This window comes from Parasteatoda tepidariorum, chromosome 10 (assembly GCF_982258835.1).
Source record: "Parasteatoda tepidariorum strain Cologne lab strain chromosome 10, Ptep-v5.0, whole genome shotgun sequence".
NCBI lineage: Eukaryota > Metazoa > Arthropoda > Arachnida > Araneae > Theridiidae > Parasteatoda > Parasteatoda tepidariorum.
The window spans coordinates 101,238,295-101,294,130 of record NC_141764.1 but is presented as its reverse complement, the minus strand read 5'-3'; the positions used below and the strand labels follow the sequence as shown (position 1 = coordinate 101,294,130).

The window sequence follows — 55,836 nt, the reverse complement described above, 5'->3', positions numbered from 1 at the left end:
AATTCGAAAATCCGATTCAGGACATTCGCTTTCATCTTGAACTGGAATTCCTCGTGATTAGTAGTCCTCAGGAAAACGACCACGTGTAAAATCAGTGGTCGGAAGTAGTAGTCGCTACTTTTTTTCGTAGTTTGTAGTGTAGTGCGATACTTTTTTTTAAAAAAAAATATTGTAGTAAGTAGTGAGATACTAATAAAAAAAGAAGAACAAAGAAACAGTAGTTTGGCAACTACTTTTAACGTTAGTAACATGGTTCTAACGCAACTAATTTTTCGAATTTGTTGGAGGCAAATTTTCGTTGGTCCAGTAGTTTCAACAACAGTAGTTTCGTCAAAGGATACAATGAAAATGACTCTGTTGCTGCAGCTGCGCGTTGACAGAAATTACGTATTTAAAATTACGTATAACTAATATTTAAACTAGCCGTAAAGAAAAATGGAATCACTTTGGTCACATATTCACACACTCGTGAAATATTGATGTTATTTCAAAGGAAGGGAAAGTGTTTTCGATGTACCTAATTTCTTAGAGGAAATAAAAGAGCATTAAGTACTTAACAAAATTGCAATAATTTGATAATTTAACCTTAAATTAAATATTCGCTGTCGAAAAAAGTATAAAAAGTTGAAGGTTAAATGAATAAATTCGAAAAAGAAATGTTTTGGAATAACACACTGGATCATGTAAACATGAATAAATACTTCTTAATAATTCCAAATCTTATACAAAACCACTTTGAACATCGGTGTGAATTAAATCCTCGAGCAAAGTTCCTCTCCTTAAAGTAGTGAAGCAGTTAATAAATTCCAAAATAGTTTATAGTCACTACATTTTTAAAAAAAAGTAGTTGTAGCTGTAATAAACTACATTTGTAACAAAGTTGGTGTAGTTATAGTAAAATGCAAAAATACTGTAGTTTTTATGACCACTGATTACAATACGGTTTTCAATAATTTTTAAGGAAATAAAATGGAGAGTGAAATAGTGCTTTTAGGAAAAGTTCCTAAATTTGTGTTTTAAACCTTTTTTTTTGTATATTCATACATTTCTACTTATTTAGTCTTTTTATATATTCTAGTCATTAAATTTATCATCACCAAAATTTTAAATTAGGAGGGGAATAATTTTTTAAATTTATTAGTGGTCGTCTCAATAATTTTACATGAATTTTAATAATGGTTAATAATTAATTTGTTATCATTTATCATTTATAAATATGGTTGGGGTGAGTCATCATGTGTAAATATGATAAAGTTATGTACTTCTTTCTACTTTTAGAAATCTTTTGGCTATTGCAACTATTAATAAATATAAACGTAACATTTAATATTTTTTTCCATTAAAAATTTTTAGTTGACATGCATACCTTCATACATAATCAAGCTAGATAGTTTTACGTTAGTTTTTAAACTACTTTTCGTTCTGATGAACATTTATATACGTTATATAACGTTGGGTGAAAACATTTTTTTTGTCTCACTAAAGAAAATTATAAGAAATTTTTTGAGATATTATGTAAATTAATTTAGAACCCAAGTGCTAATTCTAGCTAGTAGATATTTCTATTGAACATTGTTTCTTACTACATATAAAAATATAATGACGGTGTCGCAGTTTTCCATTGTTGTAGGTGCATTTTTATTAAGCGAAAAATCACATGGTAGGATCCAGTTTTGCTAAATTAATTTTCATAATGGTTTGGTTGTCATCAGCATAAAATTGATATAAGTCATAAAGATATTCACGATCGCAACGCTTGAGTACGTCTTCTAGAGGGAGCCTGAAAATATCAGGTATTTATATATTAAGTTTTCATTTAGTTCCATCACAATCATTGGCAGAATCAGACGCCATTTTTCCAAGCAGCAAATAAGAAGCAAAATTTCTCTAAGGAAAATGCCGAAAAACTTGAAAAAACTCTCCAGAACATTGTTAAATCTTTCAGAAACAGAGCACACCAAACATTTGAAGAAAATTCCTCAATAATTTTCAACTTCTATTATCAACAAAATTGTAACTGATAACTTTCGATTTCGGAATCGCATACTGTTACAGATGTGTGTATTACGGTAAAATAAATTTTTTCTGTCTTCAATTCATTACAAATTAAAGTGAAGTCAACATTGCTTTCTTCATTCCAATGAATAAATATGAATTCAAAACGTACAGAACTGTAATAGTTATAAAATATTCTTCTTCTTTATAGAATAGATATATATTTCTGTATCTATATAATTCGGAAAACAGCAATAAAGAATCATCCGAATTACTTGAAATAGTATCATTTGTGCTGATTATTAATAAATTTTTATCATTTTCTTGGTATGTATTTTTTAGGTTTGAAAGAATAATTTCAACTAGAATTCAGCTATTCTGTTTTTAAGCTAGATATTAAAATTCATATCTAGATCTTACAGTTATAAAATTTTGCTGTGTGGCATGTTATCTAAAAGTAATGAAGGAATAATCTGTGTATATATTATTTAAAAATAAAATTTTCAAACGAAGAACATTTTATTTGGAATTCTCCGGACATATAAAGCATGTGAGTGCTATGATTTTTATAATAAAAAATTTGCTTGTAAATAATTTTATTTCTTATTTGCTGATAGTTCTCTACAGAATGCTTTTTTACGTCTGATTAAGAACTAGAAGAATAAAAAGAGAAACAACATGGAAGTCTTTTATTTCAATATGAGGAATTTTTAAAATCGTTTTTTTTTTTATCCTAAGAATTCTTTATTTTCCGTTTTTTAGTTTATAATTTTTTGATAAAAATTGTTCTCAAAATACTTTTCTTGAAAAATTAAATGGTATAACATTATGTGTTTATGTATACTTCTTGTATATTCCAATGTTTGAAGTAATATGATTCAGAAAAGTAAGGAATAAAAATTCTGTACTTACGTATTAACGCCACCGCAGCTGCAGATTTGGCGGTTTTTAAGTGCCTCCCATCTACACTTAAAATGTTTGTGACTAATCATAAAATAAAACACTTTATTTAAGATCAAAACACTTTCAAACTTCAAAACACTTTATTTAAAATCAAAGTAGTCAATCCGATTTCGGTGGAAAACTGGCCGATATAGAGTTTAGCACAGATACAAAGCAATCTCTATTTTCTTTCACCTGATGCTGTCGCTATATGAACTCTAATAAATAAGATTTTAAATGAAATAACATTTCCAAAACGTACTTTTACCAAGATAAAGTTTCATGTCATGGGAATTGGTACATTTTCGTTCTTTTGGTAAAATATTTCACTTCTGAAAAAATAAAATTGCATCTAGTTCTGTTTTTGGCAAATCCCAAAGACGCATTTTCGTAGCACTAAAAAATGGCTTTCAAAAATCAGAAAACAACAAGGCAACAAGGAATCAAAAAGATGATATCCAGGGTTATTTGATGATAATTTTCCATAGAATGATTTTCGACTTCCGATTATGAATTTAAAAAAAAAAAACATTTAAGTTTTTTATTTTAATGTGAGGAATTTTTAGAATTGTTTTTTTTTTTGTTTTTTGTTTTGTTTCGTAAGCATTCTTTATTTTACATTTTTTAGTTTCTAAATAATGATTTTTATTGAAACTTAAAATTTTTTGATAAAAATTGTTGTCAAAAAACATTTTTCATGAAATTAAATTACATAAAATTATGAGGCTTATGTATATTTTTTGCTTATTTTAATGCTTGAAGTAATATGATTCTTAAAGTAAGTTTAAATAGGCCTTTCATGTTATATCATTAAATTCAGTAAAACTATTTCTCAAGCATTAGTTTTAACTCTAATAAGAATATACAAATTTTTTTCTGTTTATTTACAAATATTTTTCCGATATGTTTTGGATGCTCCTTCTCTAAAAAAAAAAAGAGATGCCATTTTGTTTTCGTTTGCATAAGAGAGAATATCAAACATTTTTCTTTTTTAAATTTAATAGGCCACAATAAGGAAGGAACGTTACAATGCTACACGCTACATTAAAGACGTCTCCAGAGTAACTGAATGACTGTTCATATAGAAATCGCAGGTATTCGTCTCATACAACAACGCCCCCTATAGTTCGTTGCAATCGCGAATTGTTTTCCTATAAATATTTTTGCATCCCTATTTTAAAGGTACCTGTACTGTTATTATTACGTTTTTGATTTTGTTTGTTTCCTAAATTAAGAGTTTAAAGGATTATTATTATTTTTATTATTAAAGTAACGTAATTCTACGTTACATTTTAAGATCAAGTCATTTAAATCAGTGTCTGATCTTATTAACCATTTTACAATTATTATTTTTTGGTGCAAAATCACATCAATATATTATTATAAAATACGGTTAAAATCGATTCCTTAAATATTTTAGAATTTAACCTTCAACTTCATGAATGCATAAATTGTACTTAAAATACACTTTTTGTATTGGTAAGGATCAGCGAACAGGAAGCTTAGCCCCCTAGTACTCACAAAATTATAAAATTATGTACTTTTAACAAATCTTGTTACAACGAATCTGATAATAAATATAGTTTTTAAAACATATTATCACTTCTCACTGTTCATGATTTATCACGAATATACGTTATAGCGATATTTTTCTTTTTCGTTTTAAGTATTTAGAGCTTTAATGCAATTCAATTTCCATGTATATAGTACTTGTCCTCCCCTCCCTCAACTTTGAATACAAATCGACGCCTAAGTAATGAAGGAGAATGTAACGGAGAAAGAATGTAATTTTACAAGGCAAAATACAAAATTTGAGCGCAATCGTCCTGAGGAATTGAATTTCATAAAAGTCAGACACTTAAAGTTTGATTTCTCAGGAACTATTCAACCGATTTTGCTTAATATAATTTAAAATGTTTTCGACTATTATTTAATACATTAACAAAAAATAATAAATATATACTAAAATTTATTTTTCGCTTGGAATTACCTTTGGATGAATGAATTTTATGAGTGCGCTTAAAAATGTCTGGAAATATGGAGAAATGGGCAAAAAGTAAAATTAACATTAAGGTGTCTAGAACCATTCTCCTGACTATTGGGATTCTATTTCCCAGATTGTGGTTACATTTTGTGGGTCAGAAATCTGAATCCATCGGCAAAAAAGGCATGTTTCGTTTTTGTGTCTCGTTTCGTAACTTAAAAAATCGTTCACACTTACTCTTCTTCTTCATAAGCGCAACAGCCTTTCACAGGCCAAGGCTGACTCGCAGATTTTCCTCCATCTGGCCCTGTCCGGTGCGACGGCCCGCCATCGGTTGACTCCCAATAGCTTGAGGTCCTTTTCAACGTCGTCTATCCATCTTGTAGGTGGTTCACACTTATTAATTAGTATATTTAAGGTCTCCCCCTCGAGCCATTAAGGTTGAGTCCTGGAACGCAAATATCCAATCATTAGATCAAAAGTTATTCAGGGTGGTCCGTTTTTTATTTTGCGACATGATGGACGTCATTGGTGGAAGAGGGAATATATGTCCTCCTAAATCACTCTCTACCCTCGAAATATCTTAGCAAAAGACGAAAATTTACAAGAATCGTCATTACTTTAAAATTTAGATAGGAGACAAAAAATTATATGAGTTAAAAAAAAATTAAGACATGAGTTAATAACAAGTTAAGTAATAAAAATAGTTATTATTTATTTATTTATTTTGCAGATACTTGGTGAACAAAAAAATCCCTCCATTTTTTTGAAATTGAGAGCACTATTTTAACTGTGTGTTTTAATGTGAGACCTCCCGTCCCACGAACAAAATAAAATAATAATAATAAAAAAACAATTGGACGCCTACGACGTTCCATTCGACGCGTGTGGTGATTAAAGAAGAAGAACGAAAGTGTGTTAAGTCGATACTTTTTGAACAACCTTTTCGAACTACTCCTGTAGATGGCATCCCATTTCACGCCCACAGGTGGGCATGCGACATTCGAACATCGACTTTTCCGGGGGTGCGGCCCATCGGAGGGGCCGCGCATGCGTCTTTTCCCCAGGACTTCTCGAGGTCAGGCGGAAAAGAAAGTAATCGCTGTTTCTCCCAAAGTACACCCACCAACCGTCTCCGGAAAACTTGGGAAAAATTCACCTTTCACACACAGGTAAGAAACTCTTGTTTGTTTTAACTGAATCGAAATAGAACAATGTTTGAATAATCATAAAAAGGTTAAGTCACAAGGTGACTCGAAAGTCACGTGAGAACTGAAGTAGTTTTAACAACTTCTTCAAAACTTTCAGAACTTATTTAAGTCAGACGACAGATATTATTTTTCTTTTATCCGGTGCCCGTTCATTACATTTTCGAATATCGTTTTCTTTAACTGTTCGCAAAAAAAACGTAACTAATCTTAATATAATTAATAATCTTCTTTTTCAAACTGTTCTATCACAAATGTTAAAAATTCGAAACGTAACACTCTTTTGCAATGGCACTCCCTTGTTTAACGTATACTTTTGAAATGCTGACATTTTACTTATGTGCAGCGACAAATTTATTTAATTCCAGGAGAAAACAATCCTGATCGTACTTTCTATTCATAAAAATTAAAATATTGCAAATCCCGTGGGGACTTTCCCCTCTGCTCGCTTCGACCTCCAACCCCTGCGAATCTACAATTATATTTTAAATATAAACAGTTTGATACATCTAAAATAAATGGCATTAAAGTGAAAGATTCCAAAAATGGTTCGTTGTATTGACGCAGATTTGGTTTCAGCACCCGATTCAGGTGGGGGGGGGGGAAATTTCAACTTCATTTTGCTTGGTTGCTGTTGTAATGTCATCTACAATCTTTTTTTGAAAAAAAAATCCGATTTAATTTCTGATTGTTGTAAAACCTCGTTAATTTTGTTTTTGTTTTTGCCAGTAAGATTTTTTAGTAATAATGCGAAAAATTTATTCCTTATACTACCGTACGATTTGGCATTTCAATCACATGCATTAAGTGGACACAGTTTTACCTAAAATTTACTATAGAAGTAATTATAATTCATATGCTGTTTAATAATAATAAAATGGACAATGGATTTGGACATCGTTTTAAAGATGTTTATCCCAAAATGTTGCACAATAGGATTGTTTTATAGCATAAAAAATAAGCTTTTAGTTTTAAGTCTTTCATTTTAAGAAATAATCAAAATCAAAAATGGAATACTAGCTATAAAGCACAATCTCTAAGAAAGAAGGATACTTTAATAAAGCGTGTAAATAAAGCTCAATACTAAATAAAAAAAATATTTAATAGTAAAAAAAATCCTCTGTAGCTTTTATTAGTTTTATGCTGATGACAATTAAAAAAAATTGGGTCTTATTTGTTTACTAAGGAACCATGTCATGCGATTTTATATCCTATAAGAATGCGGCCACAACAACGAGGAACGACCATACTCTTTTTATGCCATATAAAGAAATGAACAAAAAAATGTAAATATTAAAATCACAGAAAAAGGATATACAACAGTAGTTTATCTAATAAAAAATAATTATAAAATTATATATATATCAATAATAACAACGATGATAAATAAATAAAATACAAATCACATTCAATACATGAAATTTCACTGAGAGAAAAAAAAAATCGATAGGAAATACACATATTTTCAAAGAATAATAGGAAAAAAAATCATAAAATATAATTTTTTGTGCTACAATTGAGAGTCTGATTAATTTATTATTTTTCTTTCTTTCTAATTTAAGGCAAGAAAAATAGCTGCCAGATATTTTCTGAAATCTGAATCATTTATATTATTTAGACCAGAATATTTAATAATTTTTAGATCAACAAAAAAAAATAATAATAAAAAACTATAATTGTAGTACTTGATAAACATTTATATTTTTTGCGCATAAAATCAGCAGCGACGGTAATGGGCCTCTCCTCATACCAGTTCAGGAAGATTTATCTATTAGAAAGAGAGAGGGGTGGGCGGACACTTTTAATCCCGTTATTTGATGGTTTCTTCTCTATTTAAGGGGATTAGTACCTCATCGTTCCTCGTTTTACTTCAGTGAATGAGACACCTAAGCGTTCTTGAGGGAAATTAAAGTGATTAAAAGATTTTCACTGCATTTATAGACGAAAAAGTGTTAGGATTAAAATGTTCAACGGATTTTATTTCGGAATAGAAACAGTTGCTGTCAAGAATTTGCCAAAACTTTTCTTAAATTAAAATTAAATTCCATGAAATTTAAAATGAGCGTCTATACATGCTTAGTATTTTATTAAACAAATGTAAATAAAATGAACGTACTTGATAGACATTGACATCTTTTATTGATAATCATTTTAGTTCTATGTAATGAGTGTATTTTACTTTAGTTTGCATACGTAATATCGATTTATTTTTTAAGTGGGAAAGACTCATATTAAGCTTAGATCTACACTGTTCAGCAATTTTCAATTTTGTATCGTAATTTGTCATTTGTAAGAAAATTGTACAAAATTTACAACTTGTAATGAACATAAATATGAAAGAAATAATGTTAATATTCTAGCGTTATTCAATTGTTTTTCTTTTTACAATAAATCTATTCTTGAAGTAAACTTAACTTTCAAACTTTGCATCTGTTTTTTCATGGTTAATTAAAATTATTTTAAATAAATTAATGTAAACATCGTATTGAAAATTTCTTTTTTCATAAATTGTGTTTTAACCAAACTAGATGACCAACGCTGGAATTGTTTCTTTCTTTATTTTCGAAACTCAGTTTTAAATAGAATATACTTTTTCGTTACAATATAAAATTTTAAGGGAGGAAAATTTATAAGAAATGGGTTAGGTTTTCAAATGACAACAATAAGTAAAGGCAAATAGATTTTTATAAGCGTCATGGTGCATGCAACATACAGAAAATTAGTGAAATTGTCGGTATTTTGTTAAATTAAATAGATTAGTTTAAACTTGAATAAATGTTTTTTTTAAATATTTTCTGCACCTTCTTGTTAACTATTTAGAACCAAACAATAAAAACACATGTCAAGATATATATTTAAAATTGGTAATAAAACAATAGTTGAGAAAGCAAAAAAAAAAAATTGTTTGCTTTTGGGCCATACTTACAAGCCTCTCTACTTCAACATGACAATAGATTATGTTATGTGTGTCTTAAATTATTAATCTTAAAAGAATTTCATGTAAATGAATTTCATATCAACCAATTTTATGTAGTATGTATTTCATTTGTATAACCAAAACTTGTGTCATTTTAATAAAATATTTTGGGAACTTTCAATTGAGGCTTTAATTTATAATAATTAATTAAATTATAATTAATTAATTAAAATTAGGCTTTAATTTATAAGCAAAAGTTTATCATCCGATGGAGAAAAAAAATGATTGTAGAGATTGATGAACAAAGCGAACATGAGACATAGTATATTAATTAGTATTAAAATTGACTTTTTTTGATAAAATGCAATGTTTTTTTTAAAAAAGAAAATCTTTTAGGGAGGGAGGAGATACTTCTAGATAAGACCCATCTGGACCCTGAGCCTATTACTTCTAAAAGTATATTTGAATTATCTTTCAAATAATGCGTAAGCATATTTTTAGCAATTTTGGAATCTCCTTACTCCCTCGTCAGCAGAAGTAAGCAAATCATAAACCTCTCCATGTTTACAGAAGAAAGCGTAAGAAAGTCGCAATACCTCTCCCTAACTTTTCGCTTTAACTTTGACTTTTATTGCATTAATATAATCTTAGGAATAAATTCAAATAAAAGATATAAATTTTCACAGTTGACCTTTTCAAATTTACGGCTATTCTTTAGGAATCCATTGTGTTCAAAACTTCTGAAACTCTTCGAAGAAAGGTTTTCAAACTTTTTCTTTCTCCGAATTTAATTCCAAATGTAAAAATTTGTTTCGTTTTTATGATTGTTTCCTCGGAATTAAAAAATAATTTGGAAGTAGAGGATGTCTCACGTAAAGATACCATTCCTATCTCTTACACTTGAAAGTGCCCCCCGTTAGATGCTTACATAACGTCCTCTTAGTATAAATTATTTTTTAAAAAAATAAATTTTTTTTTATTTGATTTATATCTTTGGAAAACAGACTTCTGTATTAAATGAATAATTTTTCTTATAATAAGTGGGCAAAGAATTTTGAGGTCAATATATATATACGGAATAATCACAAAATACAGTATTTTGAATTTAAAAATTCATAGTTGACATAAACACGGGATCAAACTATTCACCCAAAAAATGAACTCGTCAGTTTTGTATTTTAAACGAAAAGTGAAAAATCTCTAATGACTGAACAGTTTAAATGTGAACCCAATATTACTTTCAACTTGAATTTCAGTTTTTAATGGTATATTAGAAGGCTTAAAACGATTTTTAATTATTCACTTTTCAGGTTCTATTTTATCTTCTTATATTTTAAAAAATGTCACGAAGGAATGATGAATGTAAGAAATCTTACCTGATTGAATGGATTCGAACGGGTTTCACAAGCCAAAACGTGAATGGGTTTTGAAAATAAGAACATGCTGCGAGGTTTCTCCGTGTTGTTCAATCTTTTTCATTTAAAGTTTTTAATAAAAGGTTTTATTCTCTGACATGATTTTTGATAAATTGTTGCGAGGGAGTGACGCAACCCATTAAGGACAAACTTTAAAACAATGCTTTCACTATATAAGTAAGTTTTTTTTACAAAAATTGAATTTAAATTAAATTTTTTTATTAAAAATTATCATTATTGAACTTTTAATTTCATTTGTACATCCCCAATATTGTAAAATGAAAAATTCGAATCTGTTACCTTTATTGTTTTATTTTCTGAGAAATATTTTTTTCTAATTTTAATTCAACAGTAGGATAAAGCAAGGGAATATAAGCATAGATATAGGAATATACACAGGAACATATAGGCATATCTTTAGTAACATAAAACAAATTTAAAAAAATAAAATAAAAATAAACAATCATTATATTACTTTTTTAAAATACATTCTAAAAAGCTCTTTCAACCCTAAATATATGCTAAAGTCTTAAAACAAAGTAAAAACTACTTTTATTCTTTGTTTTATGGAACAAAAATGTACTATATGTTTAAATGTTTTTATATTCAAATAGTAGTTTTACTGAGACATGAAAATTGCTTTTTTGTGTCAAGTAATCGTATAATTGTATTTTACGTCATTCGTTGAGTAATTTATAATAATTTTAACCAAGAAGTTCACTAAGTTAAAGTATATTATGATATTTTAAGCGATGCTTGTTTGTTACGCTGATTACAGTTCCAATTTTTGTTTTTAGTCTTAAATTAATAATTTCATAAACTTGATGGCAAAAACTTGGGGGGAAAACTAATACGTGAATGAAAACATAATTTTAAATTAAATTACAAAAGTTTTCGTACTAATTTCAAATTTTCGTTTGTAAATTTGATTGTAAATTGCTTAAGTAACAAAGGTGCGCATTTCCCATTTTTTTACTTTAGTGAAGAATGTCAGAAGATATCGGTCATGGGTAATAGCGATGCAACTCAAAATATCAAGTTTTGAGATAAGTGGGTTTAAAGTTTTCATTGCTAAGGAAAATGCATAAGAAATGCTTCAGTTTGCTTAAATGAAGACTACCTTCAAGTTGAATTATGAGTTATGCTAGTATTGCTGCTGAAAGAATGTGTATTTTCATATTTACACCTGCCCATAGTTAAAAACCCGTGTTTTTTTAGTTGTGCCACTATTGCAGCCCATGAGCGATATAATGAAGATAAATTTGCTTTGAGCATTATTGAAATCGAATTTTCTGAGTTTTATTCATTTAAATGCAAAAATCCCTTCATTTGATAACATGAATGAATAATGAAATTAATAATTGAAAAAGGCTCGCCAGCTGTGGTTACCGCCAGAGATAGCCAACAAGGAATGATATTTTCTTTTTACTAGAGACAGCATAATTTATATGAAGTGTTTCCAACTATAAATTTTTAATATGAATAAAAAGAAAAACATAATTATTACTTAATAATAATTTAAGAAGACGTTATAGCATGAGTTGAACCCTTCATGGCAAATATCAATTTAACCTACATAAGTATTTTTAAATTTAAAGTTTAGACAAAAGTGTGTTCAAAAATATTTAGGGTAAGCCATGAAGTTTAAGTTGTTAAAAAAAATTTCAAAATATTAAAAATAAATAAATAAATAAATATATATATATATATATATATATATATATATATATATATATATATATATATATATATATATATATATATATATATATATATATATATATATGGCAGGATTACATATAATTGCGCAGTTGGAAAAATTATTATTCAAGAATTGTTTCCATTTTAATATTTTCTAAAAAAAATTTTCAAAATTTGAAGCTTCATGGTTGACTCTAGGAGTCTACCTGATATCACATTTCTCTAAACTTTAAATTTAAAATTATTAAAAATGGAAGCAGAAGTTGTCGTGAAAAGTTTCTTCCGTGGTTAGAGTTTTCTTAAGCAAAGATTTTGGTTCATCTCTTTTCTTTTTTTCCTCATCAAGTTCATATACGGGGGAATTTTAATTACGAGTTAGTTGAAACAAGAACATTTCAAGAAGTCTTTCATTTACTCGGCTCATAGCAATAATAAACTCCGAATGAAACAGGGGACCCTTTAATTAAGTGAGCTTAAAAGTGGTCTCATTGTTATAAGCTTGAAACTGCCAAGCTAATTCAAGAAAATTTGAGGAGGTTTTCCAATTTCCGTTTTGCATTGTTTGTCGGCATTTTTCCATTAAAATGCCTCAGAACTCAACCATCAAAAGGGGTGTAGTCTCGGGGGGAGAAATTTCCAAACATGCTTTTAATCATCTTTATTTCATTTTTTATACTCCGCTCGGCATTCTTTTCCGAAACTTAGCCAATCATCTCGTTTGAGGAAAATATCCGGCATTATTCGAGAATTTCAAACAGATTTCTTCCGTCGTAAATTTACTAATACAATACTGCAATCAGAGTTTTTTGAAAGATATTTAAGTACACTGAGAACAAAAAAAAAAATAGTATGATCAAAACTATCAGGATATATGATAGAATTTAACATCTTTCTGGATCAATGGAAACACCAAAAAGCTCGGTAGTTCTTACAAAAATGTTTTGGTAATGATTTTGCTAAAATTAACTATAAAATATGGTTTTATAATATGTGAGAAAATTTGGTAAATATGATAAAGTTTGGTGATATCTTAGAGCTTGGCGTAAAAAGTCATATCTCCTGTTAAATTTACTTTTCAGTTTTATATTTTTTACTAAATGCGTGGCAATAAGAACAATAAATTTATAAATTGGAATTTCCTGTAAACGAAATGAAAAATATGAGCAAAAAAATGACCAAATGAATGGCTTTTATGACCAGAATTATGTTGTTGCTTTCTTAAAAAAAAAGAAAAGAAATGGTATTACCATAAAATTGTCAACATGTTGAATTAAACGGTAGAAAAAGTAAAATCTTAAAACATTAGGACAATAATGTGTTAATAATAATGTTTTAAATGCACTTCATCTATGTTCAATCGAGCGAAAACTCCATCGATATTCGTGAATACTTTGTTTTTATTAGTAAGTATTCGAGAACAGATATTTGAGTATGTTTTATTCGTAGTTTTATGAGGGTCTATTTTTGTAGACTTACATACCCGGTAGAGCGTATAAACATTTCGATTCCTGCCACTTACGCAAATGTTAACTCCTCCTAAATTAAAGTAAGAATTTCCAATATACTAATTTTAAGATTTGCAAAAGCAGGGAACAAATATCAATCCACTCCGGTTCTTTTTTCATAGTACGGTGCCGGTAATCCGTCCCACTGTGAGTGGGAGTCCCCCTCTACTCATTCTTACGATATAAAGTCATTGATTTCTCTTGACTGTTGCGAAATTAAATCTCTGACTCCCCTCCCCCCCTTTCCCCGTGTCGTACACCAGAGGGGGAAGGAGGGAGAAGCTCAAATGGGCTTTAGAGAGCTTTTCCCTGCGGGATCTTCCATATGCTTTTCCTCCGTTTTGGGGGAATAATGATGATGGACTGGCTTTCCATCCTTCCAAAATGGGGTAACTATATGTGCCACTTTTTGATATTTTTATTTCATATCATTCTAAAATCGCAACATAGAGTTCGATATAATTTACAAAATATATCTGGGTAAAAAATGAACTGCTATAATTATCTGTAATTAATGCCCGATTTTACGGTAATTAATTTCCCATTTTACGGTAATGAATACCCCATTTTACGACTATTCTTTCCCCCCTTTTTCGGCAAAATAGTTTATTAAAAGATAACAAGTTATATTGCGGTGGCCACTGTTGTTTATAAAGTTTCCTAATTCATCCTAGACTGAGGTGTAAACCCTTCTCTATGGTGACCTCATAGATCCTCGGTTTGAATCCCTATACCGGGCTCGAAATTGTGGAGCGTTAACCTCAACGACCCCCTGGCCTACAACGGATTGTTGCGGAATGTTGTGTATGCTTCATTAAAGTAAATTATTTTAATTAAAAAAAAAGAGGATATTTTTAAAAATCTATGTACATTTTGATGTGTGCAGATAAAGATAAAATCTTCATTTTTGAACTTCGGCATTTAAAATACCAGACATTCAGCAAATAGGAAGAAGTGACCGAAAGGAAATTTTTACATAAGGACTCCATAGTATAAAATGATACTCATACCTACTAAATCATCCCCCTAATAATGTATTGGGAGAATCCTTTGTCATAAATGATGTCAAAATATTATACACAACAAAGATCGTATATAATTAAAGTAAAGAAAAAATAAAGACGCTATCAAAATCTGTACAATTCTAGGGAGAAAGGCGGAAGCATTAAAATCAGTGAAGGTGTTTTAAATAATCAATACTCAACTTCTCTCTGCACTTACTCCGGTTAATGAAACAGACTTTGATGCTTTTAGTAATCGTGATTTTAATTTATTGTTTTTATGACAAAATTAGCATCGTCCAGATATGCCACGATAAAAAAAAAGTTTTTAAATCGATGAGTTCTACTCGCACTTATTTATATTATTTCTATACAACACAAAGAATTAAGGACCTGTTGGATGTAACCAAAGAAGACCGAAAACGAGGTTATGACAACGAGCAAAATTTTCGATGTTGTTGAGAGAATTAAACGTTTAAAATGGAGGTTCGGTTATATATTAGGGTGTGTCGATTTTTAATTTTTCCAAAATCAAAATCTTCTGTGATAGAAAAAGTTGTGTATTAATATCAAATGTTTTCAAAAATATTTTTTCTTTTTTTGAAATCAAATCGAAATTGAGTTGATTGAGTTGAGCCAAGAATGTTCAATTTCGACTCTACCAAAATTATTTTCGCCCCAGTAACATCAGCTCATCTTGATTCCCTGCAATCTTTTCTTATTTCATTCTCTGCCAACAAAAGGTCTCACTATGCAACTCATTCAACTGCAGGAGATTAAAAATTTTGATGCAGAAATTTTTTTTGAAAATATAAGCAAAACATTACGCATTTTACAAAATTAGAGAAATTTCAAGGCTCTGTTGGAGGATCTAAATATATATTGGTTTCAAAAAACTTTTTTTACAAACATTTGATAGCAATACGCAACTTTTACTACTACTGGCGATTTCGATTTTGAAAATAAAATAAAAATTAAAATCAACCAACATTACTATAGATCACGAAGAAATACACCTACAACAGTTTGATCCCGTGATCCCAAACGACCCAGAAAGGTGATGTAATAAACTTATATAATAATAATAAAACATTGATGTCCAATTGATTGCGAGAGCAATAAAACGAAGAAAAAAAATGGCAAGAGTAATGAAAATTGGAAAAGAGTTCCATCCTATAATGAACTATGTTATTTTATACTTATAGTTATTTTATTTTATAACCGACGTTCACCAACCGACTCAACTTTGAGTTTACGGCTACCGATGCTGAACGAAGTAGCTTTGTCCTTTTGAACCCGATTCAGAAGACGAGGGAACTCCAGAATAAGGCATTGAGAGAAATTTTGCCTTTGCGGGGGACTTTTTGAAGGATCTAATCCACATTTGCACTATATGGAGAGGAAAACCACGACAACCTCCCATGGTTAATCTGACGGCAAAGGGACTCTAACCCATGATCTGTCTACCCTATTTTAAGTCAGCACTATGGTCGGTGCGAGTCAGGTGCGGAATTCGTATCGGCCAGCCATCGCTGTGATTCGAACCCATATCACGTGATTAGAAGACGAACTCTCTATCTCCTGAAGCCACCACGGCTTACTTATAGTTATGCAAAAATTTCAGTGAGACACTTGTATTTCAGATGTAAAATTATTTACTTTTCATTGTTGCCTCGTTATGGATATCATCCAAAAATGAAAGTTGTTCTCTCCTCTCCCCATCGTTTCGTTGAGTAGAGGAGAAGTCTCAAAACCATTGGGGGAGAACTAATTGGGTGATAGGTCGCTAAATGGATTTATAGATCGTTGGGAGTTTTTTCTTTCTTTTTTTAGAGAGGGTGTTTTGATTTCTGACTAACTGAATTGTGGATTCCCTCTTACATCAATATATATATATTTACACCTATTACACGAGTCATCCTTTACCCACGAGAATCACGATTGGACGGATAACCGATAAAGCGGTATGAAATCACGCTATTGATTTGCTCTTTTCTCTCCAATTTAAGTCTTGTAAATGGCACACCTTCAACAGATACTATCAACTTATGTAGTTAGAATGTTTTATGACATGTTGTAGGAACAGGTAATAATTTGGATAACAGTAAGATTTAGCTGATTGCACAATCATCGACATCTAATTTTAATACTCTCTTATATTCAAGATATGAAGGCCCTCTCATGAGCATACGAATAAGTATGTAAGAAGTTTTAATAACATTCTTACAAACCAGTCAATAAAACTATAATGGAGATGATTTTCCGTTGATGTGTTGATCTCAGTCAAAGGATGAAAGCAATTCTTTACTTATTTTGCAGACATTATGATAAAATAACCCAGAATTCACAGCAAGAGGATGACTGCTTTTAAATTTTAACCTAGCAACCGCACAACCTCTTAATCTATTTCACACAACTTCCCTTTTTCTTTTCTTTTTCTTTGTGTGATGTAGCAATTTTTTATTGTTTATTTTGCCTTACTTTCAAACAGGGTTCGTTGTTTTAAATCAGCTTGATTTAAATCACGATTTAAATCATGATTTAAATCAAATGATTTTTTTAAAAAAAATCATTGATTTAAATCAATTAATTTTTTTATCTATATATATTGATTTTAAAAGTTAAAAATCAGTGTTTTAAATTTTTTATACTTTTATTATTTTCTTTTCTTAGTATTTAAATTTGATTTAAATAAATTGCTACATTAATTAATTTTAGTTAACGAAATTAGTTTCTTGGTGTGTGTTAAATTCCAACACATTTGAAATTGCATTTTTAAAAATGTTTTGATTCTTGAGATTGAAAGTACAGATTAAAGTAAACATTTAATGCTGTCTTAATATAGACTTGCATAGCTGTAGAAAGCAATTAATAAACATGAATTTTTTTCAAAAAATAATACAAATAATGCTAATTTAAATTCTACCTTTTGAATGAAAAAGCGTGAATTAAAATCTACATCATATTTAATTGGGGGAAAATGTATATTTCTGAAGCTTGAGGTTATATTAAGAAGAAATTACCCTAATATGCCAAAAACAGAAAAAAAAAAAAGGCTGATGAATTCAGATGTTTTTTTCCTAATATAGTGTCATTCTTCCCTTTCAAACTCTTTCAAAGTCTATTTGATGCAGTAGGGTTATTAACTGGTATTTTTTTCTCATAATATGTTTACAGTATCTTTGACATTATCTGATTTTCTATAAAGAAATTTTGTGAAAAAAAAATTCCAATGAGTACATAGATTTTCCAATTTTTTTTTTTTTTAGCTTAACTTTTCTATTTTGATATTGAATTAAAAATGAATATTTTAATATAAAAATATATAGATTAAATATTTATTTATTTTTTGATGAATGACTACATTTATAAACACAGTCTGCTACAGTTATTTTGTCATTTTAAAAATCAAGAGAAAAAAAAATTACAATTTTAAATTAAAGTTATGGTTTGCTCACTGAAACTTTGTTTTAATAGTTAAAGTACAGGGGTCAGTCCAAGCCAAATTCACTACCGTTTAATGGTACCTTTACAAATTCAACTTTAGGAAAAATGACAGAATCATCACACAATATACTTTTTCTTAAAATTTTATTTTTGTGTCTCCTAAGAAACGATAAATCCATATTTTTACTATATTTGTGTTGATTTTTTAATATAATTTTTAATTTTCTCAAAATAGGTACCTCTCAGAAAAACCCAGACAAACCCCTGAAGTATTCTTTAAATTCTCTATTTCATCTAGTCTTTAAATTTTAATCATACATTTGTTTCAAAATGGTTGCTATGCATTCAAAGCCATGCATTATAATGAAAAATTATTTTAGTTAGAGCTTCTGAAATATTGTTACAATATAGTTTTAATATTAAGTTAATTTGATTAAACATTTATAATTTTTTTAAATCATAAATGAAAGTTCTTACAGTGTATTTGAATTAAAAAAAAAACTGATTTGAATCAAAAAAATCTGATTTAAATCAGAAAAATCACGAACCCTGCTTTCAAATCTTCGCATTCGTTTTCGAGACGGCAATGTTGGTTCAATTTGAAGTCATCGCAATTTTTTGCTGGATCGTGACTTAGAAGTCATCATCGATGCTCCGGCCTGTAATTTTCGAAATCGCTTGTATTTATAGTAGATTTCACACATGCCTTTCAATGACATCACTTGTTTTAGTCACTTTCTACATTAATTATATGATGAGTCAGTAAAGGTTATCTAAAAAAATTTTTTTTTAAACGATAGTCTTTTATCTTAAAATTAAGAGGTGGAATAACTTAAATATGTAGTTTCATTAGTTCAGCTTTTTACTTATTTCAGATCATCGCTTGAGACATATTGAGTAGTGGATAACTTTACAAAAATGCTGCTTATGGACTCATTTTTAGTGAGAAACCACACGATAGTGATTTTTTTCACCCATTTCGAGTGTGCAAATATTGGAGGAGATTTGCTGTTGCTAGTTACATTGCATAAAATATCGCTTGACATATATAAAGCAAATATTTTTAGTCTGATAAGCTCGTGGGTTACTCTACAGTAGTGGTCGAAAAAACTACATTATTTTTGTAATTTACTACTACTAAAACTACTTTCCTAAAAATGTAGTAAACTGCAACTGCACCTACCTTTTTTTTTAAATGTACTGACTAGAAATTACTTTAGAATTTTGGAACTATGTACTTCTATACTTTAAGGAGGCAAACTTCGCTGAAGAGCTCAATTTACACCTATGTTCAAAATGGTTTTGAATAAGAAATTGGCTTACATTAAATATAGGGGAATAGTTAAAAAATATTTATTCATGAGACAGTTTATTATCCCAATTTTTTTTTTTCGAATTTGTTCATTTAACCTTCAACTTTTTGCGTCTTTTTTCGATAGCGAATATTTAATTTAAGAAATGCAAAACTCTTCTATCAAATACTTGCACTTTTTTAGTTGTTTATTAGTAGTCTTTTATTTCCTCTAAGAAATTAAGTACATCGAAAATACGTTCCCTTCCTTTAAAATAACATCAAAATTTCCCGAATGTGCGTGCATTCGCACGTGAAAGCGTGTCCAAAGTGATTCATTATCTATTTTTCGTAATGATTAGTATATTAGTTATACGTGATTTTAAAAACGTAATTTTTGTTAACGCTCAGCTGCAGCAACAGAGTCATTTTCATTGCAGATATTGAAGGACCCGCAAAGATTTGTACCCATCTAATTCAAAAATTAGTTAGTTAGTGTTAGCAAGCATTAAAAAACATCTAACTTATCGATAAATGTGTTCATGAAAGCACTTTTTATATCATTATAAAATGACGCAAATTGTTTGCATAAGAGTGCAAATTTAAAGGAACTTATGTAACACTACATAAAACTATTCGGTTTTCCTCGAACGGAATCATAAAAGATTATATTTTCCCACAGTATATGGTTGTAAAATTTAATATCATTCACACTTAAAATCATGCAACGCTTAAATCGAGATTAAGTATTTTAATAAGATTTATCGGAAATCAGTATTGAATATTCCAAAAATTGTCCTTGCAACCGCAGAGTTTCTTGGAAAAGTCAAAAAAATTCCGAAGGATTTTTTTTTAACTAGCAATGGTTTTTGAATTTCTTAATTGCATTTATATCAAACAATAATCCATTATTCATTAAATATTTTAGTAATTTTTGCGAAATTATTTTAGTACAATGGCTATGAAATAAGAGACAGCACATTTTAAAAAAAAAAAAAAAAAAAAAAAAAAAAAATTATAACTATTTTTTATAAGAATATTTTGATTTTATTATGCATTCGTAAAATTGTATTTCCCATCTAAATTTTCAATTCAAAATAAAGATAACTAAATTCAACAGTATGTCTCTCGCATAACCTTTTTAATATTTATAGTAGAGTACTTTTTAGTTTTAACGAAAAACCCTCTTTTCATTTAATTTAGTTTATGCATGCAATAAAAAACAAATTCAGTACTATAAGTCAAGATGCCGCTCTTGACCCACGAATTCAACTGTCTGATACAAGATCTAATTTTAAGATTATTATTGATAAAAAGGTCGAAAATTTCGTTTTCTCCATATTAAATATTTTCAAAATTGTTAGAAATTTTCTTTAGTTGATTTGTCTATTAAATACTTAGCAATTTAAGACGAACTTTATTTATGATAAATTATTATCAAGTTTCTGCCAAAAGAAGGCCAATTATTTAGACTTCCATAACCGGAAAGCGACTTGGAACCGAAAAGAACTGGTTCTACAATATTATTAGAAAAATGTATATATTTATTTTAAATATTACAGTTTTTTTTTTAGGCTAGAATTTAATTTAAATAATTTTATAAAAAATATCTAAATCCTAAATAAATAATGGATTACTGATTCGATCTAAATGGCAGATTTCAAAAATCATTACTGGTTTAAAAATAAATCTCAACTCTTGGAACATCTATTACTTTTCCACGGAACACTTTTTGGAATCACGAATTTGAAACACTTGCCTTCATCATTTCCTGACTCCAAATTTAATTTAACAAAACGATTCAAGTTTAAAGCTGCATATTAATTTTTTTTTTGATTGCATGATTTTTTTATTAGAATAGCTATTTTCTATTCGGGCCACCTATTAATTGTTAGCCACAATGATGTAAAAGCTTATTTCAAGAGTTATTTGTAATTTTCGAATGATTTAAAATCAGAAACTAGGAATCTAAAATGTATGGTAGCAAAATCGAAGCGATTTAAATTTTTTGTAAACGAAGAATCCACAAAGCTAGAAAGTTATTCGCTTTAGATGGATTTTAGATACTTTAATGTGTACTGACTGAAAAACCTGAGATCACCAGACGTATGACGTCATAGATCGACTGCGTCATCGATTGCAGCCCCTTCCCTGATTGTCAACGAGGCGTGAATTTCGGAGCTCTTCTTTCAGCCCCCCCCCCCTCACTGGTACACTCCCACTACGCGTTTAGTTTCCTTAATATAGGAAAGAGTATAATGTGTGAATATAATATATCCTCAAAATAGAAATTATTTCTCACATTACTAGTACTAGGGAGCTAAGCCCCCCCTGTACACTGCCGCTCACCAACACCGATGATTGTTTCACAATAATTGTTGTTTCGTGGCAAAAATCGGCTTTTTTTTGCTCAAGTTAAAATTATTCACTTAGCATGTATGTACTAAAAGGAATTCTATTTGCTTATACGCTTGTGCCCTCACTTCCAATCCGTCCAAATATTATTATCTTTTGGTATTATAAATATTTAGATCTATTGGTGAACAGAATTAATTTTTCTAAGTAATCCTTTTTTAAAATAACATTTATTTTGCTATAACATTACAGTGTTCAAACAAATTGGATGAGTTCACAATCGTAATTTCCACTAACCAAGCGGGCCGATTTAATAAATACTATTTTTTCTTGCATCTCATTGTGCATGAAGCTAATCGTTTAGTTCTAAATCATTTAACAGATCTCTTTAACAGCAATTTATAACAGTAAAATAATGCTATTTGCAGACAAATAATAATTGTAAAACAGTTAATAGGACTAGACCACCTTTCTAAATAACTTTATCTTAAAATGTAACGTAGAATTACATTATAATAATAATAATAATAATAATAAAAACAATTCTCTTAGTTTTAAACTCTCGAATTAAAAGCGTAATAATAGAAATGTAGGAAAATAACTTTAAATTAGGATGATGATGACTGCCGGGCAATTTTGGAGCTCTCTGCAGTATTTCGCTTTTAGCTTGCTTATTGTAGAGTGAGAGATAGGATGGAGTTTACAGTAGATGAATAGCTTTAAGGAATTACAGAAATGATTGCAGTCTGAAGTATTCATCAGTGATGAGAAAAACAGATAAATTAGGAATACAAAAAAATTTATAGGAATACAATAGCTTTATAACTTTTATTAATTTTATGATGATGACAATCAAAATAATATGGAAATGAATGAGGAAAAACTGGATCCCACCACGTGATTTTCTGGCCAATAAAAATGCACGGACAACAATGGTAAACTGCTACACCATCATTAGATTTTTATGTATAGTAAGATACATTTTAAAATAATGTGAAGAAACTTCAGTACTTAACGTAAGAATGTTTATTATTAAAAATATAAAATATACATATAGGGTCACTATATGGGTTTTAATATTGAAAAAATTTTAATACTATCGAAGTACCGACAACTCTTTTTGATAGCATCGATACATCAAATCCATAGCAGACCTGAAAATAACCACTTCCCCACCCTCTGCGCGGCGAGTCAACAAAGAAAAGTGGCGACTTAAATTTAATAAACAAATGGTTACTTTTTTTTCATCGTTTTGTTTTTTATTTAATTTTTTAATTGCTTTATTGCGCATAGAATTTTCTTGCGCGGTGAAGTCAAGTCAGTCTGCTTAACTAAATTTTGTCGTATATTTATATTATTTTTATTGTTGAATTAACTTTTTATACCTGCAGATTATTTCTAGTATGATTCTTTTCCATAAAGTATAATTTAATCCGCGTAAAAAACTAAAAGCAAAAAGTGACTATTAAATGAAAAGGACCAATTGGTATTGGTCACCGACCTATTAGGTATGAGAAAAAAGTGTCTTCTAAGTTTTTAGAATCTACGGGCACTAAATGAAAATTTAAATGTATGTCTATCGACTGATTTCTTTCTATTGTATCAACAAAAAAATGACGACTATTTTTATAATAATACAACTAGCAATTTTAGCCAACATTCCTTGTATAACAGAGGTACTTTATAAAGTGGTCTCTAATTCATAATACTGGAATAATCCATTTTTCTCACTCGATAAATATAAAACAATTTTATATGATTATTTTCTAATTAATATGTGCAAACTATATATTTTTGGGAGGAGTTTATTTCCAATAAAACTACAAATTGGCGTTTAGCATACAGCTTTAATTTATTTTCCTCTTGATTTCACTATACTAATTCGTGAGAGTCAAACTTTAACGCAATTGCAATTCTCGAAAATAATAACCAAAGACAGTGAGATTTTTATAATGATTTTCGGTTAATTAAACACGAGACTACATGAACCACATAAGAATCACCGTACTACAAGTTTCTTTTCTTTTTATCTTGTTACAATTTTTCTTTTTCTGAATTGGTACTTTGTACATATCAATTTTTTGACATTTATTGCCATTTTCAAAGTTTGACGAAACCAAGAGAATAATTAATTTTACCTACATTATTATTATATAAGTGGTAAGCAAAATTTATAGATCATTATTTTTCTCTTAAGTTAGCAAGTAATAAATGACTTAAAATTAGTTTTTTTAATTCTTGTTGACTTTATGTTAATTAGACATAAAGAAATCTTTCCAATACCTTTCAAATTGTTCATTTGGTGGCACCTTGGAACTTGGAATTATACTTGTAGATTTTACTTTTGTACTAATCTAAAAAGGAAAACAATTGACACTAGAAAGACTGAAACTTAGTATATACCTATATTGCCCAAAAGCAGTCAAAATGACTGCTTTGTGAAAGAATAATTAATGTGAAAGAAAATTTGTTTAATTAATTTTTAATATTTTTATATTATTTACGTTATACAAGCTATTAGTTACATAACTTATTAACAATAAAAAAAATTACTTCAATTGGAAAAAAAATTTATGCATTATTATTTGTACATGCTTTTTCAATTGCATGCAATTAAAAAAGCAGTTAAAAAGCAGTCAAAATGGCAATCTAGTTCAATGGCAATCAAATCCTTGGGCAATCTAGTGTTAATTACAAGTAACTTGTAAATTCACATTGAAATTCCTCTCTTGATTAAATAGAACTGTAAGCTGATATTGTAAAATATCTTCTTAATTTTCTGGAAAATTCTTTCTTTGACTACAGCACACGAACGGGTATTCGGAAGGAGTTTTAAAATATAAAAGGACGACTGCTGTGCCTTTAGACGTCTATATACAAAATGTAATGCAAAATGTTTTAGAATTGGAAATTTGAGTAAGGAACGAACACCTATAAGCACTTCGTTTTATTTATATAGATGATGATAGTTTTTAGATATTCAATGACTTATGTCTTTAAAACACAATTAAATGATGCGATTTTTAAAAGGGTATGCGATTCTTAATGCGATTCTTAAGGACTTTTAACATCTTATAATATAAACAACCATTCATTATTTCTTTTTTATTTCAGGTGATTCATCAATGGTGAAAGCACAGTATTAGTTTTCCACCACAAAGCAGCAGCATTCTATGTAAAGAGAAATTTGTTTACACCCTGGAGAGTTTTTTTTTCAAAAGGAAGAGCGAAGTTTACATATATTTTAGCGATCTAAACCAAAATATTTATAAAAGAGAGTCGATATTTTAAATATTTTATAAAGTGCAATAACTATTTTAAAACTAGTAATACTTACGACAATCATTTAAAAAAAAAAAGAAGAAGAAAAAAGGGGGGTGCTATACAGCAGAATAAAATGATGTTGCATAAAATGAATGTAGTGACGACTCGCAACTGAACTGGATCACTCATGAGCATGAAAAGAAAATAACTCTCCTATGAACAGAATCAATCATGTGGATTTTCAATCGGTCCATAAGGAAAAAAAAACTTTGGAGTTAGAATGTGAGTGAAACCAACTTACACTCCCCACCCGCCCACCTTATCTCTCTCTCCCACATCCCTGATAAAACACAAACCATGCAGAACCTGATGAGAAAACAGTATTCCAGGGGAGAGTTGCCCGTGGGAGAAAAGATGGAGCTACGCGAACTGCAGGGTCGACTTATCGTCAACAACGGAGACGTCAATCCTGGATATGGGTCTACAAACATCGCTTTCGACATGGGGGACGTCAGTCCTCAAAGTCGAATCACAGTCGACATGGTGTCAACAGTCGACAAATCCGAATTCAAACCAGAAAGTGACGACACCAGGGAATCGTGGGACAGCAAACTGCAGTTCATGCTGGCCACCATCGGATATGCCGTTGGTCTTGGAAACGTCTGGAGATTTCCCTACCTTGCACAAAAGAACGGAGGAGGTAAGATCTTACTCTGCACATTAACTACCTAATCTGCAGATTAACTTAATTTGCTCCTATAAAGTGTGGAATCAAGAATTTCCATACTTTAACCTGGTACTGAGCACAGTCCGTATCGCATAAGTTCAAAATATAGTCTCTCTCATTCTATAAGTTAATTGTTTTTTCTTGATATCGAAAAATGAATACATAACATTAAGTTAAGATTTTTAATGGGATACCTGCATATGACGTTGTGTGGGTATCTCGATCCCGGTGACTTGTTGAAACGTGGCATTTGTTTACGTTAGCAACTGTACTTTCCGTTCTATTTCGAGTAAGCCAAGCTGCAAACTATCAATTCTCTTCAGTAACACATTCTAAATTCTTTCGCAAAGATTCGTTCTCAAAGATTTCAATTCCTTCCCTCTATATTTACACATAGACTTAACACAAAGACAGGCATGAAGCCACGTAGAACATAAACTAATTTTGCATCGAAGTTGTCAGGTACACAAAACAAAAATATATCACGGTTACAATAAAATACATAAACAAGTAATAAAACTAAGTTAAGAATACGAGAAAGAATTTTATTTCAACAAATTCGATATGAAATACGGCTCTGCATTTAATCAACTTATCGTTCATTAACTTTTTAACTTATGTGGAGAAACTTGGCTCAACTTTAATACGCCACTTTGCCGATGAAGATCAGCTGGCTCTGACGTCATAGGTCACATGTGTAGGTATGGGAAGTCTTCTTCTTAAAGTGCAAGTAGCCAATTGTAGTAATATTTTAAACCATTGTATTATAGTTTTTAAAGAGATGAGTGATTCGATCAACCAATCAGTTGATTGTAGTCACTTGACTTCTTAGATAGTTGTTGTTAATCTACGTCGCACTAGAGCTGAACAATGGGCTATTGGCGACGGTCTGGGAAACATCCCCGAGGATGATCCGAAGACATGCCATCGCAATTTTGATCCACTGCGGAGGGGATGGCACCCCCGCTTCGGTAGCCCGACGGCCTGCGCGCGAAGTCGAGCACTTTACGGTAGCACAGTTTAACGAGGACCCATACCGCACACCCTCGGTCCCTACGCAGACTGATCCAAGTGGTCACCCACCCGCACACTGACCGTAGTCAGTGATGCTTGACTTCGGTGATCTGCTGGGAACCGTGTCTTAACGATCAGTCCACTGCGGGACCTTTTTAGATAGTGAAAAATAAATAAAAAGCATTTTGTTAATTTAAGCAAACAGAAACGTTGAGGTTATTCTGGTAAAGACCATATTTTCTCACTTAAACAAGTGTCTCAGAAAATGTGAACATTATCTAGGTTGTTTGCAGATTATCTAGCAAATTTGAGGAGTAATATATTTTTTTTTGGTAATTTAATGGATTAGCCTAGTTAGTCTACGTACCAGCTAGATATTCTTAAGAATAATTGATTTCTACACTTCTGCAGTAGCATAAATATGAAGGTTATCGCACTTTTCGCAAAGGCGAAGTTTTAACATCAAACTAATCTATGGGATCGTTTCTATAAAAGTACTTTCCAAGTCATCGGAACTCCTAGTTACCTCTAGAATACAGATCTAAGCATAAAAACGTGTTACCGCATGCACATAAAAATCAAGGCGTGTAAAATGCTGTCTTGAACAATTTTTAAAATGTGGCTTATTATTCTATTTCTCTAGAATCTAATCTATCGAAATAAAAATCAAACAATAGATTCAAGATACATAAAGTCTTTAATTTGAGATAGATAATAAAACATTTATTTCCTAACTGCAATTATACATCGCTTTATCAAGTAAATAGTAATCTTCTTTAAAGTGCAGAATAGCAACTAAATCATTCATAGTTTGTAGCTTAGATTTGAACTAGTATTTTTCACCATTGCAATAAACCTGTGTTAAACTGGGTTATTTGAACCTGCCGAAATTTATTTAAAAAAATGGTGTTGCTTGCAAAAACTCGGATTTTTCAATAATCCTGCGACGTATACATTAACGCAGAGAAACAATTTTACTGGAGAATAATAACTTTAACTTCGTTACCTCTCAATCTTTCAGAATGGCGAATAACATTGTAGTAAAACAGTTTCACAGGAATAAACTGGAAATTTTTAGAAAGGCAGTCAGATTCTTCCTTTATAAACTTTATTTGTATAGTTGGCATCGTTGCAGTAAATAAATTTTACAGGGGATAACATTACAGTACATATAATTGATCTTTTTCGTGCTCTTTCTGCAACGCAAGCATCATTGCAGTGAAAGAATTGTACAGGATATAACTGTGAAATTAAAAAATTCAGTCATCTCCTTAATTTGTTCTCTTTTTGCAACGCAAGTATCGTTTTGGGGAAATAACTTTAAAAGACATAACCGTGATCTTAAAAATGCAGTTAATTTCTTCCTTTGTAAACTTTATTTGTATAGTTGGTATTATTGCACTGAAACATTTTATAGGAGATGATAACACAGTTTATACAATTGTTCCTCTAACACATTTCCTACAAGGCAAGTATTATTGCGAGAAATAATTTTACAGGACAATTTTGTGAACTTAAAAATGCAGCCAACTGCTAAATTTTTAATTTTATTTTATTATTATGTTTTTGCTGTGAAGTTAGTATTACTGCAGTGAAACAGTTTTACAACAGATAGGAGGATAATTCATACTATTGTTCCTTTTTGTGCTCTTTCTGCAACGCAAGTATCATTGTGGGAAAGAAGTTTTACAGGACAAGACCATGATCTTAAAAAATGCAGTAACTGCTTTATTTGTACTTTTTATTTGTTTGAATAGTATCATTGTTGTGAAGCAGTTTTACGGCAGATAACAACACAGTTCATAAAATTGATCTTTTTTGTGCTCTTTCTGCGATGCAGGTATCGTTGCGGTGAAATAATTTTACAGGACGTAACTATGAACTTCAAAAAGTCAATCATCTCCTTAATTTGTACTTTTCATTTGTTCAGTTACTTTTATTGCAGTGAAACAGTTTTTCTCCTGATAACAACACAATTCACACTTTTTTGTGATCATAGCAGGGTCATTCTCACTGAAAAGGTATAAATAGACTAAGAAAATTTCTTAAATTAAAGTATTTATAAAGGATAAAAATTACATAAATGCCTTTATTTATTTTTGTTATATGTCCTTATAATAATGGTCAAGTTTTCTATTTTATTTTTTACAAGATTTAAAATATTTAAAATTCTGCTTTGTCCACGGAGGAGATGTAATAGTCAACGGAGGAGACATTTTATGTTATAAAATATAGAATGTCAATAAAGACTAATTCATTAATTATTGGGTACAACTGATATGAGTTTAACATTAATAAGTAAATAATAAAATATTTCATTATTAGAGATAGAGCTACTTCCGATTAATCATGCTGCTATGAAAGGAAACATCCATTTTTAACCTAGGTGTACAATTTCTTAAGTAACTCTTACTGAATATTAATAAATTAAAATGTAAAGACTATTGAAATAAAAATTCAGACTCCACATGAAAGTTGAGTATAGAGGGTACTCTTTTGTGACCATTTTATGCAAGTTAAACATACTGTCATCCAAATAACGTTTTTGTTTTTTCTCTTTTCTTCTTGTTATTGTTTCTTTTTTCCCTGGGCACAAACGGCTTGCTCTATCAATTTCTAGAAATTTAAGTACATTTAATCACGATTTTCCTGTTAAATCTTTTTCTGATGCAAATTTTAAAATTTCTTGCTCTTTTTTTTTTTTTTTTTACTTTCTTCAAACAATATAGGGTTTTCTTTTAATTTCTGTCTAGCTTGTCTCATACTAAATTTTTTCTGTTCCCTTCTCTTTTGCATTTGAACATTTGATTGCTTTCTTTTCTTAAATTTTGGTTTTGCAATTTTTTTCCTAAAATTTGAAGAGAAAAAAAATGTTAAACATCACAGAAATTATTTAGAAAAATTGCCAATATTTACTTCTCCGATAAGAAAAAGTTAAACTTAATTGATTTTCTTTAAAAATAGAAACAAATTAACACATTTGTTCCATTTAAAAAAATATCTATTAAAAGAAAATAATTTTTTAATTATTAAAATTGTATTATGGTTATCTAACACATTGTCTCTTACACTGACTGTGTCTTCTCCTCCGTGGACTTGTTATGTCCACGGAGGGGACGTCCTCAGAGGAGACAAAAACTAGTTCCTGAATTTTTCTGATTTTTAATTTTAAAGTTACAAAAATAGGGCAGTTCTTTTTGTTAAATATACTATTTTTGCAATCTAAAATTCATCTATCAAAAATAAAATAATTTTCTCTTACCTTCTTTATGATGTCCACGGAGTATACGGTGAGAACTTTGCCAAACCCCAGTTGAACACAACAATCCAAAACTGACACCAAAGAGAACAAAAACAACTGATATTTAACATTAGGAAATGGAATGGTTACCCCTCCCAGCAGCTGTCTTATAGGGATTTCGCATATACTGCCCTTTATTGCATATTTACAGAACTATATTAATTGTCCACGGAGGGAGACATCATTTTTGATGGACAAAGTTCACTAGTCATTTATTTTATTAAAATAAATTTTTTTTTTAAAAATATTAAATAAAAAGTTACTATAAACATATAACTAGGCAAAACTACAAAAATCATTAAAATAACATTTAAATTGTTTAACAGGCATTAAAAATTATTTTGTGCCACAGACGGAGGGGATTTTGAAGTCATGTTTATTAAAAAATAGGAATGAAATATTAAATACATTTAGCAGAAATGCATATGATTTGTTGGTTAGAACTTCACGAAAAATGATAAAGAAAAATATTAAGAAATCTGCTGTATTTCCTAATATTTATTACTCAGGGACTTAAAAAACCACCTTTTTGTGAGAATGACCCAGCAGCGAAATAATTTTGCAGGACATAATTAATTGTGAATTCTAAAAGTTAGGACAATTGCTTGATTTGTGCAGGAAAAAGCCTTCACTTAAAATATTTTTCGTACATTTACTTTTTGAAGTAGAACTAGAGAGGAAAATTTATATTAATTAAAAAAAAAGCATTAATTTTAACAAATCTATCATTTTTTTAAATAACAATTTTCTAGCGTTATTTCGAATAACATATAAACTAATTTCAACGCAAACAGATTTAATAGGCATTTTCATTTTAAAAAAAAAAAAGTTCTTTTTAGTGTAGGCAGGTAAAAAAAAGTTTTTTCATTTTGAATCTGTTGTTACTTAGAATAAAGAAAGTAAATTTGAAATGTTGTGCCTAAATTGTAACGATTTTATTTTAATTAATGTTTGGTCTCATAAACATTAAGTTATAATTAGGAACTTAAATTACAGGATGGCCGAAAGAAAAGAACGTCAGAAAATATAAGTTATCTTTGAAATCTGTAAGTTAAATATAAGTTACCGCTGATATAAATGTTTTATACAGGGTTGACTGGTTTAAAACCTGAGTGGTGAGTCAGGTTCGAATCCCAGTGGCGACTGGTTGAAACGAATTCTGTTCCCAGCTTTCACCGATTACAGTGCTGTCGTAAATTATCTTCAGTGGTAGTAAAATGTGTCGTAAGATATCTCTCCGATGGTTAGTTTATCCCAATGCTTGTTCCAGGAGCTCCCTTGTCTTCTGAGTTGTGTTCGAAATTACAAGGCTACGGAGTTGAACCTTGATACTCGTAAACTCAGAATCGGGTCGGCTGTTCAATCTGGTTATAAAATAAAATATGAATTAAAACCATAGTGGTTTAAGACTAACCAGCAATGGTTTTCATAACTGATTGGAAGAGTGATTTCTTTAAATTAAATAAGAAATTTCCAGTTAATCTAAGGATGATTGGATTTTTTTAAGTGGATTAATTACCACATCTAATCTGATACCAACACTTACTTAACACATAGTCATTTATTTTATGTGGCATCTATAAAAAATTGTTTTAACTCTGGTCTTATGGGCCTCTTTTATTTCGGCTAAACAAATGTATTTCAATTATGTAAAACACTATTATAAAGAAAAACTAGAATAATAGATATATATTTTTAAATATGTTTTTTTTAAAAAAAAATAATACAGTGGAATTACTCTTTCATTTTAAGAAGTAGTTTATCAAACCAATTTTAGTTTGCAACTGAGAGACAGGTCATACGAATCGTTTCAACGAACTATTTTAAAGACAAACTAGAATAATAGATATATATTTTTAAATATGTTTTTTTTTAAAAAATAATACTGTGGAATTACGCTTTCAGTTTAAGAAGTAGTTTATCAAACCAATTTTAATTTGCAACTGAGAGACAGGTCGTACAGATCGTTTCAACGAAGTGTCAAAATCCTCTTCAACGACACAATATACGACTTATTTATCTTTCCAAAATTTTTCCTCTACATGCAAGAAAGAGTCAAAACAAAACGGAGTAAAAGCTTGAAATTTTGAAAGAAATTTGTAAACAAATTTACAAAATCAATCAATTGTAGGTAATCGCTATAGTAAATATGGATATGGCCACACTCGTTTAAATATTATTGGGTAGTTTAAAAAATGCTAGTGAAAAGTTATGAATAATTAGCTGTATTATCTTCTAATGTTTAGAACAATGAATGAAAAATAGTTTAAATTATCAGTTAAAATTAAGTTAAAAAATTTGCCTTTCCTTCACGAAAAGTTTATTTTAAATCTTACTATTTAACAGCAACGATTATCGTCATATGAAAGGGTAAAATAATTGTTTGAATCAGCCATAAGGTTTAAAAAAATTTTGTCTGCCGTTTCGCTAAACCGCTGATAAACTTTATTGACATGATAATGGCATGATTAGTTTACTATATGTATTAGTTTTGCAGAAAATAAGTGGATAATTAATGTAGGCAGTTGAGTCTTTTTTTAAACTTTATTTGTATAGCTTATGAATTAATATCAAAAGAAAAAAGAATATTTTATTTTAATGACACTTATATGTTTAAGTTCCATTTCTGTATCGATTTCAATTAGTTTTAATAAAATCTATTTTAAAAATTAACAAAATTAAAATTAATGGTCTTAAAATTATTTTTCCACCACTGTATAAGTATGCTTTATTTGCAGGGGCTTTTCTCATACCTTATTTCATCATGCTAGCGGTGGAAGGTATTCCCTGTTTTTACATGGAATTGGCTGTCGGCCAACGACTACGAAAAGGGGCAATCGGTGCCTGGAATCTGGTTAGTCCTTACATGGGAGGTATCGGCATAACATCGGCCGTTGTCTCCTTTAATGTCGCCCTCTACTACAACACCATCATTGCCTGGTGCCTCTACTACTTCTTCCAGAGCTTCCAAACTCCCTTACCCTGGGCGGAGTGCCCGAGACAGGCAGGTCCAAACAACACTTACATCATAGTTCCCGAGTGCCAGGTACGTTCCTCCTTCCATATACTACGTCCATAAATTAAGAATAATGTAGTTGATGCTGTCTCATTTTGTTTTATAGAAGAGTAGTCCGACCGAATACTTCTGGTACCGCCAGACCCTGGATATCAGTACTGATATCGATACTACAAATGGCTTCAATTATCGTATCGCCCTCTGCCTCCTACTCGCCTGGTTCTTCTGTTATCTGTGCATGGCAAAGGGGATCGCCTCCTCAGGAAAAGTTGTGTACGTGACGGCCACCTTTCCCTACCTTGTGCTGGTCATCTTCTTCTTCAGGGGTATCACACTAGACGGCATGCAGAATGGACTCGAACATCTCTTCACACCGGACGTAATATCTCCATCCAACTTCATTTCTTTAAAATAATTCGTAAAATATAGATAAAAATCCGGGAACCGAAACCATCCAAATTTCGTTGCAATGAAAAAGAGAGGCAACTTAAATTTTACTTAAACCTGTAAAATATGTCCGATGGTACACGAAATTTAAAGTTCAATTGTTAATAATTATTGCAAAAGTTTCTAAGAAATATTACTTTATAAAGTTATTACGTAAAATGACTAATACTTTTTACCACATATTCTTGTGAGATGACGAATGAAATGATTTTGTGTTAACAAATCTACACGATTTTGTGCTTGTAAATAATCATATTAAACTGCTGTTTTCACTTTCATTCGTTTAGTTTAAGAATTATTTCCAAAAACTAAATTCGCGAAATACAATATCCCTTATGAAGAGGTAAGAATGATGGTTATTTGACTGCTAGAAATGTTTCACATTGTTTCCACCGAGTATGATTGTTTTAAAAAGCATAAAATTACCCCAAAGAAAACATAATTTTTAAAATGAGCGAGTTTTGTTGATATAGCTCCAAATCGTTGAAGCACTCATTAGTGTACTTAAAAAGTTCAGCCAATTTTAACCACAGGCGAGTGAGTGAAGATAATTCTCTCTTTGGAAACAAATGATTTAATGTTAAACTTAGTTTTTTAAATGACTAACTTTTATTTTTAATAGAAAAGTATTATACTTTTTACTTTCATTTTTTGATTAAATAGAAAATTCAAATAAAATATGCTTTGGGAAATGTAGAATTTGATAGGTGTAATTTAGGCTGACCTGTCAAACTAAATCCTAAACTAATGTTTCCAAAAATAATGAATTTATTATTATTTTATAGTTAAAATTTTAATCTGAACAGTAATTGTTTATTTTTCTAACAGAATTACTTGAGATATTGATAAAAAAGATTATTATTAAAAAAAAATTGTGAAAACTATGAACAGGATTGTACGCAGTCAAACGATTGTTCACTTTTTAAAACTTATCTGTAATTTGAAGAGCTTACATGGCACAGAACTTGACTGTTGATTTTAAGCAATCCGCACATGAATAAATAATGTTCTTTAACAGGATTTAATTTTCAGAGTAATCTAGCCAAAAACAGAAAATACATGTGCAAAAAATAAATGGCATCCTGAATAACTTTTGATCAAATGAGCAGATTTTCAAAATAAAAGCCAATCTTAATGGTTCAAAGAGTGAAACTCAAATGTACTAATTACTTAAGTAGTGATAACTACGGACACTGTATCTAAATAAACATAGTCTGTCACAACGGATTTTTGAACCTCACAATTTGGAGGGAAGCAGCAATCTGGAAAATATGACACCGCTTTAATATTATTTTCACTTTTTGAGCTCATGTCTCTAAAACTAATAATTCAATTCAAAACATTCTTGAACCTCCTTTTGAATTTTGTTAATTCTATCATTAAATCATGAAGGAAAATTTTTTTAACAATTATTTACTTTTTTTTAATAATGTAGTCAAAAACTCTGGATTATAAGGATTACAAATTTCTACTGTATTTAAAAGTGTGTCATTTCGAACGGCATCCAAAACTTGAACAACGAAATGGGTCGTATAGTTCTTAAGAAATAAAAAATTAAAAGTACAATTTTTTTTAAGGTTGCCTAACTCACAAAAACTATTCGGCCAATTTCGTCCAAATTAGGTATTTTTTCATTCACAATTACTTAGTTTAAAATCGTGTAGGATATTGTGGATCAACTAAAAATTCTACTTTTTAATTTTTTCGAGTATATAATTAAAAATAATAATCGAGTATATAATTAAAATAATTAAAAATAATTTAAAATTATTAAAAATTGTTTTTTTTATGAAAAGAAAACGAGTTTCATAAGAAAAGTGTAAAAGAATTTCGAATTGCGCCATTAGTTTTAGAGCTATGACCAAACACTAAGAAAGGAAAATTAACATCAGGAGGCATTTGACAACTCTACTGACTAAATCAATGAGACATTATTTTCCAGATTGCTGCTACCTCGCACCCCGATATTTTGAAGATCGAAAAATTAAATCCTTAACAAAAAGTACATTCGTTTAAAGATAGTATCGGGCACCGTAACTCAATAGTAAACACTTCTCAAGTTGTTTTCATTCTTGAGATTAACACTTTAAATCGTTAAAATTGGATCCTAGTACTTGAAAATCCAATCAGTTGTTAAAAAGTTAGCGAGTTATATATCAGTACAGAACCCGTTATCCGGAAATCAGAAAACCGGAAAACCAAAAAACCGGAACGAAATTCGATAAATTTTCCCACAATTTCTAAAAAAAAATTTTTTTTTTTTCCTCATAAGATTTTAGGATTTTTCTTTCTTTTTTGAAAGATGTTTACCTTACCATCATTTCAGAAATAATCATTAGTGTATTACCTCATCGTTTTTTCTTATTTTTAAGATTATTTCAAAATTTTTTTTTTTTTTAAGTTGGGTTTAACACTAACAAAACTGCTTTTTGTAGCGATTCAGAAAACCGGAAAAATCAGTTATCTGGAATAGCGATAGTCCCGATCGTTCCGGATAATCGGTTCTCTACTGTATATATATATATATATATATATATATATTTTGTTACGAAATTATCATTAAATGGCCCAAACATTAGACTACTTTTCTGAAAATTATTGGGACCCTGTTTTCACGATAACGCTAACTCCCTCTTATTTTTGTGATTAAAGTTTAAAAATCCTATAAAAAAAAAAGATCCAAATTTATGTAATTGTGCTTATTCAAATGCTTGATTCGAAACACTTTTCATTGAGGAATGTGTTGTGTTGTAGTGGTCGAGGCTGGCAGATCCAGTAGTGTGGCTTGAAGCTGGCACCCAGATCTTTTTCTCCCTTGGATTAGCCTTCGGAGGACTGATAGCCTTTTCTTCCTATAATCCGGTACACAATAACTGCTTCCGAGACGCTATCACTGTCTCCATATGCAACTGTGGAACATCCATGTTTGCTGGAATTGTCGTCTTCTCTGTACTAGGTAATTTTTCTTTCTTTCTCACATCTTTTACACACAATTCTGTTATTTTTCAAAAACTGCGAAACTTTAAGAATTTTGATAAGTAATAAAAACATACTTAATAATATTGATATGAATTAATACGAAGTTGTTTTGTTTTTAGAAAACTGTTCGCCTGTTTTAAGATTTATGCATACATTTATATATATATATATATATATATATATATATATATATATATATATATATATATATATATATATATATATATATATATATATATATATATATATATATATATATATATATATATATATATATATATATATATATATATATATATATATATATATATATATAACAAAAAAACAATGCGAATAAATACATATCTTATGAAATAATGAGCTTTTTAAACGATTGCTTTTAGCGAATAATTTATATTATTAAAGAGGCTGTTTATTTTCACTTGAAACACTAGATTTCATACTAAAGAGGTATTTTCATTAGAAAAGTTTGCAAGAGTAGGGTAAACCAACCAGTGAAGGAACATTTCATATATATTGATCAAAAATAAGAATTTGAAAGTTTTTCTTTAGATTGATTGGGAACAATAGCTTACTGCCAAACAATAGGAAGTCATCTAGCAATGTTTCGGATTACCTGGTCAAATATACTTTTCTGGAAAAGTTTTTGAATTTGTTATTATCTCTGCAACACGTTGTTTCTTTGAAAAAATTATAAGGTGAGTGATTGTATTTGTTTGAAGTGGAATTAATTGCATGTTATAGTTTTATTTTTCTCACTGTGAAAAAGAGAATTCAAAATATAGTTATTGAAGTTACGTTTTATTTTTTTAAAGCATCATAACTTAATAAAGTACTGAGATAAGGGGTGTTTATTCACTGGATCACCAAACGATAAAAAACCAGTGAAGGAACAAATGTTCCTTTACTGGTTTTTTTTTTTTCTAAGTTAATGAAAATAAAAGATAAACTTTAATTTTCTTGTACCTTTAGTGATGTTCTGCATCAAAAGTATGTTAAAAATACGAAAAACAACTTCTATCCAGTAAGGGAACAGGCATGTTCCTTTACTGGGCATAGATTTCCCAGTGAATGAACAGTATGTGTTAATATGTTGAAACTTTAATTTTCAATTCATGATTACAAAAAAAAGTTAACATTTTCCAAGTATTTATATGTTACAACTTCAAGAATAAGCTCTTTTTCAAATATTTGCATGGCTTATAAATTCATAAAGAGCATTAAAAAATAACCAAAATTAAGTGTTCCTTTACTGGGTGTTCATTCACTGGTAAGAGGTGTTCCTTCACTTGGTCTTCTCACTACTTGTTATTTGAACCTCCAAAACTTTAAAATAATATTATGTAAGTTCTCTATAATTTTTTTACATAATTTGCAATTAGTAACAAATATGTTGACACTGTCATTTAACTAAAATTACGAATTTTGAAATTAATATGATTTTTTAAAAGGCAAGCGAAGCTTAAGTGTTCCTTCACTGGTTAGTTTACCCTACAAAAGACAAAATTAACGTTATATTTTTATAACCGGCTGCAATTGTATAATCAACAATTTACGCTCTGATTCGCATGATTGCGCATCACGCTATTATTCTCTTTGAAGTACTCCCGAATCACAATCATATACAATAACACCTCAGACCTTAACCACTGAGCTGTAATCAGTGCACACTTTTACAACTGTAATCACATAGTAACTGTTACACCTGTAATCACTTAGTAACTGTTACAACTGTAATAACTTAATAACTGCTACAACAGTAATTATTGTTACAACTGTAATCACTGTTACAACTGTAATCACTGTTACAACTGTAATCACTGTTACAACTGTAATCACTGTTACAACTGTAATCGCTTAGACGATTACTAAAACAATCCATTGCAAGTCCGTTGAAGAAGCAAATAACCAGAAAACATATTGGCATGTATCACCATTGAAAGTCAAGCTATTCTATTTCAACATTGCTGAGAAAAAATCAGTTGAAACGAATTTTTTAGATTACATTATTTCAGCACTTCTCTCTCAATATAATTTAAGATTGTGAAGCAAATGAAAAAGATCCCAAATGGTTTAATGAGTTAACAAATTAATTGTAAATTAAATGTAATCACATAGTAACTGTTACACCTGTAATCACTTAGTAACTGTTACAACTGTAATAACTTAATAACTGCTACAACAGTAATTATTGTTACAACTGTAATCACTGTTACAACTGTAATCACTGTTACAACTGTAATCACTGTTACAACTGTAATCGCTTAGACGATTACTAAAACAATCCATTGCAAGTCCGTTGAAGAAGCAAATAACCAGAAAACATATTGGCATGTATCACCATTGAAAGTCAAGCTATTCTATTTCAACATTGCTGAGAAAAAATCAGTTGAAACGAATTTTTTAGATTACATTATTTCAGCACTTCTCTCTCAATATAATTTAAGATTGTGAAGCAAATGAAAAAGATCCCAAATGGTTTAATGAGTTAACAAATTAATTGTAAATTAAATGTAATCACATAGTAACTGTTACACCTGTAATCACTTAGTAACTGTTACAACTGTAATAACTTAATAACTGCTACAACAGTAATTATTGTTACAACTGTAATCACTTAATAACTGTTACAACTGTAATCACTGTTACAACTGTAATCACTGTTACAACTGTAATCACTGTTACAACTGTAATCACTGTTACAACTGTAATCGCTTAGACGATTACTAAAACAATCCATTGCAAGTCCGTTGAAGAAGCAAATAACCAGAAAACATATTGGCATGTATCACCATTGAAAGTCAAGCTATTCTATTTCAACATTGCTGAGAAAAAATCAGTTGAAACGAATTTTTTAGATTACATTATTTCAGCACTTCTCTCTCAATATAATTTAAGATTGTGAAGCAAATGAAAAAGATCCCAAATGGTTTAATGAGTTAACAAATTAATTGTAAATTAAATGTAATCACATAGTAACTGTTACACCTGTAATCACTTAGTAACTGTTACAACTGTAATAACTTAATAACTGCTACAACAGTAATTATTGTTACAACTGTAATCACTGTTACAACTGTAATCACTGTTACAACTGTAATCGCTTAGACGATTACTAAAACAATCCATTGCAAGTCCGTTGAAGAAGCAAATAACCAGAAAACATATTGGCATGTATCACCATTGAAAGTCAAGCTATTCTATTTCAACATTGCTGAGAAAAAATCAGTTGAAACGAATTTTTTAGATTACATTATTTCAGCACTTCTCTCTCAATATAATTTAAGATTGTGAAGCAAATGAAAAAGAACCCAAATGGTTTAATGAGTTAACAAATTCTAGCACTTTGATTATAGAATTTATCTCGTTTTATCTCCAGATGAAAATTTCCATTTTTTTTTTCTCTCGCCAGGATTTAAAGCCCACAACACCCACCAGCGATGCGTAGAAGATCGTGATCTGCTGTTACGTCCGCTCTACCAGAATACTACCATCCCTCCTGTTATTCCGGAAGACGTGATAGCTCACCTTTTTGAGACTGTGCCCAATCTGCCCTACGACTTTCCAGAGTGTGACATCCAAAAAGAACTTCAAAAGGTAAATCTTCTTGTTCCTCTATTTCAGAAGTATCTTGCATGTTCGTAAAGTATTCTAGGTAAGAATGGAGCCTCACCATTTAGCAGTGGCTTCTTACTGTTATTTTTAAATAATTCTTTCGAAAAATTAAATAATATTCAAAAAAAAATCCCAGTATGAGTGTATTCAACTCGAATCAAAACTTTACTTTTAAACTATATGTACTCTCTTGCTAGAAATAATTGTCTTAGTTCTAAAAGAGCGCAAATAATTTAATATATATATATATATATATATATATATATATATATATATATATATATATATATATATATATATATATATATATATATATATATATATATATATATATATATATATATATATATATATATATATATATACGTATACGCATTGAAGGTATTTGCCCGTTATAAAAGTTCACTGACTAAGCGAGATTTTTTTACCTACAGGGATATCACAAAGAAAATCAACGAATCATTCTCAATTTTTTCATAACAGCCCAAACAATGCAACGTTAAAGTAACTTTATAAATATTAAAAAAATAGATCGCAAATGATTTTCTTTTTCGTTAAGTCCCGCAATAAATCTGACTGAATAATAATAATCTGAAAAATAACTGATCGTAAAGACACAGTTCGAAGTAGAACAGTGAAGTCAAACACCACTGGCTGCGGTCAGTAAGCGGGTAGGTGACCAGTTTGATCAGACGGCGTAGGGACAGAGGGTACACGGTATCGTTCCTCGTTACGCTATTCTACCGTAAAAAAGCTCAATTTTACACGCAGGTTCTCGGGCTACCAAAGCAGAGGATCAAAACTGTGATGGCATGTCTTCGGATCATCCTCAGTGTTGTTTCCTAGACCGTCGCCAATAACCCATTAAGCAGATCTAGTGCGACGCAAATGAGCTACAACAACAGCAACTTTTCTATACTTTAAATTTTAAATTGCTTATGTAAGTGATGCCGTGGTTGCCCAGTGGTTGGAGAATCGGTATCCGGTCGGAAGGGGCTGGGGTTCGATTCTCGATTCCGCTAAGACTCAGCAAGTACACGTGATATATGTGAACTGTGGTATCGAAAATCCTATGTTTGGTCTCTGAGTAGTACCATGGGTACAGAGATCTGGAGAAAAAATTTTTTCGCCTTCAGATTTATGTCTAAACTGAGGAAGTGGCTTCGAGAATGAAATCCCCTCTGCAGAGGATCGAAATTGTGATGGTCTGTTTTCCTATTGATGTTTCCCAGGCCGTCGCCAATAGCTACCTACTTATGCAAGTGAGAAGGAATTTGCAATAAAAGATTTCTCACGATTTATAGTTTCTTCTTATGTAACCGTCATAATGATAAACAAAACGAAGACCTCGCCATCATCATTTGCCAAAACAAATGTGAAGACTCAATAGCCGCAAATTTTTATTACAATATTCGGCTTAATGTAGATCAGAAACCAGGGTCGTTTCTTAGTTACGTCAAACGCTCAAAAGTAGTTCACTTTGTTATGGAGTACTTTCATATTTCTACAAAAATTTACAGTTCGCAAAAAAATAAATAAATAAATAAACGAACGTACTGAGACTCAGTCTTAATGGTTCGAAGGACATGACCTCAAATATGTTAATTAATAGGTGCAGATACTATTTTAAGTTACGAAACCAGACACAAAAATGTACTTTCTCTGAATAAACATTCCTTTTTTTTCGAGGGATCCGGATTTCTGACCTGCAAAATATATAATCTGGGAAATATGGTTCCAATATTTTAATCAGGAGAGTGATCAAAATTTTTTGGACTATTTAAGTTAAATTTCGCAAGATTTGGGTGTGTATTGAAAAATTTTCACTCATAATTATAAAATTCATTATATTCATATATAATTCTAAACAAAAATTAATATTTAATAATTATTTATTATTTTTATTACTATTTTATTTATTAACTAGCTGAATACCCATTCTTTGCATGGGGTTATAAAAAGAAATATAAGTATCAGTTAGTCAGTACTGAGAAACACAACGCAATCATGCTCAAAACTGGAAGCAGGCATATACCGACACAATTAAAGAGCTTGATGGAAGAACCAGGTGAACGACATTTTTAAGGGAATTAATGAATTAGATAAAATAACATAAAGTGGTTGCGTCAATGTGGGTATGTTTAATGTGACAGAACTGTTTATGCTTTCACTTTTATCTTAACGTAACTAATCCATATTAAATTTTAGTATGCTTACATGATTTTTATTTCAAATCAGACAGTGGTAAATCAAATAAAGCAAAGAATCATTAGTCCCACCTTCTAAAAAATTGGTAATAAAATAATTCGGATACAACTTCTTTTTTCGTTCTGAAAATGTCACTACCTAGCTCTTCCACTAAGTTTTTCATTTAATACAGCTGAAATAATTTTATTTATTTTTATTTAATATTATATGTTGTAATCTTCGGTGGCTTTGCGTTATTGAAGTAAGAAAAGCTCGTTGTTTATAATTTATACCATTGGAATAAAGATAAAATGCATTTGGCATGATGCTATTGCTCGCGGCTAATTCATGGTAGCTAAAATTTACCACTTTTAAGTGATTTTTCTCTGGTACATATCCCTTTTGAGGAGCCGTACAACATTTAATTCCAAAGCATAACTCTTAAAGCTACTTAGTAATGGACAATGGTGCAGTTTTAATAATCTCCAAACATATAAGTGTAACATTTATACCTATATCAGTATATTTGGTATTTATTAATAACCCGTCAACATTTGAGTTTATACGTATTCGTCAGCGTCAGCCAGCTAAAGTTAAATTTTAAAAAAGATAAAATTAAAAAAAACAAACATTAGAACTGTATGAGGATTTTGGAGCTTGACCGTTTCTCTATCTGACCTTTAATTTGCCGTTAAAATATTTATAAGTGGTGATGAAAAAAGTTATTTTAATTCTAATTCATTAAAATATTAATACACTATTTTAGCTACCACTGGAAAAAAACATATTCTGAAACTGCGGAAAACCCGCTGTGGAATTCTTATTTAGACCAATTCGCCAATAACCATAATACCAGTAGTACATATTACCGTCAGTGATACATATGAATGAAGCGTTAGCTGTGAATGGCGATTTTTTAAGGTTTACTTAAATGAATTCTCTATTAATCTTTCTTCCATGAGCTTAGCTTTCTAACACATGTCTTATTTTATTTTATTTCAATTAATACCCATTATCAGTATTAATTGAGCATTGGTGTCAGATTTTTCACGGTTACCCAAAATGCGAATAAGTATCTTTTTCCTAATTTTTGCTTTTTAGTTCAGAAGTTACTTTTTATTGTTTCAATTAGTACATATTGCCTACATTAATTAAGCATCATTGCCGTCAATGATAGTATGACGATTTACGGTTCTTCTAGACCAAGGGTCGCCAAACTTTTTTGGTCATCGACCCCTATATAATTTTTCGAAATCGCTATCGACCCCCATAAAAGTAATTTTCTGCTAATTAAAATAAAACTCTATTAGATACTGTGTCTGTACATTTATTTTATTATTTTAAACATTTATTAAAGTAATAGTACAATGTGTAACAATAGTTTTATGAAAAATATATTATTGTTGAAGTTTAAATACCTTAATATTTATTAAATAATAAATAATTATAAATAAGTAATTATAAATAAGTAATTATAAATAAGTAATTATAATTAAGTAATTATAAATAAGTAGAAATAATAAGTAAAGTAACTACAGAATTATTGCTTCTTAATCAATGAGATAGGTGTGTCTGGTGTTTTTTTGCAGGGTTCGCTATATTGGGTTCGACATTGGTCAATTTTAATCTTAAATCCCCTCGAAACTCCACATTTAATTTATTTCTGCACCTAGTTAAGATTGAATTTACGTGACTGAAACCGGCTTTGACCATATAGGAACTTGGAAATGCTAGCATGAATGGCTGAGCTATTTTGTAAAATTTTACATAATTTTGCATTGTATTTATAGTTGTCTAAAATTTGCATACTCTTAAATTTTAAAAAAACGTCTTTGCATCAAGATCCGATAATAATTCAGCAAGCTCATCTTGCAGATCAATGTCCACATTTTCAATTTGAGCAGAAAATGGCACAATAATCTAATCAGGGATGTCAATGTTTTCCAAATCAACAAAGCGCAGTTTAAAATCATCGCTCAATTTTTGAAGATGACCTGTATATATTTCCAAGTCTTCTTCTTTTATTTCTAATTGTCGCGGATTTGAAAAATATTGATAATCCTTACGTAGCAATGAAAATCTAAATAAATTTAATTTTACTTGGAAGCCTAGCGGTATCGTTCGAACTTCGATTATTGCTACATCTTTTCCTTGCAGCTTTATTTGGACATCAAAAAATTTTGTCAAATAAGTCCTCTAAATAAAAAATATGGTTCTTATTGTTTTGGAGTTCATCACTCAGAACAGGAATTATTTCACTGAGAAATTCGGTCGTGGAGTCAAATAATTCAACGAGCCTTTGCAAGCATACACCTCTAGACAACCATCTAACTTCGGTGTGCAGAAGTAATTGGTTAAATAACTCGTCGTTTTCCTCACAAAGTTTGGAAAATAATCTCGATTCAAGAGGTTGGGCTTTAATTTGATTGATAAACTTCATACAAAGCTGTAAAGCTTTATGTAACTCTGGACTCAGATATTTTGCTACTAAGTTGTTTCTATGCAACACACGATGAATAGTGCGTATATCGGGCACTTTTTCTTTGAGAAATGTAGCAAAACCTCGGTAACGCTTTATCATAGCAGGTGCCCCATCTGTGGCTATCGCTATTATATTTTCAAGCGGAATATCATATTTATTTAAATATTTGTATAAGCATCTAAAAATTGTCTCTCGTTTTCCATTTGTTTCAAAATATTTAGCAAATAAAAATTCATTAATGACTTGTCCTTTTATTTTACTGAAATATCTAACGTACACCATAAGAATAGCAGAAACGCCAAAAACAGATTCATCAAGTTGAATAGAGAACTTGCAATTTTTTACGCCGTTTTACAGAATTTGCACTTAATGGCAATGACCTTAAAACATTAACGTAGTCTCTTTTCATTACATCCTCAATGACGTCTTTAATTGCAGGTATAACAATTTCTTCAGCGATTGTGTGTGGTTTCCCTCTCTCTGTATATTAAGCGAAATCTTGAACGAAACTATTAATCCTCCTTCAGTTTCAACTTCAGTAGACTGCTTCATAAACTTCTTATAGTGGGTCGAAATGTGAATTTTCCTTAAGTTTTTTGAAAAATTCAAGTTCTTTATTTTTTTTACTTGAGTGAACCCTATCAAGTTTATCTTTCATTTTTGACTGTTTCATGCAGTCATTTCCAAAAGTTTTTTCGCATAGAAGACACATAGGAATCGTTTCATTTGTTTGTTATAAATGTCTGATGCTAAGTCAATTATAAAAAAAATCACAAATTTTACATACTCAATTAGGTATGTGTGATTTGCGTATTAAGAACTGTTTTTTCTTTGACCCCAAATCGACCCTTCCGATTCGGATCGACCCCCATTCGACCCCCTGGCTCAGATCGACCCCCGCTTTTGCTAAATAGACCCCTGGGGGTCTATATAGACCACTTTGGCGACCTCTGTTCTAGACAAATAAATACCTTTTCTCCATTACTTTTGTTTTCTAATACATAGCTTATTTCCTTTATTTCAATATGCATGTATTACCTTAATTAACTGAGCATCATTGGCGTAAATAAGCCTTACTGGCGTCGATTTTTATGCTTCTCCTAAACGAATTAGTACCACTTTCCCATTAATTTTGCTTTTTAATGCATAATTTTTTTTTCTATTCCATTACCGTTGACTTTAAATAAGTAATGTTTTAGAAATACGTTTAAAGAAATTAATATAAATAAAATAAAAGCGCGAGGTATCAGACAAATTATAAATTTGGTGATGCAGAAAACGCATGCTACCAAGTAATAATCATTGAATTTATCTTACATTCGCGATCGTAACGCTTGAATACGCCTTCTAGCTGGGACTTTCTATTCAGGTTTTTATTTACTAAGTTTTCATTTAGTTCTATTAGAAGCAATGGTAGAGAAGAACGCTTTTTTAGCAACAAATAAGAAGCAAAATTTCCTTAAGGAAAACGCGAAAGAACTTAAAAGACGGTCCAGAACATTGGTAAAACATTTGGAAACAGAATGCTTCCAACATTTGAAGAACAATTTCTCAGTGACTTTTCCCTTTCCATAATCAACAAACTTACCTTCCGATTTCGTGATCGCATACTGTTAAAGATGTGTGTATTAAGGTAAATACATTTGATTTGTCTTCAATTCATTATAAATTAAAGGGAAGTTATTTCATTCTTCATTGCTTACTTCATTCCAATGAATAAATGTGATCTCAGAGAGTGCAGAATTGTAATTGTTATCGAATATTCTTCTTCTTTATAGAATAGTATATATTTCTGTATTTATTCTGCATCTAATGGTATAACATTATGTGTTTATGTATACTTCGTACATATTTTAATGTTTGAAGTAATATGACTCAGAAAAGTATGGAATGTATGTAAAGTTTAAATAGACCTTTCATATTAAATCATTAAATTCAATTGAACGATTTCGCAGGCATTAGGTTTTAACTCTGTTACGAAGATATATATTTTTTTCTGTTTATTTACAAATATTTTTCCGATGTGTTTTGGGTGTTCCTTCTCTAAAAAAAGACATTCATTTTTATATGTATAAAATAGTCGAAAAAAATTTAATACCTTAAGGTATACAATTTTTATATCATTTTGAAGAATGTAATTTTATAAGGCAAAATAAAAATAATCAAATGAAATCAATTGAATAGTTCTAAGAAATCGAATTTTTTTAAAAAAAATTTATGTTTAAAATAAATCGTCTGCTCTAATTAATTGGCGTATTCGAGGTCATCTCCGTAAATCAAAATTATTATTATTATTTAAATTTTTTTCTTGGCTTAGTACGTGAAAATCTGATCATCATATCAAAAATTATTTCGGGCGTTTATTTTTTTGCTCACTATACTGTTAAAAGGTTTTTGTGTCAATCTGTAAGCATTTTAACATTTCTCCTCCTCCCCTTACGTCAGCCTATTGCTAATCTATTCTTTTTATTTCAGAGTGCGTCCGGAACGGGTCTCGCATTTATTGCTTTCACGGAAGCTATCAACCAATTCCCAGGAGCGCCCTTCTGGTCTGTCCTCTTCTTCCTGATGCTCTTCACCCTCGGAATAGACTCTCAGTTCGGCACCTTAGAAGGAGTCATAACCTCTATAGTCGACATGAAACTCTTTCCCAACGTTCGAAAAGAAATACTCACTGGTATTGGAACAATCATCACCTTTATAAAAGTTCCAATCTTAATGCTTCAAAGTTGTAACTTTGAGGTCACATATATTCTTCTTTCACGGCTGTATGAAAAGGGATTTTCTGACTTAAGCCAAAGAAGGCTTGCTTTCATAGGCATAACGTTAACTTGTCCCCGTGTATAAACGGAAAACAACATTCAGGGGGCACAGCAGAGAGAATATTCTTGAAACAGGTTTGAACCTTAGAGGAGATATTAGTAAATCTCTTCTCTAAGGTTTGAACCCACCTCTATACCCTCAGCTACTGGGATTGAGAAGAAAGAAATTTCTTTTATGGTTGGTCTATTGGTGATCGATCGAAATCGGCTAGAAGTGGCACAAAGTACAACTCTTTACCTATGGCAACATTTCGCACGATTTCATCATTAGCGTGTGAATCCGCCATCTGGGGAGAACACCGGTTCCAATGTCTTGACCCTTCTCTCTCCCCCTCTTCTCAGTTGTATAGGAATGTACTCTGTTATTTTCCCCTTTCTTAATATTTATCGTATTTAATTGTCAGAAACACTTTTTTAAAACTTCCACGACGTTTTCTTTTTGAACTATAGTTTTCAGTTCCATATAGTTTCCTAGCTTAAAGTTTTTTAATCTATTTGAAAATCAAGAGTTCCATCTCCTACGACTCTCCACACGCTAATGCGAAGTGTTCCATAGGTAGAGAATTCTACCAACACCTCCTAGCAGTAGAAAGGCCTCAGCACGGATCAATTTAGTAGTCCGATGTGACGAAGTTAACTGTGCAGTAGACGAAAAATGTCATTACGTTAGGGGTACTAAGCTGCGCAGTGGTTGAAAATACAAAATATGTCATTACGTTCGGACTACTAAGGGATATTTATGGTAACCCGTGCTGAGGCCTGTTCTTTCTAGGAGATGTTGGTTCTACTCTACGCCACCTGTAGCCCATTTCGATCGCCAATAGTCAATCGCCAATAGTAGAGGAAGTCCATTAGTTTCGTCTTGTATTTCAAACACATTCATAAATTTTAAGTAAGGGAACTATATGGAACTCAACAGCTTATTAAACTTAAATAAAGCGTCGTTGAAACTTTAAAAAACTTTTTGACAAAATAATATGAAAAGGAAAAATAATGTACAACATACAACTGAACAGAGAAAGAGATTGAAAAAGGGAGGGTCAAGACGTAGAACCGGTCATTTCCCCAGATGGCTTGTTCAAACTTGTTGTGATCACGAATTTCTGCACTATTTATTAATATTACTGTACTATTTATTTTCTTTGATAATTCATTTATATTATCGTATATAGTGTATTATATAGTTTAGCCAATCAACAACCGATTCAGATGACGTAGCTCTTGACTGTCACTTTGCTTCTTATGATGATGACAAGATCACACTGACGTCAGCTTAATATGATATTCTCTTATTAGCACGTCGGAGGGAGTTAGTTTGCCTGGTGAAACGTTTCTTTCTCCATCTGCCGATTCCGAATGGATTAAGCGTGCTAACTATTCAAGTTTCAGACTAATCAAGTTTCAAACACACAAAAACTTTTTTTTTCAATATTTTTTTTCTCGACAGATTTGAACATTCAACTATGAAAATATTGTGGGTAGCCGCAATCTGGGAAATGTAATCCCAATTTTTCAGTCAAAAAAGCGGTTTAAAGTTTGAGTCCCTTAATGTTAGTTTCACTTTTTGCGCATTTGTCATATCTCTGGAATTGATGAAGTTAATTGAATCAAAAGATAATTTTCATATAAAAATAATTTTAATAATTACGTATTGTTTATTCATTTTATAAAATTAAAAAAAAAACTATATTTGTGAGACATTCATATCATTTTGAACAATGCAATTTTAATTAACGACGTTCAAAATTTGAACAAAATCGGACTGAAAGTTTCTGGAATTATAATATTTCAAAAAAACTGTAATATTAAACCTTTAATTCTCCAATACTAATTGACCGATTTCGCACAAATTTTGTGTGTCGTCATTTAAAATTACAAAGCTTGAATGAACTTAAAATTTACCTACACCTTACAATTCAAAAAAATTTTGATTCCTATTAAATAAAATAATAAATATAAAATCTTCTCGCAGTGTAGCAAAGTACGCATAAAGTGTCGTTTAGATTAAAAGCCTCCTAACTAAACTATTGGGACCATATTTTGTTTGCAACGAAACTCAAATCCTTCTAAAATAGGTACGCTTATTCAAAGTAAGTCTGATTCCCTAACTATATAGTTAGCAAAAACTAATTGACATATTTAAGGTCAGCATAACGATTTGCACTTAGTTCGTGAAAGATCATCATAAAAAAAGTTATTTAACGTGATATCTTTTTTTATTTGCATACAGCACGTATACAGCCACCAAAACTTTTTAACTTAATTTTTTTCTAAAACCTCATTAACCTCTGAATTATTGCAAATAGTGATATTAACTTAGAGATTAAGTGACCTTTTCTTAGAATTTGTTTGTTGCTTGTTAATGAGTAATTATTATTGCAGGCGTAACTTGTCTTCTGTGTTTCTTCCTGTCTTTGATATTTGCTCAGGGTGGTGGTAATTATGTCTTCACCTTATTCGACAACTTCAGTGGAAACTTTCCTCTCCTCATAGTCGCCCTCTTTGAATGCATTGCCATATCCTACGTCTACGGACTCAGAAGGTAATTTCAAATCCCTTTGGTAAACCGTGTAGAGCTAAGCGCAAATGGGGCTAGGGGATAAAATTCGTCGCAAGACTTCCGGTTTACTACTTCCGACTCATTTTTATGCCTAAGCTTCAAAACACACAGCATCCAATATTATTATAGTTGTAGTGTTTACAATATAACGCGTTCCTTCAATCTAATTTTCAACGACACTAACAACAAAGGAATTCGAAAGACTCCGCAAGCCTGCTATGATGCTACCGAAAAAATAGCAAACAGCGTTATTTTACACAAATATAGCCAAATAAGCGATAACCCTCAAAACATGGCTAACCTTTACACTATCTTTATCCAGTGGTATTAATTTCGTAAAAATTTGTTTTTTGCTCTTGGCCTGTTAGAATTTATAAATTACAGAAAACTCTCGTAAATGGTAAAATTACGCGTAAATTTAGACACAAATCACAATAATAAAAGTTCTTAGAATGTTAAGCCTATTAACGCATCGCCTCGTGAGCATAACAGTGGAAGTTTTCTAAATTTCTTCCGGTTTTAGGAAATTTGTTATTGTTTACATTCAGTCAACCATCCATTATAGTTTGTCTAAAGTAAGAACTCCCCCAGCTATTCGCCTGGACCCGTGGCGATAATTATGGTAACGAGATATAACTATTTAAAGTAGGGGTCACTGTTAGAGACAAGTTTTGGCTCGGATCAGCTAGAGAAAGGTAATCTTTTTCTCTGGTCTATTGTGTTAGAGTGAAGAAAGGCTACCGTCCCAGAAATGCGCTATTCTTGTTTCCATAGCAGCAGTCGGTCTCAGATTTTGTGGCAGATGGAGTTTTTACCGTAGACAAACTATACACCCTGCACCATAGAACTCATAGAACTTCTCATAACTAACATTTTCAGCACACGTATGTGTTGTGGGTTATAGCAGTGTTTCTTACCCCGAACAGATAAAGATTTAGCACACTCACATACTATTCCACATGCTCCAGTACTTTGGTTCTGCTCAAACTGTGTAGAAAACCTAAATTGTTTTGTGTTTCCTCGCAGATCTTACGTACATGAGCATGTTACCTAAAAGACCTCTCTAATATCCAGGTGATCCTTATAGGTTCAGCGATGACATCGAGTTGATGACCGGACGGCGTCCTAGCTATTACTGGTTGTTCTGTTGGAGGTACGTAGCTCCGGCTACTATGATCACCATCCTCTGTTGTTCATTTGTAAAGATAGCCTCTGAAGGAAGTGGATACGAAGCATGGGATAAGGAAACCGTAAGTCACATTCTATTGAAATACAAGATCCACAACTCATTATACGAAAAATCGAAAAGAAACTCACAAAATAAGTTAGTAAAGTTTGAGAATATTTTAAACTTTTGCAAGTATTTGTATTACCGTTATGGAGGGGACGAGAGAGAATTCGTGGGGTTGCAAACAGGATTCGAACCTAGGACTTCCATGGTCATAGCAAGAAATGCAATAACTATAGTGTAAAATATTGTACACTCCCGACCAATGAACGATAAGTCTGAACAGTGCCGCACTAAGCGTACGCTGGGCCCTAGGCCATTCAAATTTTTGAGGCTCTAACATTAAATTTTTTTTCCCGTATATTTTTTATTTATTCAAATATAAAAGTATTTATCTATCTTTTCATTTATGAAAGCATATTTAAAATAATAATAAATAATAATAAATTGAATTTTACTTTATTTTGTTAAATTAGAACTAAAAAATAATCATAACATTCTATAATCATAACATATATACTTGAAATTGATTTTTTTTCTAAATCATTGTTTTTATTAATTTTTTGAAATTTATTCTCAAAAAATCCATTTTAAGGGGCCCCTAATCATGGGGACCCCAGGTCATGGCCTAATGGTTAATCCGACACTGAGTCTGAATCGTTATCAGTCATGAGCATTTCACCAGACTAAAAGGCCTCGTGGTAATGAGTGAACTCGCCTTACCAATGCAGTTCGAACCTCAAGCGATTTGTAGACTCAAGCGATTTGCTGGTCGAATCAAAGTCGATGTAAAGTCGTGAACGGAACGTCGTGGGGAACGATGTAAAGTCGTGAAGTGCTGTCGAAAAGAGAGATAGTTGCGTTGCGTGTTCGAGTGTCCAACGACAATTACACTGGTGAAATAAATTAAGAGAATTTGCGCATAATTTATCGAATTTCATGAAAAGAATTGAACTGAATGTAAAACCGCTGCTTTTAGACAAAAATGCAAATCTTGTACGTCATACGTGTGCGTAAGCGTACACGTGAGTAGGCGGAGCCAGTAGAGAAACAGGCCTTATAAGTGGTGCGAGTAAGTTAAGACTCACTTCTTTCGCTACCACACCTTCGGCGCGAATTTCATGGTGTTATTTTGCAGCATTTGATTAAATTCAAATTGTAACAGTTAAAATGAGTAACCACCAACTTTTAGTTGGTGGAATGAGGCGTTGAATTGTGGGGAGGCTAGAAGCAGACCAATCTCAGATCTAGATTTGTAGAGAGTTCAATTTAACACCCAGCGTCGTATGTAACTTATGGAAACAGTTCCAGGATACCGGATCCATCAAAAGAAAGCCTGCCCAAGGTCGTCCGAGAGCCACGATGGCCAGAGAAGATCACCATTTGTCCACTATAGCGAGGCGTAACAGAAAAGCTATTCAGCTCTCTCCTGACTTGTATGCAGCCACAGAAACTCGGGTATCAAGGGTGACTGTGTCCAAACGACTTCATGAGAGAGCGTTGTTTGCAAGAAGACCTGCTGTGTGCGTCCCGCTCTCTTCCGTGAACAGGAGAGTCCGTTCAGCATGGTGCACAGAACATAGAGATTGGAGTATCGATCCAAGGGTGACCGTTCTCTTCACTGATGAGTTCCAGTTCAGCCTAAACACCGATTCTCGCCGTACGTTCATATGGAGAGACCCAGGGACCCGCCACCTACAATCCAATATCCGCAAAATCGACGACTACGGCGGATCAGGTTAGATAGTCGCATAACTTTCCATGTTTTTGAAAAAGGATCTGTGACTGGTGTGAGGTATAGGGATGCGGTCTTGGAGCCCTATATTCGCTTTTCTCAGGGGTACAGTTGACCCTGAGTTTATTTTGATGGACGATAACGCGAGACCACATAAGTTAGCGAAGTTATATGGGGTCTTAACCTTTTTGACCCATAACAGACTACCACAAAAATATTATTATTTTTTTTATTATTATTGCGAGTTGCAATTTTTTCAAAACGATACAAAGGGAAAAGGGAATGTACACTAGTAGAGGATGCGTGCGTCTCAACGAGTGCTTGTGTCGTGCCCCGGCATTCCTTGGGAACAACTGTGCTCAGTTGCAGCTATGTAGATAAACTCTACGGTCAGCTCTGTGTCTTTAAAATGTTCAAATTTAACAAAAAGTCCGGTACGCACGAGATGCTGCCGGTGATGCGTTTTAAGTCGGCATAAAATCTGTCTGCTGCATGCATTCACTAACAGATTCGTGAAGCTACGATTTGTGAAGTAGCAAAATTCCCTAAAATGCTGACTGGGAGTTTTGTTATTCTATGACAATGAGTCTCTCTGCATCTCAGTTCCGAACTTTATTGGACTCTTTTGGTTGGGAAGTTTCGGACCTCCCCTCCTTACAGCCCAGATCTTGCGCTGAGTGATTTTCCGATATTTCAAGCATCATTTTGGCGGCAATCATTACAACGATGAGAAATACGTGAAAATTGCCGCGACCTCTTGCTTAACGGAGCAGGTGGCAAATTTGTATGAAGAGGGTATTCTAAATGTAGTTGTAAGGTATGATATGTATTTAAACAAACTTGGCAACTATGCTGAAAAAAGAGAAACGTATGTAGAATCTGAGAATAAATTTGCTTCTAAAAAATTTTCTCTTGTTTGGTTTTTATTTTCAAACGGTTCTTACTTAAAAAACAACTCTCGTAACCTTTATTCGATGAATGAGATATTCGAGTAGGAAGTTTTTTGAAGATTGGACGGGGTTTACGTCACAGTTTTTAGGGGTGGAGGAAAGTGGTTATTTTCTAAATCGTATTTGCAGGCTTAAATGGGGGGGGGAAGGCATTTAATTTTTACTTTTGGTGAAAATGATCTTCCAAATCTTATTTGCAGGCAACAACAGTGGGGAAAGAATGGCCTGGCTGGTGTCACTTCGTGATTGCATTGTTGATACTAATGGCTGCTATATGGATTCCGTTGGTAGCATTGCTCCGTGCTTGCGGCATTCGTCTGCTGCCAGACGAGGAACCTTCCTGGTTCCCTGCAGACGAACTCAGGGACTTCCACAACATCATTCCCCACAAGGTGACCAACCTCGAGAAGTGCCTCTTCTGCATACGTGAAGACCATGATCCAGAAGACATGTGATCAACACTAACAAAAAAAAGAATGGTCGTTTGCCAAAAGATTTTACTAATTATTATTTGTTTACTCACTCACTTTGCCTAGAAATAAACTTTAGAGATTTAGAATTTAATCAGCGAATCTTGATATCAGAAAGTAAAATAGTCTTTAAGCATTTATCACTATCTGGAGAGAAGATCCATCCTAATATACACAATAATTATCTGAATAAAGACAATTTCTAAGTGATGTTGGAAAAGAAATCGCATTTCATATTATAAGATATATGTATATATTTATAGGACTCAATTTGCATGTGTAAAAAAAGGAACCATAACATATCGGAGTATAACATATGGTAATTTTCCATTAAAAAAAAAGAGGTGCAGGTTTTGTAACTAGAAATGCTGTTTTAAATTTAGATATACAATAGGGCGAAAATTAGTTGGTAAGAAATAGCATTTAGTTACATAATTTTAATAATTTCATTATTAAATTTTCGTTTAAATTCGACAGGGTTTTAACTAATCGTATTAACACATTCAAGCCAATTTTAAAATTAGTATTAAATACAGAGAATATATTTGAATATGATGGTAAATAAAAAATAAAATAAGGACAATAACTTAAATGACGACTTTATAATCGTTACTAGTTAATCAAATAATAAATTTTGAGAATAAACTTATTGTTGAACTTATTGTTTATTTTCATACTATTCAAAATTTAAGAAAACAGTTCCTAATAAGCAATATTACAAAAATAAATTTAATTATAACTTTCATATTAGTTACAACTATTTCACAAGCAATTTTTGCTCAAGAAGTGAAAAAAAATATATGGTGTAAAAATTGCATCAAATTTGAGCATTTTATTTGGTGTCCTTTACATGGTATTCTGCTTCCTTTTTTTGTTGAATTTGCAATCTCTTGTTCTTTTGCGTTCTTTCGTCCTATCCCTTTGTAATATACGGTCGCATTGAAGCCGAATCTCTTGATTTTCGCTGAAGATTTTATTTTTAAAGTGATAACAAAACGAAAACTTTAATATCCTTAATAACATTATTATTAAATTTTCGTTAAAATTGAACAAGTTTTTAATTAATCGTATTAACACATTCACGAATTCAAAAAGTGCTTAAGAACAGCAGCTTTGCAGTCGGTCTTATTTACAACGGGAATATTTCATTAAAACCAAATTAGCATAATTTATTAAAAGCAGAAGCTATGTTGAACAAAAATGAACCGAAAAATGTTTAAAAACGCTTTTAACCTTCATTGTCATTTATTTACAAAAATGAGGGAGCGAGAGAGTCTT

The 55,836-nt window shown here is 30.9% G+C and overlaps 1 protein-coding gene across 1 annotated transcript; it reads left to right on the top strand.

Annotated features, from left to right (window-relative positions):
- The first annotated feature begins 5,961 nt into the window (after positions 1-5,961).
- Positions 5,962-55,132, top strand: LOC107445214 (sodium-dependent neutral amino acid transporter B(0)AT3). Its single transcript, XM_016059563.4, has 10 exons — positions 5,962-6,093; positions 24,876-25,725; positions 32,806-33,113; positions 33,190-33,462; positions 36,285-36,486; positions 39,922-40,106; positions 47,269-47,470; positions 49,998-50,157; positions 51,263-51,425; positions 54,289-55,132. Exons 2-10 carry the CDS (start codon positions 25,383-25,385, stop codon positions 54,541-54,543), a joined length of 2,091 nt encoding a protein of 696 aa, XP_015915049.1. The 5' UTR covers positions 5,962-6,093; positions 24,876-25,382; the 3' UTR covers positions 54,544-55,132.
- The last annotated feature ends 704 nt before the right edge of the window (positions 55,133-55,836 follow it).

Bases quoted from the DNA above. Each gene is read 5' to 3' on its own strand.
- LOC107445214 (XM_016059563.4), top strand. From the start codon at position 25,383: ATGCAGAACCTGATGAGAAAACAGTATTCCAGGGGAGAGTTGCCCGTG. The intron at 40,107-47,268 runs GTAAATCTTCTT...TTTTTATTTCAG, and splicing joins TCCAAAAAGAACTTCAAAAG to AGTGCGTCCGGAACGGGTCT. The intron at 50,158-51,262 runs GTAATTTCAAAT...TGATCCTTATAG, and splicing joins TACGTCTACGGACTCAGAAG to GTTCAGCGATGACATCGAGT.